Here is a 53,027-nt window from a genome sequence, read left to right as displayed (position 1 = left end):
AGTCTAACATGCTTCCTATGAAGAGGAATCTTGTACACAAATGAATTCATGAAGAACAAAGAGACAAGCATAAGAGGATAAAACACGAGTAACTTCAAGATTCTCAACATAAAGAGGGGAAACTTAATATTATTAAGATGCATACGACCATATTTCCCTCTCTCATAATAACTTTCAGTAGCATCATTGATGAAATCCACAATATACCTATGACTTAAAACATTCTTATCATGGTTCATATGCATAGAAGTATCATTAAATTTGGCATAAGAAGAGTTATTCTCATTGATAGTAATTGGAGCAAGATTATTATCAAGAATTTGAACATGGTAAACAAGTTGCATATTAAAAGAATTGTTTTTGGTAATCCAATCATGACTACGACAAGTTTCATAAGGATAATTATAACCTATATCATAGCATTCTTTATAATAATCATCAAAGATCGGAGGCACAGTGTCATCATAAGAAATAGAATAGTTATCTTTCACAGTCGGTTTATCTATGACCATACCATCATTGTTATTAAAAGGAGATGTATCAAGAACATAATGACCAGTAGCAAAAGGATTTTCAAACACCTCTTCCCCAAGCTTAGAGCTTTCTATATCATTATTTGAGGAAGCATGGATAGCACTGACACTATGGCAATTATTATCATCTTCAGAATTAGTTTCCCAGAGATTTGTAATATCAAAAGTAGTGTGCTCATTCAAATCATGATCGCTAATATATGTAAAGGGCATAGGAAGGTCATCATATTCAGATTCATTATCACAATAATCATTAGGAGCAACATACTTACGGTTACCTAGCGTTATCTCATTCACGCGGGGATACGCCGTTACCTCTTTCTTTTTCTTCTTCTTCTTCTTCTTTGTTCCCTTCTTCTTCTTCTCTTCCTTCTCCTCGTTCCCTTCTTTAGGAGGAAGAGGCTTGAAGGGTGGCTTGTCCGCATAACCTGATTTACTTTCAGAAACAATAGAAGAAACTTGGGAGGATCCCTCCTTTTCATTAATTAGTTGAAAACACACAGCGGTCCTATCATATTTTGGCAAGGTGTCATCTTCTAAAATATTTTGTATGTAAGTATTTGTATGGCTATTATCAATGCAATAAGAAAAACACCCATGCAGGACATCATCAATATCAAGATCATTAATATTTAATAAAGAAATTTTCCTTGATAACTCTTCACACCACACAAATAAAGTGAGTTCATCATGCTGATTAGGAGTAATTTCATCATCACAATACAAATTTGCAGCACTCATTGGGTTCAAATTATCATTGGAGGAGCATTGAAAATTAAAATGACCCACTTCATGGCAAACTTCACAAATAAAAGGATAGAGGGCACAAACTTTTTTACCAAGATCATCTAGAGCCCTAAGCCACTTCCTAGTTTTTTCATTAATATGATGGATGCAATATTCATCTTTGACTTGATTAATTCCACAAGGTCTATGTATTCCACAAAAATTAACATGCTTATAAGAAATAGCATTTTTAGGAGTTTGAGCATGCTTATTGCAATAATTAACAACAATTTCATTCTTCATGCAAGCCTCTTTAAAAGGTTCATGATACTTATCAAAATTATTTTTAGGCAATTCAAAATGAGAAGCAAAGGCTTTATAAAGATTTGCAGCAACTTGAGAGTCAAGACCATAAGTAGCACTCATATTTCGAAATTTATCGGTATCCATAAAAGCTTCAATGCATTCATAATCATAATTTATACCTGACTCTTTACCTTTGTCGTTCTCCCATCCTTCAGCGTTGTCCTCAATCCGATCAAGAAGGTCCCACCTAGCTTCAACCTCTTTGCTTGTGAAAGATCCTTCCGAACACGCGTCCAGATAGTCCTTGTGTTGTCCTGAAAGCCTCGCATAAAAATTATTAACAATAACATTACGGGGGAGCTCATGAATGGGACATTTGAGCATTAGAGATTTCAATCTCCCCCACGCTTGAGAAATACTCTCTCCATCACGAGGATAAAAGTTATAAATATAATTCCTATCAATATGGACTTCATGCGGAGGATAAAATTTAGAATAAAAGAGAGATGCAATTTCCTCCCAACCAAGAGAATGCCTATTCTCCAACAATTTATACCAATGCGCCGCTTTACCAGACAGCGAAACGGAGAATAGCTTCTTCTTCACTTCATCCATAGAGATACCTGCACACTTGAATAACCCGCATAATTCGTGCAAAAACAGTAAATGATCTCTAGGATGGACAGTTCCATCCCCTTTATAGTGATTGTCCATAACACGTTCAATAATTTTCATAGGTATTTTATACGGAATACTTTCAGCAGGTGGATTCAAAATATCAGAAGCATCATTAGAGTTATCGCATATGGGAGATAAAGCATTATCAGAACAAATTTTCTCCCCTAAAGATGGGAAGCTAAAAAGATCACAAAAACTAGCTTCCCCAAGCTTAGACTTCTTCATAGCATTAGCAGTAATTGCGTTCATACTAATAACATCGCTACTAGCATGCAAATAAGGTTCCATAGGTTTTTTAATTTTCGCATCAAACAATTCTAAATCAGGAAAAAGACTAAAAAGCTCACCAATTTTTTTGTTGTTTTCCATTATGCCTAACTAGTGTAAACAAGAAACAAAAAGTTGCAATTGCAGGATCTAAAGGAAATAGCTTCGAGTACTTACAATGGCAGAAAATAGCTTGGTAGCCGAGGTCCGGAGTGTGAGTACCTTTTACCTTTCCTCCCCGGCAACGGCGCCAGAAAAATAGCTTGATGTCTACGTTCCCCCTCCTTTCCTGTAGACAGTGTTGGGCCTCCAAGAGCAGAGGTTTGTAGAACAGCAGCAAGTTTTCCCTTAAGTGGATCACCCAAGGTTTATCGAACTCAGGGAGGAAGAGGTCAAAGATATCCCTCTCATGCAACCCTGTAACCACAAAGCAAGAAGTCTCTTGTGTCCCCAACACACCAAATAGGTGCACTAGTTCGGCGAAGAGATAGTGAAATACAGGTGGTATGAATATATATGAGCAGTAGCAACGTTGCCAGAAAATAGCTTGCTGGCGTGTAATTGATGGTGGTAGTATTGCAGCGGTAACGCAGTGATAAAAAGCAGTAAACAAGCAGCGATAGCGATATTTAGGAACAAGGCCTAGGGATTACACTTTCACTAGTGGACACTCTCAACATTGATCACATAACAGAATAGATAAATGCATACTCTACACTTTTGTTGGATGATGAACACATTGCGTAGGATTACACGAACCCTCAATGCCGGAGTTAACAAGCTCCACAATAATGCTCATATTTTAGTAACCTTTAGTGTAAGATAGATCAAAAGACTAAACCAAGTACTAGCATAGCATGCACACTGTCACCTTCATGCATATGTAGGAGGAATAGATCACATCAATATTATCATAGCAATAGTTAACTTCGCAATCTACAAGAGATCATGATCATAGCATAAACCAAGTACTAACACGGTGCACACACTGTCACCTTTACACACGTGCAGGAGGAATAAAACTACTTTAATAACATTGCTAGAGTAGCACATAGATAAATTGTGATACAAACTCATATGAATCTCAATCATGTAAAGCAGCTCATGAGATTATTGTATTGAGGTACATGGGAGAGATGAACCACATAGCTACCGGTACAGCCCCGAGCCTCGATGGAGAACTACTCCCTCCTCATGGGAGCAGCAGCGGTGATGAAGATGGCGGTGGAGATGGCAGCGTTGTCGATGGAGAAGCCTTCCGGGGGCACTTCCCCGCTCCGGCAGCGTGCCGGAACAGAGACTCCTGTCCCCCAGATCTTGGCGTCGCGATGGCGGCGGCTCTGGAAGGTTTCTGTCGTTTTCGCTGAACGTTTCAGGGTTTTCGATCCAGGGGCTTTATATAGGTGAAGAGGCAGTGCAGGAGGGTCGAAGGGGCGACGACACCATAGGGCGGCGCGGCCAGGGCCTGGGCCGCGCCGGCCTATGGTCTGGGGGCCCAGTGCCCCCCCTCTGGTCCTTCTCGGGTGTTCTGGATGCTTCCGGTGAAAATAGGAACTTGGGCGTTGATTTCGTCCGATTCCGAGAATATTTCGTTACTAGGATTTCTGAAACCAAAAACAGCAGAAAACAGGAACTGGCACTTCGGCATCTTGTTAATAGGTTAGTTCCAGAAAATGCACGAATATGACATAAAGTGTGCATAAAATATGTAGATAACATCAATAATGTGGCATGGAACATAAGAAATTATCGATACGTCGGAGACGTATCAGCCGCCTATATTATAGGCGACATTGGGCGAGCCATTACGGCGGCAGAAGAAAATGCGTTTCCAAAGCGCCCAGTTAGGCTGGACGCCAAGGAAGGCCTCGCACAGAGTGATGAAAATGGAAATATGAAGGATTGAATTTGGCGTAAGGTGGTGGAGTTGCAAACCATAGACAAAAAGAAGTCCACGGAGAAAAGGATGAATGGGGGCGGAAAGACCGCGGATGAGGTGGTCGACAAAACTTACACGGTACCCCATTGGAGGGGTTGGGTAGCTTTCCTCACTGGGGAAGCGCAATGCCTGGGGTTTCTTGCTGATCCCCAGCTTCCTCAGCATGTTGATGTCCTGAGCGGAAATCTTGGATCTTTCCCACTCCGCCGCTCCGAGATCCACGGCGGCCATGGAGGATTCCGGCGTGCTGTGCCTTGTCAAGCGACGAGGTGGCATCAACAATGGCGCAGGATTCGCAGTTTGGAGGTGAGGAGCTCAGGAGGTTGTGGATTGCAAGGAGAAATTTGCATATGAGAGAAGGAAGACAGCACGGGCGGAAGTGTCCAAGGAGGAAGAAGATGAATTTATATAGGGGTGCGGTGAAACGACGAACCATTGGATAAGGAAAATGTGTGACAGATGATAGCCACGTGGCATCAAGGGTAAATAAGTATTTCAACGTCGCGGAAGTTACGGTGTGCGTGCCAGAAAAGCGGAGGACGTGTGTCCCCCACTTGCACGACGTGTCAAGATAGTGGATTAATTGGGCCCGCATGGCGGCGAGAAAAGGCTTGTCGCAAATTTTTGACAGGCAATCGTGGCTATCGTCAGCAACAACGTCATCTTGACAGAAGAAAAAATTCGACTCAACAGCTTCATAAAAGGCGACACGGAAAAATAATGATTGAGCTTTTGATCAAATACAAGTTTCCGATCAAATGCTCGGGGGCTACTTTGGAAAAAAGAAAAAGATCTGGAAAGACAAATAAAAGTGGCATGAGCCTATGATCAAATACAAATATTTGTTCATAGCCTCGGGGGCTACTCCCATCGGGAGCGCTGTTCGCGCACCCGAGGAATTATAAAATTTCGGGAGATAAAAAAGAATATAGCGGCATGAGGCGTGGAGCCTACAACCAAGAACAAATCCTTGGCTGTAGCCTCGGGGGCTACTCCCATCGGGAACGCTGTTCGCGTGCCCGATGAAATTATAAACGAAAGAAAGAAAGATAAAAAAGAAAGATAGAAGAGTAAAAGAGTATATTTCGAGTTATAACTAACTCTACATATACTCCCATCGGGAGAGCAATATAAGTCATCTTTGACTCGATAAAATGTGCCATTCCAACAGCCGGAAAAGCACTCGACAATATATTCTCAGAACGCCAAAGTTGCGATCAATTTCTGAATGCCGCAAATTTGCGAAGGTAAGACCCCAGATCCGTTCTGCTGGGCGTGGCATCGCCGAAGACTGCGCTCTGCTACTTTTATCCGTATCAACAGATACGAAGAAAAATCCTAACGGACGCGTTAGGTACCCGATAAATTTGACTGGGACTCGACAGAATGGTAAGACCTTAAGTGGCACCTGTCGAAGTTTACACCAGTATCCCGAGATCATGTCCAGGGACGTGATCTTGAAGTAGGTTTTTGCGGATTGCCACTAGAGCAGTTAACTAGTACCTGATCCGTCAGATGAACTAGCCCCAACTACCATTATCCCTGTACAATATAGAAATTTATGTGAAGAAATATAGAAAAGTTAAAGTTGTCGAATAAAAATAAATAGTGGAGATTTTTCCTGACTCTACGATTCAAGCAAAATCTCGGGGGCTACTGACATAGGCATCCCAAATGGGCCTGCCGAAGATAGTACCCGGGGTTTACTGAAGGCCCACTACTCGAAGAATAAGAAGATTCGGAAGCCCAAGATGTATTTAAGGAAAGATAGAGTTGTAATAGGAAGTGTTATTTGTAATCTTGCGGGATGAGTTAGAAACCTTCCCAGACTATGTAACTTGTACTACACGAATCCTTCGGCTCCGCTTCCTATATAAGGGGGAGTCGAGGGACACAGAGATCATCGAATCATTGTTTACAAACCCTAGTTTTCATAATCGTCGAGTACTTTTCGGCTGAAACCTTCGAGATCTACTTGCCCTCTACTTCCAACTAAACCCTAGCCTACAATCCATAGGCATTGACAAGTTGATACCTTGTCAGCAGGAGCCTTATGGTTGTCTTTAAATTTCATGTTGAGTAGTATTTCAAAGTAGTTGTAATAGTTGCTACATGGAGGACAATCATGAAGACGGCGCCATTGACCTTGATGCTACGCCGACGATGATGGAGATCATGCCCGAAGATGATGGAGATCATGTCCGTGCTTTGGAGATGAAGATCAAAGGCGCAAAGACAAAAGGGCCATATCATATCACATATGAACTGCATGTGATGTTAATCCTTTTATGCATCTTATTTTGCTTAGATCGCGACGGTAGCATTATAAGATGATCCCTCACTAAAATCTCAAGATAATAAAGTGTTCATCCTTAGTAGCACCGTTGCCAAGACTTGTCGTTTCGAAGCATCTCGTGATGATCGGGTGTGATAGAATCAACAAGTGCATACAACGGGTGCAAGACAGTTTTGCACATGCGGATACTAAGGTGGCCTTGACGAGCCTAGCATGTACAGACATGGTCTCGGAACACGTGATACCGAAAGGTAGAGCATGAATCATATAGTTGATATGATGAACACTTTGAGTGTTCGCCATTGAAATCACACCTTGTCTCGTGATGATCGGACTTAGGTGCGGTGGATTTGGTTCGTGTGATCACTAAGACAATGCGAGGGATATTGTTTTGAGTGGGAGTTCACCTTGATTTTTAATTATGTTGAATTAAAATTTGAAATCAATTTGTCATAAACTTAGTCTAAACTTTTGCAAATATATGTTGTAGAGATGGCGTCCCCAATCAATTTTAACCAGTTCCTAGAGAAAGAAAAACTTAAGAGCAACGGTAGCAACTTCACCGACTAGTTCCGTCATGTGAGGATCTTCCTCTCTGGCGGAAATCTGCAATATGTGCTTGATGCACCGCTAGGTGACCCTCCTGCAGAAACTGAAACCGATGAAGTAAAAGTTGTTTACGAGACTCGGAAAATTCAGTACTCTCAAGTTCAGTGTGCCATCCTGTGCAGTCTGGAATCCGATCTTCAAAAACGTTTTGAGCACCACGATCCTCATGAGTTGATGAAAGAGCTGAAAGCAAATTTTTGAGACTCATGCGGCCGTGGAATGCTATGAAGCATCGAAACAATTCTTCAGCTTCATGGTGGAAGAAGGCAGCTCCGTTAGTGAGCACATGCTCGCCATGACCGGGCATGCGAAGAAACTCAGTGACTTGGGAATAGTGATTCCTAACAGACTGGGGATTAATCGTGTCCTTCAATCACTGCCACCAAGTTACAAGAACTTTGTGATGAACTACAATATGCAGAACATGAACAAGGAGTTACCTGAACTCTTTGGCATGCTAAAAGCTGCTGAGATTGAGATCAAGAAAGAGCACCAAGTGTTGATGGTCAACAAGACCACCAGTTTCAAGAAACAGGGCAAGTCTAAGGGAAAATTCAAGAAGGGTGGCAAGAAAGCTGCCACGCCTCCTATGAAACCTAAGAACGGCCTAAGCCACGATCTTGAGTGCTATTACTGCAAGGAGAAGGGACACTGGAAGCGTAAGTGCTCCAAGTATCTGGCTGATCTGAAGAGCGGCCTTGTCAAGAAGAAGAAAGAAGGTATATCTGATATACATGTTATAGATATTTATCTCACTGGTTCTCGTTCTAGTACCTGGGTATTTGATACTGGTTCGGTTGCTCATATTTGTAACTCGAAACAGGAACTAAAGAATAAACGAAGACTACTGAAAGATGAAGTGACGATGCGCGTTGGAAACGGATCCAAAGTCGATGTGATCGCTGTCGGCACACTTCCTCTACATCTACCTTCGGGATTAGTTTTAAGCCTAAATAATTGTTATTTTGTACCCGCGTTGAGCATGAACATTATATCTGGATCTTGTTTAATGCAAGACGGTTATTCATTCAAGTCTGGGAATAATGGTTGTTCTATTTTTATGAATAATATCTTTTATGGTCGAGCACCAGAAAAGAATGGCTTATTTCTATTAGATCTCGATAGTAGTGATACACATATACATAACATTGATGCTAAGCGAATTAAATTGAATGATAATTCTACTTATATGTGGCACTGTCGTCTTGGTCATATTGGAGTGAAACGCATGAAGAAACTCCATACAGATGGATTACTTGAATCACTTGACTTTGAGTCACTTGATAGATGCGAAGCATGTCTAATGGGAAAAATGACTAAGACTCCATTTTCTGGTATGATGGAGTGATGTCTACGTTCCCCCTCCTTTCCTGTAGACAGTGTTGGGCCTCCAAGAGCAGAGGTTTGTAGAACAGCAGCAAGTTTTCCCTTAAGTGGATCACCCAAGGTTTATCGAACTCAGGGAGGAAGAGGTCAAAGATATCCCTCTCATGCAACCCTGCAACCACAAAGCAAGAAGTCTCTTGTGTCCCCAACACACCTAATAGGTGCACTAGTTCGGCGAAGAGATAGTGAAATACAGGTGGTATGAATATATATGAGCAGTAGCAACGGTGCCAGAAAATAGCTTGCTGGCGTGTAGTTGATGGTGGTAGTATTGCAGCAGTAGTAACGCAGTGAAACAGTAAACAAGCAGCGATAGCAGTATTTAGGAACAAGGCGTAGGGATTACACTTTCACTAGTGGACACTCTCAACATTGATCACATAACAGAATAGATAAATGCATACTCTACACTCTTGTTGGATGATGAACACATTGCGTAGGATTACACGAACCCTCAATGCCGGAGTTAACAAGCTCCACAATTACTGTTCATATTTTAGTAACCTTGTAGTCTAAGATAGATCAACAGACTAAACCAAGTACTAACATAGCATGCACACTGTCACCTTCATGCATATGTAGGAGGAATAGATCACATCAATATTATCATAGCAATAGTTAACTTCGCAATCTACAAGAGATCATGATCATAGCATAAACCAAGTACTAACACGGTGCACACACTGTCACCTTTACACACGTGCAGGAGGAATAAAACTACTTTAATAACATTGCTAGAGTAGCACATAGATAAATTGTGATACAAACTCATATGAATCTCAATCATGTAAAGCAGCTCATGAGATTATTGTATTGAGGTACATGGGAGAGATGAACCACATAGCTACCGGTACAGCCCCGAGCCTCGATGGAGAACTACTCCCTCCTCATGGGAGCAGCAGCGGTGATGAAGATGGCGGTGGAGATGGCAGCGGTGTCGATGGAGAAGCCTTCCGGGCACTTCCCCGCTCCGGCGGCGTGCCGGAACGTAGACTCCTGTCCCCCGAGTTCTTGGCCTCGCGATGGCGGCGGCTCTGGAAGGTTTCGTGGTTTTCGTCGAACGTATCAGGGTTTTCGATCCAGGGGCATTATATAGGCGAAGAGGCGGCGCGGGAGGGTCGGAAGGGCGATGACACCATAGGGCGCGGCGCGGCCGGGGGCACAGGCCACGCCGGCCTATGGTGCAGGGCCCAGTGCCCCCCCTCTGGTGCTCCCGGGTGTTCTGGATGCTTCCGGTGAAAATAGGAACTTGGGCGTTGATTTCGTCCGATTCCGAGAATATTTCGTTACTAGGATTTCTGAAACCAAAAACAGCAGAAAACAGGAACTGGCACTTCGGCATCTTGTTAATAGGTTAGTTCCAGAAAATGCACGAATATGACATAAAGTGTGCATAAAACATGTAGATAACATCAATAATGTGGCATGGAACATAAGAAATTATCGATACGTCGGAGACGTATCAGCATCCCCAAGCTTAGTTCTGCTCGTCCCGAGCAGGTAAAACGATAACACGGATAATTTCTGGAGTGACATGCCATCATAACCTTGATCATACTATTTGTAAAGCATATGTAGTGAATGCAGCGATCAAAACAATGTATATGACACGAGTAAACAAGTGAATCATAAAGCAAAGACTTTTCATGAATAGCACTTCAAGACAAGCATCAATTAAATCTTGCATAAGAGTTAACTCATAAAGCAATAATTCAAAGTAAAGGTATTGAAGCAACACAAAGGAAGATTAAGTTTCAGCGGTTGCTTTCAACTTGTAACATGTATATCTCATGGATGTTGTCAACATAGAGTAATATAATAAGTGCAATAAGCAAATATGTAGGAATCAATGCACAGTTCACACAAGTGTTTGCTTCTTGAGGTGGAGAGAAATAGGTGAACTGACTCAACAATGAAAGTAAAAGAATGGTCCTCCATAGAGGAAAAACATCGATTGCTATATTTGTGCTAGAGCTTTTATTTTGAAAACATAAAGAGAGCATAAAAATAAAGTTTTGAGAGGTGTATGTTGTTGTCAACGAATGGTAGCGGGTACTCTAACCCCCTTGCCAGACAAACCTTCAAAGAGCGGCTCCCATTTTATTTTATTTTGGGTGGCACTCCTTCCAACCTTTCTTTCACAAACCATGGCTAACCGAATCCTCGGGTGCCTGCCAACAATCTCATACCATGAAGGAGTGCCTTTTTATTTTAGTTTTATTATGATGATGACACTCCTCCCAACCTTTGCTTACACAAGCCATGGCTAACCGAATCCTTCGGGTGCCGTCCAACAATCACATACCATGGAGGAGTGTCTATTTTTGTTAATAAATTTGGGACTGGGAATCCCATTGCCAGCTCTTTTTGCAAAATTATTGGATAAGCGGATGAAGCCACTAGTCCATTGGTGAAAGTTGCCCAACAAGATTGAAAGATAAACACCACATACTTCCTCATGAGCTATAAAACATTGACACAAATCAGAGGTGATAAATTTTGAATTGTTTAAAGGTAGCACTCAAGCAATTTACTTTGGAATGGCAGGAAATACCATGTAGTAGGTAGGTATGATGGACACAAATGGCATAGTGGTTGGCTCAAGTATTTGGATGCATGAGAAGTATTCCCTCTCGATACAAGTTTTAGGCTAGCAAGGTTATTTGAAACAAACACAAGGATGAACCGGTGCAGCAAAACTCACATAAAAGACATATTGAAAACATTATAAGACTCTACACCGTCTTCCTCGTTGTTCAAACTCAATACTAGAAATTATCTAGACCTTAGAGGAACCAAATATGCAAACCAAATTTTAGCATGCTCTATGTATTTCTTCATTAATGGGTGCAAAGTATATGATGCAAGAGCTTAAACATGAGCACAATAATTTCCAAGTATCACATTACCCAAGACATTAATAGCAATTACTACATGTATCATTTTCCAATTCCAACCATATAACAATTTAACGAAGAGGAACTTCGCCATGAATATTATGAGCTAAGAACACATGTGTTCATACGAACCAGCGGAGCGTGTCTCTATCCAACACAAGCATGATGTAATCCAATTTATTCAAACACAAACAAAAACAAACCGACGCTCCAAGCAAAGCACATAAGATGTGACCGAATAAAAATATAGTTTCAAGAGAAGGAACCTGATAATTTGTCGATGAAGAAGGGGATGCCTTGGGCATCCCCAAGCTTAGATGCTTGAGTCTTCTTGAAATATGCAGGGATGAACCACCGGGGCATCCCCAAGCTTATAGCTTTCACTCTTCTTGATCATAGTATATCATCCTCCTCTCTTGACCCTTGAAAACTTCCTTCACACCAAACTTCTCATAAACTTCATTAGAGGGGTTAGTACATAATCAAAAACTCACATATTCAGAGGTGACACAATCATTTTTAACACTTCTGGACATTGCTCAAAGCTACTGGAAGGTAATGGAACAAAGAAATCCACCCAACACAGCGAAAGAAGCAATGCGAAATAAAAGGCAGAATCTGTCAAAACAGAACAGTCTGTAAAGACGAATTTCTAATAAATATTTCCGTTGCTCAGATCAGAAAACTCAAAACTAATGAAAGTTGCGTACATATCTGAGGAACACGCACGTAAATTGGCATATTTTTCTGATTTTTCTACAGAGAGAAAATCCCAGATTCGTGACAGATAGAAATCTGTTTCTGCGCAGAAATCCAAATCTAGTATCAACCTTCGATTAGAGGCTTCACTTGGCACAACAAAACACAAAACTAAGATAAGGAGAGGTTGCTACACTAGTAAACAACTTCCAAGACACAAATATAAAACAAAGTACTGTAGCAAAATAACACATGGGTTATCTCCCAAGAAGTTCTTTCTTTATAGCCATTAAGATGGGCTCAGCAGTTTTAATGATGCTCGCACAAGAAATAAGAGTTGAAGCAAAAGAGAGCATCAAAAAGCAAATTCAAAACAAATTTAAGTCTAACATGCTTCCTATGCATAGGAATCTTTTAAATAAACAAGTTCATGAAGAGCAAAGTAACAAGCATAGGAAGATAGAACAAGTGTAGCTTCAAAAATTTCAGCACATAGAGAGGTGTTTTAGTAACATGAAAATTCCTACAACCATATTTTCCTCTCTCATAATAACTTTCAGTAGTATCATGAGCAAACTCAACAATATAAGTATCACATAAAGCATTCTTATCATGAGTCTCATGCATAAAATTATTACTCTCCACATAAGCATAATCAATTTTATTAGTTGTAGTGGGTGCAAATTCAACAAAGTAGCTATCATTATTATTCTCATCATCAAATATAGGAGGCATATTGTATTCATAATCAAATTCATCCTCCATAACAGGTGGTAACAAAAGACTACTATCATTATAATCATCATAAATAGGAGGTAAAGAATCATCAAAGTAAATTTCCTCCTCAATTCTCGGGGGACTAAAAATATCATACTCATCAAAGCCAGGTTCCCCAAGCTTAGAATTTTCCATAGCATTAGCAACAATAGTGTTCAAAGCATTCATATTAATAACATTCCCATTAGCATGCATATAAAGTTCCATGGGTTTTTTAATTCTCTCTTCAAACACATCATGTCCTAATTCAAGATAAAGTTCATAAAGATCTCTCATATTTTTGTTGTTTTCCATTATGCCTAACTAGTGTAAACAAGAAACAAAAAGTTGCAATTGCAGGATCTAAAGGAAATAGCTTCGAGTACTTACGGCGCCGGAAAATAGCTTAGTAGCCGAGATCCGGAGTGTGAGTACCTTTTACCTTTCCTCCCCGGCAATGGCGCCAGAAAATAGCTTGATGTCTACGTTCACCCTCCTTTCCTGTAGACAGTGTTGGGCCTCCAAGAGCAGAGGTTTGTAGAACAGCAGCAAGTTTTCCCTTAAGTGGATCACCCAAGGTTTATCGAACTCAGGGAGGAAGAGGTCAAAGATATCCCTCTCATGCAACCCTGCAACCACAAAGCAAGAATTCTCTTGTGTCCCCAACACACCTAATAGGTGCACTAGTTCGGCGAAGAGATAGTGAAATACAGGTGGTATGAATATATATGAGCAGTAGCAACGGTGCCAGAAAATAGCTTGCTGGCGTGTAGTTGATGGTGGTAGTATTGCAGCAGTAGTAACGCAGTGAAACAGTAAACAAGCAGCGATAGCAGTATTTAGGAACAAGGCCTAGGGATTACACTTTCACTAGTGGACACTCTCAACATTGATCACATAACAGAATAGATAAATGCATACTCTACACTCTTGTTGGATGATGAACACATTGCGTAGGATTACACGAACCCTCAATGCCGGAGTTAACAAGCTCCACAATTACTGTTCATATTTTAGTAACCTTGTAGTGTAAGATAGATCAACAGACTAAACCAAGTACTAACATAGCATGCACACTGTCACCTTCATGCATATGTAGGAGGAATAGATCACATCAATATTATCATAGCAATAGTTAACTTCGCAATCTACAAGAGATCATGATCATAGCATAAACCAAGTACTAACACGGTGCACACACTATCACCTTTACACACGTGCAGGAGGAATAAAACTACTTTAATAACATTGCTAGAGTAGCACATAGATAAATTGTGATACAAACTCATATGAATCTCAATCATGTAAAGCAGCTCATGAGATTATTGTATTGAGGTACATGGGAGAGATGAACCACATAGCTACCGGTACAGCCCCGAGCCTCGATGGAGTACTACTCCCTCCTCATGGGAGCAGCAGCGGTGATGAAGATGGCGGTGGAGATGGCAGCCGTGTCGATGGAGAAGCCTTCCGGGGGCACTTCCCCGCTCCGGCAGCGTGCCGGAACAGAGACTCCTGTCCCCCAGATCTTGGCCTCGCGATGGCGGCGGCTCTGGAAGGTTTCTGTGGTTTTCATCGAACGTATCAGGGTTTTCGATCCAGGGGCATTATATAGGCGAAGAGGCGGCGCAGGAGGGTCGAAGGGGCGACGACACCATAGGGCGGCGCGGCCAGGGCCTGGGCCGCGCCGGCCTATGGTCTGGGGGCCCAGTGCCCCCCCTCTGGTCCTTCCCGGGTGTTCTGGATGCTTCCGGTGAAAATAGGAACTTGGGCGTTGATTTCGTCCGATTCCGAGAATATTTCGTTACTAGGATTTCTGAAACCAAAAACAGCAAAAAACAGGAACTGGCACTTCGGCATCTTGTTAATAGGTTAGTTCCAGAAAATGCACGAATATGACATAAAGTGTGCAAAAAACATGTAGATAACATCAATAATGTGGCATGGAACATAAGAAATTATCGATACGTCGGAGACGTATCATGGAGCGAGCTACTGACTTATTGGAAATCATACATACCGATGTGTGCGGACCAATGAGCGTAGCATCGCGCGGTGGTTATCGTTATGTTCTAACCTTCACAGATGATCTGAGTAGATATGGGTATATCTATTTCATGAAACATAAATCCGAAACTTTCGAGAAGTTTAAGGAATTCCAAAGTGAAGTAGAAAATCAACGTAACGAGAAGATTAAATTTCTACGATCTGATCGTGGAGGTGAATATCTGAGTTATGAGTTTGGCATGCATTTAAAGAAATGCGGAATACTTTCACAATTGACACCGCCGGGAACACCTCAACGAAACGGTGTGTCCGAACGTCGTAATCGAACTCTCTTAGATATGGTTCGTTCTATGATGTCTCTTACTGATTTTCCGTTATCATTTTGGAGTTATGCATTAGAGACATCCGCATTCACTTTAAATAGAGCACCATCAAAATCCGTAGAAACGACACCGTATGAATTATGGTTTAATAAGAAACCTAAGCTGTCGTTCCTGAAAGTTTGGGGTTGCGAAGCCTATGTAAAGAAGTTACAACCGGACAAGCTAGAACCCAAAGCGGAGAAATGCGTCTTCATAGGATACCCTAAGGAAACTATTGGGTACACTTTCTATCACAGATCCGAAGGCAAAATCTTTGTTGCTAAGAACGGAACCTTTCTTGAGAAAGAATTTCTCACTAAAGAAGTGACTGGAAGAAAAGTAGAACTCGATGAGATTGATGAATCTATACTCGTTGATCAGAGTAGCGCAGTACCGGAAGTTGTACCTGTACCGCCTACACCGGCAACAGAGGAAGCTAATGATAATGATCATGAAACTTCGAACGAGGAAACTACTGAACCTCGCATATCGACAAGGGAGCGTGCCACTCCTGATTGGTATGATCCTTGTCTAAATGTCATGACTGTGGATAACAATGATGAGGACCCTGCGACGTATGAAGAAGCGATGATGAGCCCAGATTCCAACAAATGGCAAGAAGCCATGAAATCCGAAATGGGATCCATGTATGATAACAAAGTATGGACTTTGGTAGACTTACCTGATAGCCGAAAGACTGTCGAGAATAAATGGATCTTCAAGAGAAAAACAGATGCTGATGGTAATATTACTGTCTATAAAGCTCGACTTGTCGCAAAGGGTTTCCGACAAATTCAAGGAGTTGACTACGATGAGACTTTCTCACCTGTAGCGAAGCTAAAATCTGTAAGGATTTTGTTAGCAATAGCTGCATTTTTCGATTATGAGATTTGGCAGATGGATGTCAAAACAGCGTTCCTTAATGGAGACATTGAGGAAGAGTTGTATATGGTACAACCCAAAGGTTTTGTCGATCCTAAAAATGCTGACAAAGTATGCAAACTTCAGCGTTCAATCTATGAACTGAAGCAAGCATCAAGAAGTTGGAACCGACGCTTTGATAAGGTGATCAAAGACTTCGGGTTTATACAGTGTCATGGTGAGGCCTGTATTTACAAGAAAGTGAGTGGGAGCTCTGTAGCATTCCTGATATTATATGTAGATGACATATTATTGATCGGGAATGATATAGAACTATTAAGCAGTGTTAAAGGTTATTTGAATAATAGTTTTTCAATGAAAGACCTTGGTGAAGCATCGTATATATTAGGCATCAAGATTTATAGAGATAGATCAAGATGCCTAATAGGGCTATCACAGAGTACATATCTGGACAAGATTCTAAAGAAGTTTAGAATGGACGAAAGTAAGAAAGGGTTCTTACCTATGTTACTAGGCAAGGTCTTGAGTAAGACTCAAGGACCGGCTACGGCAGAAGAAAGAGAAAGGATGAGTAATATCCCCTATGCCTCGGCAGTAGGATCTATCATGTATGCCATGCTATGTACTAGACCGGATATAGCACATGCTGTTAGTTTGACTAGCAGATATCAAAGTGATCCAGAATGGAACAACTGGACAGCGATCAAGAATATCCTGAAGTACTTGAAAAGAACTAAGGATATGTTTCTTTGTTATGGAGGTGACCAAGAGCTCGTTGTAAATGGTTACACCGATGCAAGTTGGAACACCGATCCCGATGACTCTAAGTCACAATGCAGGTACGTGTTTATATTGAATGGTGCTGCAGTAAGCTGGGCAAGCTCGAAGCAGTGCACGGTGGCGAAGTCTTCAACAGAATCAGAGTACATAGCGGCTTCAGAGGCTTCATCAGAAGCGGTATGGATGAAGATGTTCATTGTAGAGCTCGGTGTGGTTCCTAGTGCATTGGACCCATGAATCATTTACTGTGATAACATGGGTGCCATCGCCAATGCACAAGAGCCAAGGTCACACAAGAGGCTGAAGCATATCAAGCTACGTTACCACTCGATTCGCGAGTACATCAAAGATGGAGAAGTAAAGATTTGCAAAGTACACACTGATCTGAATGTAGCAGATCCGTTGACTAAAGCTCTCCCTAGGGCAAAGCATGACCAACACCAGAATGCCATGGGTGTTAGATATATTACAATATAATCTAGATTATTGACTCTAGTGCAAGTGGGAGACTGAAGGAGATATGCCCTAGAGGCAATAATAAAGTGGTTATTATTTATATCTCTATGTTTATGATAAATGTTTATATGTCATGCTATAATTGTATTAACCGAAACATTAGTACATGTGTGATATGTAGACAAACAAAGAGTCCCTAGTATGCCTCTAAACTAGCTTGTTGATTAATGGATGATTAGTTTCATAATCATGAACATTGGATGTTATTAATAACAAGGTTATATCATTATATGAATGATGTAATGGACACACCCAATTAAGCGTAGCATAAGATCTCGTCATTAAGTTATTTGCTATAAGCTTTCGATACATAGTTACCTAGTCCTTATGACCATGAGATCATGTAAATCACTTATACCGGAAAGGTACTTTGATTACACCAAACGCCACTGCGTAAATGGGTGGTTATAAAGGTGGGATTAAGTATCCGGAAAGTATGAGTTGAGGCATATGGATCAACAGTGGGATTTGTCCATCCCGATGATGGATAGATATACTCTGGGCCCTCTCGGTGGAATGTCGTCTAATGTCTTGCAAGCATATGAATAAGTTCATAAGAGACCACATACCACGGTACGAGTAAAGAGTACTTGTTAGGAGACGAGGTTGAACAAGGTATAGAGTGATACCGAAGATCAAACCTCGGACAAGTAAAATATCGTGTGACAAAGGGAATTGGTATCGTATGTGAATGGTTCATTCGATCACTAAAGTCATCGTTGAATATGTGGGAGCCATTATGGATCTCCAGATCCCGCTATTGGTTATTGGTCGGAGTGAGTACTCAACCATGTCCGCATAGTTCGCGAACCGTAGGGTGACACACTTAAGGTTGGATGTTGATATGGTAGTACTTGAAATATGGAATGGAGTTCGAATATTTGTTCGGAGTCCCGGATGAGATCCCGGACATCACGAGGAGTTCCGGAATGGTCCGGAGAATAAGATTCATATATAGGATGTCATTTTATGTGAATTAAAATGATGCGGAAGGTTCTATGGAAGGTTTTCTAGAAGGTTCTAGAAAAGTCCGGACGAAACCACCAAGGAAGGTGGAGTCCCGGAGGGACTCCACCTCCATGGTCGGCCAACCCTAGAGGGGGAGGAGTCCCAAGTGGACTCCCCCAAGGGGGGCCGGCCACCCCCTCCATGGAAGGTGGAACTCCCACCTCTAGTGGGAGTCCTAGCTTGGGTAGGTTTCCCTATCATATGGAAGGTTTTGGGTTCGGGTCTTATTCAGAGACTTGTAGTCCAACCCTTGGGGCTTCCACCTATATAATGAGGGACAAGGGGAGGGGGCCGGCCACCTTAAGACCACCACCTGGCCGCACCCCCCAAGTGGCCGGCCACCCCCTCCCAAACCCTAGCCGCCCCCCTCTCCTCCATAGCTCCCGCGTGCTTTAGCGAAGCTCCGCCGGAGTTCTCCACCGCCACCGACACCACGCCGTCGTGCTGTCAGATTCAAGAGGAGCTACTACTTCCGCTGCCCGCTGGAACGGGAGGTGGACATCGTCTTCATCAACAACCGAACGTGTGACCGAGTACGGAGGTGCTGCCCGTTCGTGGCACCGGAGGGATCGTGATCAAGATCTTCTACGCGCTTTTGCAAGCGGCAAGTGAACGTCTACCGCAGCAACAAGAGCCTCCTCTTGTAGGCTTTGGAATCTCTTCAAGGGTGAGACTCGATAAACCCCTCGTTGCTACCGTCTTCTAGATTGCATCTTGGCTTGGATTGCGTGTTCGCGGTAGAATTTTTTTTGTTTTCTATGCAACGTTATCCTACAATTAATGAGTCTCTCTTTATAATCAATGATATAAGTATTATCACTGTAACTTTCTATGCAAAAATTAAGGATAGAAGAGACATAATCTTTAAGGTCCTTACAAACAACACAAGTTTCATAATTTTTAGACATGAAGAATTCTATCTCAGAGGCTCCCATAAACAAAACAAATTGTTCTACTTCTTCGAACCCAAAATGAATATAGCTATTCCAATTATAGTTCTTAATTAAAACTTCCTCACTAAAGCCATATTGAAATTTAAGATGTTTAGTATCCTGTTTAGAGCAACAGTTTATATCATAGCGTTTAAGCAAGATTTTAGCAATTGTATTCAATTTTTCTATCACAACACTCATGACTTTACCCGTTCTTGATTCTCTATAATTATTATATAATTCTATAAGCTCCAAATAGGTTGTGGGTTCTCCCATAACAACAGTTTTTAATTTTTTGGTTTTTCAAATTTTTATGGATTTTCGGGTATATAGGGAAAATAAAACAAGACAAAAACAAACTAGACAAAAGTAAACTAAGTAAAATAATACTAGACAGAAATAAACTAAGCACAAACAAACTAGACAAAAGTAAACTAAGAAAAACAAAATAAAATAAAACAAGAACAGAGAGAGGTAGAGTGTACTCCCCAGGCGAACTTATGAGTAGAGCTATGCCTCCCCGGCAACGGCGCCAGAAAATAGTCTTGATAACCCACAAGTATAGGGGATCGCAACAGTCTTCGAGAGAAGTAAAACCCAAATTTATTGATTCGACACAAGGGGAGGTAAAGAATACTTATAAGCCTTAACAACTGAGTTGTCAATTCAGCTGCACCTGGAAAAGCACTAGTAGCAGAGGTGATGTGAAAGCAGCAGTAATATGAGAGCAATAGTAACAGTAACACAACAGCAGTATCAATAACACAGAGGCAATGGCACCAGAAAATAGTTGATACTACTTCCAATGACATATAGAAACGAGTATATGATGATGAGAGATGGACCGGGGTTCCCAGCTATCTACACTAGTGGTAACTCTCCAATAACAACTGACAAGTGTTGGGTGAACAAATTACAGTTGGGCAATTGATAGGATTGAAATAGCATTAAGACAGAACATCAAGATTATTAATCATGTAGGCATGTTTTCCATATATAGTCATATGTGCTCGCAATGAGAAACTTGCATAACATCTTTTGTCCTACCAGCCGGTGGCAGCCGGGCCTCAAGGGAATCTACTGGCTATCAAGGTACTCCTTTTAATAGAGCACCGGAGCAAAGCATTAACACTTGGTGAAAACATGTGATCCTCATATCTAAGCCTTCCCCTCCAGTTATCCCAGTTGTTGTTACTATGGGGCCTCGGGTTCCGGACATAGACATGTGCAAACAATTTGTAGATACAATCTAAGCAATAAGTATAGAGCTTAAATCTAAGATCATGCCACTCGTGCACTAGTGACAAGCATTAAACACAACAAGATTGCAGCAACAATAACTTCACAAACTTTATAGATAGACTAATCATAATGTAACAATCCATCGGATCCCAACAAACACAACACCGATTACATCAGATGAATCTCAATCATGTAAGGCAGCTCATGAGATCATTGTATTGAAGTACATGGGAGAGAGAGTACCAACTAGCTACAGCTAGAACCCGTAGTCCATGGGGGAAGTACTCATGGAGCATGATGGAGGCGGTGGCGTCGATGGAGATGGCTTCCGAGGGCACTTCCCCGTCCCGGCGGCGTGCCGGAATAGAGACTTCTGTCCCCCGAAACGGAGTTTCGCGATGGCGGCGGCGCCCCCGGAGTCTTTCTGGAGTTTCGTCAATTGGCATCGAGGTTTTAGGTCGCGAGGGACTTTATAGGTGAAGAGGCGGAGTCGGAGGGGCCACGGGGCCCCCTCCCCATGGGCTGGCGCGGCTAGGGGGCCACCCGCGCCGCCATATGGTGTGGGCCCCCTGCTGCCCGCCTCCGACTCTCCTTCGGTGTTCTGGAACTTTCCGGGGAAAATAAGATATTTGGTCTTTGTTTCGTCGAATTCCGAGAATATTTCCCGAACAGCCTTTCTGGAACCAAAAACAACAGAAAACAGGAACTGGCACTGTGGCATCTTGTTAATAGGTTAGTTCCGGAAAATGCATGAAATCATTATAAAGTGTGAGCAAAACATGTAGGTATTGTCATAAAACTAGCATGGAACATCAGAAATTATAGATACGTTGGAGACGTATCACAGGTTCACGCAAATATTTTTCGTCACGTGCATCACGTGATTGAAGAGCGAATCTCTAGGTCTTTCCAATAGGGTAACACCCAAAATATAGATTTATTCTTCCACACGGGCGCGTGTCTAGTAGTGACGTCATTCAGAACAGATTGACCGCCATGACCCTTTCCAAAGATTACTTGTATGTCCTTGACCATATCAAGTAAAGCATCACCAGTACGGAGGTCGGCCTTCTTCCGGTGATCTTCCTCACCTCTGAAATGCTTTCCTTTCTTTCTCACGGCGTGCCTGGTCAGAAGAAATCGACGATGCCCCAGGTACACAACCTTCTTACATTTGTCCAAATATATACCTTCCGTCTCATCTAAATAGAGTGTGCATGCATTGTATCCCTTGTTTGTCTATCCTGAAAGGTTACTAAGAGCAGACCAATCATTGATGGTCACGAAAAGCAGCGCCCGTAGGTCAAATAGATCATGTTGTGCTCATCCCACGCACATACACCTGGTTTGGCCCACAACTGAAAGAGTTTTACAAATAATGGCATTATGTACACATCAATGTCGTTGTCGGGTTTCTCCGGGCCTTGGATGATCACTGACATCATAATGAATTTCCGCTTCATGCACAACCAAGAAGGAAGATTATAGATACATAGAGTTGCAGACCAGGTGCTATGACTATAGCTCTGCTCCCCAAAAGGATTTATGCCATCTGTACTTAGACCAAACTTTAAGTTCCTCGTGTCACCTGCAAAGTCCGGGAACTCTTTATTGATTTTTCTCCACTGCAACCCAACATCGGGGTGTCTCAATATCGCATATTTCTTACAGTCTTCTTTGTGCCATCGCAACAACCTGGCATGCTCTTTGTTTCTGAACAGACGTTTCAACCGTGTTATTATAGGAGCATACCACATAACCTTGGAAGGAACCCACTTCCTGGGGGGGGGGGGGGGGGGCTCGCCCTTAACATCATCAGGGTCATCTCGTCTGATCTTATAGCACAGTGCAGTGCATTACGGGCATGCTTCCAGATTTTTGTACTCCTCACCATGGTATAGGATGCAGTCATTAATGCATGCTTGTATCTTCTGCACCTCTAATCCTAGAGCGCACATAACCTTCTTTGATTCGTACGTACTATCAGACAATTCGCTATCCTTTGGAAGCTTCTTCTTCATTATTTTCAGTAACTTCTCAAATGCATTGTCACATATACCAGTATATGCCTTCAATTGTAGCAACTCCAGTGTGGTACCGAGCTTTGTGTTGTCGTCTTCGCAATTTGGGTACAACTTTTTTTATCCTCTAACATGCCCTTTATCTTCCACTTCTTGTTTCCACTTTCTGCTTCTCTGTGTGTATTAGCGATGGCCCGACGAAGATCATCAGTGGGCTCATTTGATGCCTCTTCATCTTCAGCTTCCCCTGCCTCTTCATCTTCAACCTGCCCCATTGCAGTATCGTCGTATTTAGGGTATATATCATAATCATCTTCTTCTTAATTGTCTTCTATCATAACCCCTCATTCTCCATGGTTGGTCCAACAATTATAGCTGGGCAAGAAACCTTTCCGAAGTAGGTGGGAGTGAACAACTTGCCATGAAGATTATTGCTTTAAGTTCCGATAATCAGCACGGAGAAAAAATCTTTCAGGCCCACAGTGAACTCGATAAGGCGTCGGTCAACATACATGCATTGCCATCGATCATCTGCATCATATAATTAAGTTTATCAAAAAAAACATTACAAAACATCATAAATAGTGAAATGACCACTATTCAAATGAAAGGGTAAAGTTGCTAATCTCGATCGAGGAGGAAAGAAAGAGGAGAAATCTTAAGAGGAGAAACTAGCACACGACCCTCACACCTTTCCACCAAGAAAAAACATAGAAGAGGGTTGGCTGGGGCAAGCTGAATTTATAGGAAAAGAGAGGATTTAGCACCGGTTCGTGCCACGAACCAGTTCTCAATGTTTTACGCCTACCACGCGGCTGACATCAACCCTTTAGCACCGGTCCGAGCCACGAACCGGGCTAAAGGTCCCGCACCAGTGCTAAAGCACGGCAGGTCCCCTGCGACATCCTGGCCGCACGAACCGGTGCTAATGCACCATATTACTAAAGCAATTAAGCCTGTTGAATACCCAGCTTGGCCTGGCTCTCCGCTCAGCGCTGCCGCGCTCTTCGCCGCCTTGGCCGTGGGCTGCCGTCTGGTACTCCCTGGTCGCCGCCGTGCAGTTAGAGGTTCTGCTATGCGACTGTAGGAATACCGACGGCGCGTGACCAGGTGATGGTCGTGCAACGGGCGCTGGCTAGGCTGCCGTCTTCTTCCTGTTTTTTCTACAGAACTCGCCTGATTCAGATGTAAGGAGTAGTAAAAACTGATATCGCATATTGTTAGAGAACATGGCAGCCTAGCGGACTAGCAATTTGCAGATGTACGCTGCGGAACATTACGGACCATCGAAGGACATAGTGAACATGGTGCCGACGTCAATGGACCATCAGATACTTCGCTGGAAATGGTCAGTAGCAGCGCTAAATGTCACTCAAATATAATGGTAGCTAGCTGCAATCAGAGCCCCCTCGACCAAGTCTGCCAAGTGTACGGCCTGGAGCTGGTGATGGGCATGGCTCTGCCTCTTCTCCACCATAGTGTCCACACTCCACACTGCTATTTTTATCAATCATGTTCATGATTCATTTTATATGTATACGGACTTTATCATGTTGTTGATTTTTATTGCAGAACCAGAAAGATCTTTGCACGTCGGCACCAACTGTATAGAACGGTGGTGTGCGCGACAATTGGTTAACTGATGGTTCCTAATTGTTACATAGATACCTACAGCCTTATACACCGATGGCTTATTATTGATTTTTAATTGTTTACACATATTGATTGATTTGGAAAGCAAGTGACTTTGAATCATTGCAGGTAAAACTGTGTACAAGTACAACCAATTATAGTACCCGGCGTGCATGTAAATTATTATGGATAATAATTCTGTTAAAATCTCACTATAATCGTTGGGTATGATGGTATGCAAATAAGAATTGTTTCAACATACTCTTCATGCTTTTGCGTCTATGAAAATCTTCTCTAATGCCCGCTGCAACGCGCGGGAAATCCACTAGTTACTAAAGCAATTAAGCCTGTTGAATACCCAGCTTTGTGAGGGCACCTCCCGCGTGCACGATATGTACCGTTCGATTTTCGTTTTGAGCGATCTGAGCCCTTCTTTTCGACTGGCTGGTAAAAGATTTAGTTACCGTAGCCTAAGTTTCCTACCTCACTGACATTGAGACCCATGAGACCGCTGGAACTGCACCCCAAACCAAAACCCAGGCCCGGACCCATCCCTCTCAATCACTCTCCTCTCTCCCGAGTCTTTTCTCCTCTTCCCCGAGCAGATCCAACCCGCTAGGTTTTTGGCCGCCGCCCCACGCAACTTTGGCCGCAGCCATCTGCCTCGCATCTTTTCTCACCACATCACCTCTTTTCCCCTCCGCACCATGTCCAAGATGCAGCGGCTCGGTTGGGTGGCAGCGGCGACGCTCGCCGACGCGCGTGCTCGGCGACCACTCGGGCTCGCGCGAGCAGCAAGCTGCGTGTGCGTGCGCCGTGCGCGCATGACAAGCCAAGCAGCAGCGCCTGCGGCAGGGCAGCATCGCGTGCAAGCGGGAGCAGCGGCAAGTAGGAGCACTAGCGCGCCCAAGCAGCGCCCAAGCGGCCTAGCAGTGTGCGCGTAAGCAGCAAATCAGCAGCAGCAGCAGCAGCAGGCAGCGCGCATGAGCAGCGGCAAGCGCGTGTACGCGCGTGCGAGCAGGCAGCGCACGAGCAGAGGCTGCGGCCCGTCGTGGTCCGGCTGCGCTCCCGCGTCCCCCTCCGGCTGCTCCACCGACACCCTCCTCCGGCTGCGTCCCGGCTCCGCCCTCGAGCTCGCCGTCCGGCCGGCCACCCTCCGGCTCCTTTTCCGCGCCTGCGCCTAGCAGAGCCTCGCCTCGCCACGCCCCTGCCGGCAGATCGTCCCCACGTCCGTATCTCCGGCTTCGCCACGTCACCGGCCGCCCTGCCTCCGGCCGACTCCGGCGCCCCGCGCGCCCGCAGGCCGCCCCGCGTCTTGGCCGTCCCGGCCGTCCGGCCGCCCGCACCACGCAGCTCCGGCTGCTACCAATTTGGATTGCAAGAACGATGTTCACTCATGCGGCCGCCAGATACTATGTCGGATTTCGCAAGGGCCAAACAAGATCTGGTGCCGTGAGCAGGGTTGCTCGCGCGGAGGCACCTTTTCCTGGCTGCCCTGCCGCTGGAGGTGATGCGGCAGAGCGCAGGTAGTTGTTATTTTTCGCTGCTATAGAATAGTGCCAAGATTAATAGTCGTTGGTTGGCGGCATATTTTGGCCAGTTCTGAAGAGATTGGCCAAGTTTCATAGGAGCTCGCATAGATCAGCTCATGATGATAGTCTACATGTAAGTGTTAAATAAGCTTCATGTTTCTATAGGGACCTCTGTATTTTTTTTATAAAGTCTAGCTGCAGATGGATAAGCGGAGAATGTCGCAGATGAATGATCTTTAGATTGTAGTTTCAGAGATATTTAGGTAGCGTCAACACCACTGTGACAAATAAGCTGTAGCAGTTTCATTTTATATTTTGGTCAGACGATTAGAATGCATTTATGTATTAGAAATTGTTAAATACATGCTACAGTATGCTTAGTTCACGTATGATGCTAGAATTTGAGGAGTAAATTTTGCCAGCAGGCCACCAAGTTAGTGCTTACTAACAAAATAGGAATTACTTGGATACTTACTACCAACCAATGGGAAACGTTTACGTACACTCGGGTTACAAGGGTTCAGTGAGTTTGTATGAAGACATTCTTTCAGGGTGTTTTTACAGCATGTCCGCACTGTCTACTAGGAAACTACTAAAGATGCTATTTACAACCGTGGTATGCCTCTTTTGCTCTAAGCTAGGTGGCTGGATTATCTCACTGCATGCAAGAGCGTCTATTTCTGTTGGATCCGTGCTCACAGTTTTCCTTAGCACATTTTGCATGTGAATTGTGAACATGTGCCTATAGCCTGTCTGCATGGTCATGTATGGTCAGTGCTCCTAATCATCCGTTATTTCCATTTTCTCTTCATTTCCAGTCTACACTACATAAAAAGGCCTGCCGATCTTGCTGTCTGCGTAACATTTGTAATATACATTATACTTTCTAGGCTGATATATTGGTGATAATGAAATATACTCAGGAGCATAGTGATGACGTAACTGAAGCTGTGAATGCATACTTCAATGAGGGAGACAGGTTGGTGAGTGTTTTTCTCACACAATTGTTTTCTTTCTGATACGGTGTTCCCTCAACAAAATATAACTGACATGTAATTTTCAGCAGCAGAATCAATCAGAACCCTATGCCTGTCATGGTGATATGATGGATCTGGACAAACTATTTGATCCTTCATTTAGCAGGCCTATGGGCAGCCCTGTTGATATTCTGGACGCGAGTTTTGTTGAGAGAGCTGCTGCTGGTTTCTTTGTTAGGGTAGGGGGACCTAAGGTTACAGATCCCAGGGAGGTGCGGCAGATTCCTATCGAAGCTAAAGAGAGTAATTCTAAAAATAAAAAAAAATGCGACTTGGGGGGTAAGAAGCCCTCCAAGCAATTCAATAGATGATAATTTGGTGTGTACAATGAGAGAGCGGGCGCTAGCACTCGAACTCGAGATCTCACGGGTAGCACAGGTATCAGCACCCGGCAACCATCCGGGCTATGCCTCGGTTCACTAAAGAGAGTAATTCTCAAACAATTAGTTCTGGTAAGGGTCCTGTTATTGAAAATGTTACTCAACGTGAGTCTTCGTATGGTCCAGAGGTTCATGGGGCTGTAGTAATTGATGAAGGTGATGATAACTGGTCGTCTCCCATGCTCCTAATATCCAAAGAAATACTTCAGGCAACATACTCCGCACCAACTGTTCCTCCATTGGTTGACGTTAATGACTATAAAAATGACACAGAAGCGGAGATGCTCCATGCGAAACATCAAAAAAGGATGCGGAAAGATTGATAATTGTAAGCTTCTACTTATTGGTCCTGATTTGCATGGACAGCTTCCTTCAGTTTTTGCTGGATTTACCATTATTATGACATAAGTATCTTCTCAAATATAGTTCATTCATAGGCTATGTGTTTTGAATTTTCTTTCTCTCCAAGTGTTTCAACTTTCAAGGTAAGCCATGTCATTTTACCTCATACTCAACTCTAATTCTGGAATTGTTGTCTGCTAATTACAGTACAATTGTCACCATCGCGGCCTCGTGGGCTTGTGGAATTCCGTAACATTTTTGTGTTGTGTTAATTCTTATGACTATCTGATTATAGCTATTATCTCTTTATTGTTAACAGCTGCGCAAACTGCAACAATTTATTTTCATTAACCTATTCGCCTATTTATTAGTAATCAAATGAGGATGCATATCACCATCTGAATTGCCTTATGATAAATAATAAATAGTCAGTTATGAGAGTATGGCTCTACATTGTACGTACGTACTGTTCGTAGTTTCACAATTGATTCTGAACGGAATGTATTTCGTCTTTGCATTGTTGCATTGTGATTGTTAGGAAGTTAGCTATTGGTCGAAAGAGCTCATAACTAGATTACTCACTATATATCAACTTAGGTGGGCCATGTATTAGGCTGGTGCCAACGCGGGAGAGAGGCGGGGCGATAGCGCCCGGCGCGGGGCGGGAGGCGGGCGGGACGAGAGGGAGGGGCGACGGCGGGGGCGCCGGGCGGTATCGCCCGCTCCCGCCCGGCTACCGCCCGTGTTGGGGGCGAGAGCGAGGCGGGAGGCGGGCGGCAGCGATGGCGGGGGGGCAAGAGGCGGGGCGAGAGGGAAGGGCTGAGGTGGCGCGTTGTGATTGGTTGTTGGGGTAGCCGTTGGGGTAGGCGTTGCTGGTTCAAAAAAATCCGAAAAAAACCCCAAAAATTCATCCCAACCCCCTATAAATACCCCATATGTTTTCAGTCATTCCACACCTCCACTCTCCATTTCCACTCCACTCAACGCCATGTCTTCGTCCAGCTGCAGTTCTGCACAACATGATCATCGACGATGAGCGTGGACAAAATTTGGACAACATCTATGAGACAGTTGCTTCAAATGTCGGCCCTGCAATACACCACCATGCACCACCAAGCCTAGCAGCCAGGATTCAGATGGACACCGAAATGAGGGAGTCACCGATGTATACACAGCTCCAGCATGATTTGATGGAGCATGTGTGGGCTAATTCCTAGATTATGTAATTTTTCAGATTTTTATGTAATCTTTTCAGATTTTTATGTAATTTTTTTTATGATGTAATCGGTAACAATTTTAGTTCAATAAAATAATTTCCTTGCATTATTTATATTGTTGTAATCTGAAAATGAAATGCTGATGTCGAGGAGATAGAAAGCTGACGTGGAGGAAAGAGAAGTAAAGCTGGCACTATAGCCTGTGCATTGACACCGTGGGGTGAGAGTGGGGTGAGAGTGGGGTGAGAGTGAGGAAAAAAGCTGACGTGGCGGGTGAGAGTGAGGCTATGCATTGGCACCAGCCTTAGGGCATCTCCAACCGCGCGACCCAAACCGCGCCCGCGCGTCCGTTTGGGTCGAGCCGGACAAAAACGCGGCCCAACGCGCGGACCTATCCCTAAAACGGATGGCCGCGGCGTCCGGGACGACCCAAACCCGGCCCAAATCTGGGACGAGTTTGCGTGGCCGCGGACGCCGGATGCTGGTCGCTCGCGTCCTCCCCTTGTCCGCCCCTGGCCCGCCTGTCTGTCTCCCAAAACACACCCAGTCCACTCCACTCCCAAAACCTAGAGATGGCCGACGAAGCGACTGCCGCCGCCACCGCCACCATCGGAGAGCTCGCGGCCGTTCCCGCTCCTCCCTTGGCGGAGGCTCCTCAACTGGACGCTCCGGTGGTCGTGGAGCCCGGGCCGGCGACCAAGAAGGCGAAGCCCGACCTCACCGCGGAGCAGAGGAAGATCGAGAGCAAGAAGAGGGCCGACCGCCGCAGGGCGCTCGACCAAAGGAAGAGGGATATCGCTGCCGCGGAGGAGCGGCAGCGGGCGGCGGAGCAGCTTCTCCAACTCAAGACGGAGGCCAAGGCGGACGTCTTGCAAGAGCATGCCATGCTCTTTTATGGCCACCAAGCGCTCGCTCAGCACTTGATCCTCCCTGCCGCCGGCACGGCCTTGGGGGGGAGCTCGTCCTCGTCCGTGACCCGGCCCCTTCCTCTAAGGTCAACATCCCTGCCGGTAGCCCCGTTTGGGTACACGCCCGGCGCGCACGAATTGGGGTCGCAGTCGGCGCGGTACGCGTACCCGTCACGGGATGGGTCGCCGGAGGTGGGCGAGTCGTTCACGGGGCCGTCTCCTTCGTCCATTGACCTGAACCGTGCGCCGGCGAACTCCAAAGGCCCCAAGAACATGGGAGCAGCAACGATGGCCGGCGCACGGAACCTGCTCGACGATTTGTCCACCGTGCAGGCCCCTCCGGTGTACACGCAGCCAATGCCGACCACCATGCCCTCTGCTTCGACCGAGCAGGCTCCCCAGCCGCCTGCCGTTGACACACATCAGGAGAGCACTGCCTGTCCCGGCAGCATTAACATCGAGGAGGAGCCGTTGTTCGCTCAGGAGTTGACGCAAGCCGCAGCTGCACAAGCTCGAGCTCGCCGCGTAAGCAAACGAACCAACAACTACACGGAGAAGGAGGACAAGGTGCTGGTCGAAGGATGGCTGATCATCGGGCAAGATGCATTGACGGGTGCCGAGCAGAAGGGGACCGCATTCTGGCGCCGGATCTATGAATACTTTCATAAGCATCGTAAATACGGACAGGATCCATTTGAGAGCGACCGCAGCGAAATATCGCTCCAAAAGAGGTGGGGAACAATTCAAACGGAATGCAACAAATTCCAGGCGGCGTATGATCACGCGAAGCGGCTCCCCGTTAGCGGCATGGGCATGAAGGACTTGGTATGATTCTTAACCTCAACTCGTTCATTCGGTGTTTGCACATATGTTTATCGTTCTTGTCTCGCTTTGCTCTAGGCGTGGCAAGCTTTGGATTGGTACAAATCGGTCAATGGAGAAAAGACCTTTGCCTTCCCTCATTGTTGGAAGATACTCCATGGTACCCCCAAGTTCCAGGAGGGGTACGAGGGGTACATGGCGACCTTGACTGGCAACAAGACCGCCAAAGATCCGACGGTCATTGACCTTGATGGTGGCCAGCCTTGCGGTAGCTCCGCTTCTCGTGCAAGTCGTCCTCGCGGCCACAAGGCAACCAAAGCCGACTTGAAGCGTGATGCCTCGTCCATGTTATTGTTTGGCACTTTGAAGGAGTTGCATGCCGATAGAGAGGTGTCCACGGACAAAAGGGATGAGAGAAGGCGCCGGGAGAAAGAGGAGGACAGGAAGAACTACTTCGATGTCCAAAAGAAGAAGCTTGAGATAGAAGAGGTCAAGGCCAAGACCAAAGCTAGAGAAATTGAGCTCAAAGAGAGAGAAATTGAGCTCACAGCACTGGCAAGGGCCCAAGAGGTGGAGTTGAAGGCGAAGGAAGTTGAGCTCAAACGCCAAGCCGAGGACAACCTGATCATGAACGCCGACTTGACCAACATGAGCGAGGCGAAGAGAGCTTGGTTCGAGAAGAGGCAGAAGGAGATCCTAGAGCGTCCAAATTGAGTTGACAATCTCAATTTGTAATTTTTATATTTGTTCGAACTATGGCACATTTTATTTCTTCATCATGCAACATTTTATTTGATATTGTTTTATGCTATTTGATATTATTCTATAATTGTTAGATATTATTTCTATATTTGTTACATACTATTTATAACTATGTGTGGCCAGATGGCCTATTTTCAAAAGAAATAGGCCAAATGGCCAAATGGGTGGCCGCTGCCTTGGGCGCAGCGTGCGACCCAAATGGACACGCGGACGCGGAGCGCTGTCCGCGTGTCCGGCCGGCCACGCAAACGGCCCAAAACGGACGGCCCAGCGCGTCCGTTTGGGTCAGCCCGTTGGAGATGCCCTTAGTATTCAAAATGAGGCTTCGTATACCTACAAACTGTAAGCCCAGTTGCCTACTTGATTGGTCAGGGTATCTTGGCGAGGTGCATTTTTAACTGCTGGATCGTCGCTAGGAGCGACAACGGCCGTCTGATCTAGCTTTGCCCAATTTACTTGACCTAGCAAATTTATTTCTCCCCACAAGGCATATTTTTGTATCCAGGCTAAGGCAAATTGATTTACTTGACCTGCTCTGAAAATTTTTTATTTGTGATCTTAAATGGTTACATAACATGTTCGTGCTTCCCTTGGTTACCTGATAGCTAGAGACTTCAAAGTATTTTCTTTAAATAGATCTTATGAACTCGATATTCAGCTTTCTTCCTTTAGTATCCGTTTATGTTCAGTTCATCGAGTTTAGATGATTCAGAAATCCATGTTTTTGTTCCTTTGAATTTGGCACAGTGAATGTTTTCTTTAACCCCTTATTATCACAACTAGCAACAATCAGCGCGGCGGCACGCCGCGCCATATGATGGCTGATTATGGTATTTTTGCAGTGGTAAAATTTTGTAGGTTCCCGCTCTGATTGAATAAACCCAAAATAATAATAGGTTTTAGTAATATCACAAGTCATTATCTGTAACAGAAAATAGTAATTTAAGAATCAGATACATAAACTCGAGCCAAAAGGAATGAGCTCGTTGTGGCTCAATGTCATTGACCACAACAACTCCCACTGTCGCAACACCAATGCTTATGTCATCGCTCCCTCATGTGCCTTCTACAATCAACAACTCCTATCCTCAGCTTGGTGTCCTCATCAGTCTCCTTAACAAATATGTGCACAACAACACTTCAAACCTTACAAATGATTTTCAGAAGGAAGAAAAATGTTCGAGCATTTAGTTGATTTCAGAAGCAATATTGGACAAAAGACTGTATCTGGATAAAAATCACAGCAACAAATTTCACTGAGCAACATTATCTGATGCATGTCTTAAACCACCCAACACAGAAATATTTCCCCAATAATCGCTCATATTGCAGAGGCTGAAACTTCCCCCGTAACTGACCGAGTTCTAATAGCTATTGACTAATCTTCATCAACAAAAGCAACACCTCCTACGTATCTTTTCAGTATAACAATGTAAATCTTGATGTGGTAACACCCTTGCTAGCATCTACAACTAAGACTAAGCTGTTTAATTTAGATTTAGCAGCCAAAGGAGTTTATGCACCAACGATTGGTGATGGCATCTTCCCTGGCAAGAAGATCTAGATAGAAATGTTGTCTCACCTTGCTTTCCGTAGTGCAGAGTAATTGCAAAGCACGGTAGCCGACTAAAGACCAAGTGATCTTACCAATGCTGGCCCATGGCACACACGTGTGAATGGTCTGTGACAATGGCAATGACAAGGCCGACCGACAGTATATCCCAATCACCTTTTCTTAGTCTGTTTAGCTTGCCAGATAGCTTCTTCCAAGAAGATAGAACTGCACTAAACGGGGAGTGTTGTTGCCTGATTGTCAGTCTTGGCATCCATCAGTCTTGATGGCCCATTGCGACCTCCTACAGAAAAGACACAATAGTTCAGATTAAAATGTTCTTGAGCACTGTTAGAAGAAAAAACATGCTAGGTATTAAGACATGGCTTAATAGCCGGGAGAAGGAAGCAAAGAAACATGCAGATCAGGCTATTTGTTGCAATATATAGTACCCTACTGCAAACTGAGTTCAGTGGTAATATGCACCTGAATTTAAATAACTTATCATCATAAGTGAACATGAGAGGACGCTAAGCTTCTGCCGCAGCGTGCCGCCCTCGCCCAGTTTCTCATCTCCAATATTTATTTTATTATATGGACTAAGAGCATGAGCCACAATAAAAAAAGTTTAAGCAGAACAATTATGTGGCATGGTTCAGATCAAAGAGGCCCTATCCTTGCACAGAATAACAGACCTGCACATAATGCGGGAACTTTTACTCACAAAAACATTGCAAATCAAAGTATTTGTGACACTCCTTGCCCAATATTTGATTGGACTCAAGATTTAATTGACAAAGGAAAATATCATGGCGTGAGCCAATATACAGTCTCAGCATGTTTCATAATATCTTGGAGCATTAGTAAATAGAAGAATATATATAGCCACACTTTTCAGACCGTGACATGCAAAAACTGCATGTACCCAAAATGGCTAACAGAACCAGACGTAGTATCATGGATGCTTTCATATCATCACATATCGAATTTTTGACAAAAGAGACCACCTGGTCGAGTGAATTGTCAAAAAGGATCACCTCCGAAAATTATTGTCAAAAAGGACCACCTACGTCGTGGCGGCACGTGTGGCAGGCGACACGTGTCGCCTGGCCCGTGGCGGCATGTCCACCCTGATCAATGAATAGTGTAGTGATCGATGAACAGTGTACATTAGCTACAAAATTTGTTGAATTTGTCTTTTTTGCTGAGCCCAAAATATAATGTATTTTACAGTGATTTTTTGCACGATTGTAGTGCATAGAGTTAGCTACATGTAGGTATTTTTTTAGAATTTTTTGAGATGTTAAAAAAAATTCAAAACATGCTACTGTTCATGGATCACGACACTGTAAACATGCCGCCGTTGGTTGTGGCAGCAGGCCCTGCCGCCTCCGGCTGCGGCGGCAGGCGACATGTGTCACCTGGCACGCGTGCCGCCACGATGCAGGTGGTCCTTTTTGACAATAATTTTTGAAGGTGGTCCTTTTTGACAATTCACTCGTCAGGTGGTCTCTTTTGTCAAAAAATCTCACATATCAGCTCACCAATATTGTTTTCTGCTGAAAGGGGAGAAATAATATATATCCAAATGGGTGCGCCGCCGCCCCATGCCCCCAATAATCCCTCTCTACATTGCTGTAAGCTTGTAGCTGGGTCAATGTGATCTGAAACATATGTCAGCTAGAAAATCACGCCATTGATCTTGTTAGACATGTATGTGCTAATCGCATATACAGGAGTTGTTTGTGTAAGAATCCCCAAATCAACATTGATAAACTGAAATAGAACCCCCAAATGAACTTTTTAGGCTTCATAGACATATGATCAAACAGTTTTGCCTGCACAAATTTCTCTACATCAGAGAGAGAGGAGAAACAACACCGGCCGTGTGTGAGAGAGAGGAACAAACATCAACGCATGTGCTGGAGGGAGAGAGAGCACAATCTGCTGTTATATGCTGCAGCCCGCACACAGAAGATAGAGCAGCTGCAACACAACACGCGCGAGAAAAAAACAGCAGCACTATGTAGGAGAGGACTGCAGTCTTCAGTTCATCACAAAATCGTGAGCGGTAGAAAACACACCATGAAAGAAGCACAATCGGCGGTGCTGCTTTGGTCTAACTCGGGCCGCTCGCATCCGCCCCGTGCGTGCTGCAAGGAGGAGGCAGAGACGGCAGTTGCCTCACGCTGCCGTCGTCCACATGCGGGGTCGACGGTGCGCCTGCAGGTGAGCGAGCGCCGGACACTTTGTGTCCCGCGGCCAGATCGAACCCAAACCCCTAGATCGACTTAGAGAAGGAAGCGACACCGACACGGCCTAGGGAGGTTGTACGGCGACGGGAAGGTACAGAGGGAACATATGAGGGTGGGTGCTCACCTCGCGGCGTAGACGTTGTCTTCTGCCGGCGTTCGGTGGTGGCCCGTGCTCCCCACGTTGAGCTCCAAGGAGGGGTCGTCTGCAGATGCCTGATCCCGATCGACGAAGCCGGAGCCGGGGATCTCCAGGCCAAGCCGCTACCCCTAAAAGGGGAAATAGGAGGTAGCCGCGTTAAAATTGGCTCCATAGACACCACATCGACCAGGGAGAGGAGCGGGCACCGGTCGGCCTACGGGGAGGGGATCTGGAGCAGCGCCGTATGCCCCAGGCGCATCTGATTAATGGGGCGGAGAGAGCCTGTTGGGCTAGCACGGTGTTTCGGCGCGGGGAACAAAGCGGAGGAAGAAGGCGCCGGCTAAAGGATCTGGGTGGCGGGCCGGTGACGATGAAAAGGAGGAGACCAGAGCGAAAGATGAGAGGTGGCGCAAAATAACCCCCAAATTGCTCGATGCTGGGATTTAGGCACCGCTTTGACCAGCCGCTTAGGCTAGAGGAAACGAAACCGCTACATCTACTCAGGCCACAACAAAGCGCACATTACAGAACACAAGGAAATGAGCAGAAAAAATTTAGTGGAGCACCGAAACTGTACACCAAAAAATGACTGCCGGGTTGAATCACAAATTGCTATACGTGTCAGCATGATATTAATTCAGAAAGAAGCTCAAAATCATGGGAAAAAAGATGTTGGTTGCCCTATAATATAGTAGTTATGTTTAGTCCTTTGCAATGCCATGCAGTGGCGTCCAATGTAGGTATTCTCAGGAATCTAAGAGCAGAGAATATTTTTTGGTAGCAAAGAACGCATCTTGCTTTGTGCCAAGGATTTTGCACTGCCAATGCTACGTGCGTTGGGAAACAGAACAAGTGCCCTTCCTCTTCTTGACTATAATCTGAAGCATTTCCGGTTGAGATGTTGATGTTTAATCTCAATCTATTTTTTGAACATGTGAAGCTTACACTCATCTCACTGCTTTGTTTTTATTTGTAAAGAAAAAATTGTATACTTGAGGAAAAAAAGGAAGATAGTCGTTTTGTGTAGGAACTTTTGTGTTGGTAATCTTGAGTAGAGATTGTTGGCTCCTAAACTCCGCTCCCTTTATTTTAAAATTTCTGAAAATCATTTTTATAAGTTTCAATAAAATCTGATTTTTTTTGGGTGTACTATGTATCCTACAAACCTGTACATCCTCATATTAAAATACTTTGTATTTTGAGCTACACGAAAATGTAAAAGTATGGATATGAGTATAGTTAACCGTGCATATTTTCAGGACTGCAAAAAATATCATTTTTGTGTAGCTCAGAATTCAAATAATTTAGTTTTGCGGTTTTCCATGCTTTTAGGATACATCATTAACAACATCCAGCTTTTGTTTCAGTTTTTTGAAACTTCTAAATATATCTTTTGAATTTTTAAATGACAGAAGCATGAGTTGTCTAATGAGATATAGGCGGCACGGCGAAGCGCGCATGTCCAGCTAGTTTAGTTTAAGTTCGTAGCACAACCGATGCTAATGCTATTTGGAGCTAAAAATATAAGCCATGTTTTCTACCAGTGTCTTGAGGGCTTCTGTTTTTTGTCATTGTTGGAGATATGCCCGAAAGGCAATAATAAAGTAGTTATTGTTATATCTTATTATTCATGATAAATGTTTACACCCCATGCTATAATTGTATTAACCGGAAAAATTAATACATGTGTGTTGTGTAAACAACCAGAGTTCCTAACCTCTCGTTTAACTAGCTTGTTTATTAATAGATGATCATGGTTTCCTGATCATGAACATTGGATGTTATTAATAACAAGATCATATCATTAGGTGAATGATATGGATACACACCCATAGTAAGCATAGCATAAGATCAAGTCATTAGGTTCAACTTGCTATAAGCTTTCGATACATAGTAACCTAGTCCTTCGACCATAAGATCATGTAAATCACTTACACCAGATAGGTACTTTGATTACATCAAACGCCACTGCGTAAATGGGAGGTTATAAACATGGGATTAAGTATTCGGAAAGTATTAGTTGAGACATATGGATCAAGAGTGGGATTTGTCCATCCTGATGACGGATAGATATGCTCTGGGCCCTCTCGGTGAAATGTCATCTAATTAGCTTGCAAGCAAGTGACAAATTCACAAGAGATGACATACCATGGTACGCGTAAAGAGTACTTGTCAGTAACGAGGTTAAACTAGGTATAGAGATACCGATGATCAAACCTCGGATAAGTAAAGTATCGCGTGACAAAGGGAATCGGTATCGTATGTTAATGGTTCAATCGATCATTGAGTTATCGCTGAATGTGTGGGAGCCATTATGGATCTCCAGGTCCCGCTATTGGTTATTGATCGGAGAGGAGTCTCGATCATGTCTGCATAGTTCACGAACCGTAGGGTGACGCACTTAAGGTTCGATGTTGCATAGTAGCTTCCGAATATGAGATGGAGACCGAATGTTGTTCGGAGTCTCGGATGGGATCCAGGACATCACGAGGAGGTCCGGAATAGTCCGGAGAATAAGATTCATATATGGGAAGTCATTTTCAGGGTTACCAGAAAAGTTTAGGATTTTTCGGTATTGTACCGGAGGTTCCAGAGGGTACCATAGTGGGGGCCCACCTATCCCAGACGACCAACATGGACCGGAGGGGGTCGAATAGGCCCACATGGGCCAGGCAAACCAGCCCCCCAAGGCCCATGTGGCTGGATCAAGTGGATAAGATGAAATCCCTTGAAAATAGGGACTTAACTTGGGGGAAAGTTGCCCCCCTTGTTTTGGCCAACCCTAGGGCTTGGAGGAGGGGCCAAGGCAGCCCCCCCACGCCTATATAATAGGGAGGGGAGGGCTGGGGCGCAGCACAACATCCCCCCAAACCCTAGCCGCCCCTCTCTCCCTCCTCCTTCGTCCTGCGCAGGCTTGGCGAAGCCCTCACTAGTAGGAAAAGCTTCATCAGTGGCGCACGAAAACATGGTTCTGTGGCGCACGGGCGGTGCGCCACAGAAACTTCGCCACAAAAATATGGTTTCTGTGGTGCACCGTACCATGCGCCACAGAATTAAGGTGTTCTGTGGCGCATACAATCCGGCTGCGCCACAGAAATAGGTGCCCCACTGAATTCTATTTTGGTGCGCCACTGAACAATGTACATGTATACTCGATTTTGTGCTCCCTGGTGTATTATACAGGTTTTATACAGGTTTTGTACATATTATACATGTATAATATAGACAGATAGACAGATATAATATGGACACATATAACATAGCAACATTATACATCATCATCACAATACTTACAGCCCGATCGAGATACATATATAGTGGAAAGTGTCAAATGTTTTGCATACAACTCTTAATTCATACAAAATTCACAATTTCGAGATACAAAGTAGTCTTTCCTCCTTTGCTCCCTCCTCTCTACCCACCAGGCTCGCTTGCATCGGGGTCTTCATCCGGTTCCTACTATGATTAAAATGGAAGAAAGTGAGACCAACAAGTCCGATGCACAAGAGAAATGGAATAAATGCCTCATACATTGTTGGTCAACACAAATATTAACATTCAGGGATGGCGTAAGTGAGACCAAGTCCGATGCACAAGAGATTGATATTTGTGCTATCTTACCAGGCTCACTTACGCCACCCCCGAGTGTACGAGTGACCAAACATTTTAATCATCGGCATTTTGAAAATACCAAAGAAAATGGAATGACAAAATGGAATAAGTGCCTCATACATTGTTGGTCAACACAAATACTATGGTCAGAAACCATAGTTGCAGTATACACCGCAGTATACTTTGCAGAAGAGCCACCTTTCCCCGGCCGCCATTCCGTGAACGGGTCCTTGACGAGACAACAACGCCGATCTGCCTCTCAGGCGCAGAACCACGGCAGTCCCAGCCGCCTCCCTTGTGGCCGCGTCTCTTGCGCTCTTCTCCATGGCCGGACCACGATTTGACTCACCGGGGGAATAATGATAATCGCCATCACCACTATCGCCAGACTCCACAGGTGCATAGCAGTTTGCAGCAGATGCCACTTTTCTTCCCTCGCCGTGCAGTGAACGAGTCCTTGATGCAAAGACCGTGCCGGCCTGCCCAACATTATGCCGGCCCGTGTTGCCGCGCTTCAGGCCGTGTGTCCCGTGCCCTGCACTGTTCGCCTTCTTGCCCAGTGAACCAATAGACTGATCGTTGGAATAAGGAAACCGATGACGGTCGGTCGCAAGATTAGATTGCGATCGGCCATCATCGGCTTCCTTATTCCAATGATCAGTCTATTGTTCACCGGGCAAGAAGACGAAGAGTGCAGGGCGCGGGAGGCACGGCCTGAATCGCGGCAACAGGGGTCGGCATGATGCTAGGGAGGCCGGCACCGTCTTTGCATCAAGGACTCGTTCACGTACTGGACGGCGAGAGAAGAAAAGTGGCATCTGCTGCAAAGTACTCTACACCTGGAGTCTGACGATAGTGGTGATGGATATTATCATTATTCCCTCGGTGTGTCCAATCGTAGTCCGGCCATGGAGAAAAAGCGCAGAGCGCAGGAGACGCGGCCACAAGGGAGGCGGCTAGGACTGGCATGGTTCTGCGCCGGAGAGGCAGGTCGGCGTTGTTGTCTCGTCAAGGACTCGTTCACGGAATGGCGGCCGGGGAAAGGGGGGCCCGTCTACAAAGTATATTGCGGCATATAGGTGACCAAACATTCTAATCATCGGCACTAAAATGGAAGAAAGAGCCAATTGGTATCTCAACTAGATATCATATGCCTCATACTTTGTTGGTCGAAAGAAATATTAACATTCAGGGATGGGGTCAGCGAGGCCAGGTAGGATGCACAAGATATTGATATTTGTGCCATCACACCAGGCTCACTGGCCCCACCCCAGAGTGTACAAGTGACCAAACATTCTAATCATCGGCCAATGCAATTAAGAAGTGCCAACTCAAATAATAGACAACTGAATAGTATGAACTAAATGGAATGCCTCATACTTTGTTGGTCGAAACAAATATTAACATCCAGGGATGGAGTAAGTGAGGCCAGGTAGGATGCACAAGATATTGATATTTGTGCCATCACACCAGGCTCACTTGCTCCACCCCCGAGTGTACGAGTGATCGACCAACCATCTAATCATCGACAAGTACAAAAACACCAACAAACCAGCAACCATGGTGACATAAGTCAAGATACTCAAACACACATAGCATGCATGGAGCAGATGCTCCAAAGGGATTATTCATCACTTGGTATATAGACCAAGTGATGCTGGCAAAAGAGAGGCCAATCAAGAACCAGTAAATCCAGTAAGTGATAGATATGCCTAAACAAGCAACAACACATAGCATATCCCAGCTAACCAGATGAGAAAAGTCTTGGTAGCCAACTTAATCACCTAGCACCACCTAGCCTTTTAAAACCATCAGAAACAGTCTATTTTCTTCAAAGGATACCACAGTGGCATTCATTTACATGATCCCCTACTGTGGATATCTCTATTTTCATCAAAGCCAACAAGAAATAGAAATTTATCATTACTCAGGTGAGTTCAAAACAAAGCTGGGGTACCATAAGGGATTATTCATCACTTGGTAGTAACCAAGTGATGCTGGCAAGAGAGAGGCCAATCCTGAGCTAGTCAATCCAGTAGAGATGGATATGCATAAGTAAGCAAGAACACATAGCCTATCTAACTTAACTAGATAAAACCAACCTTGACAGCCAACTTAATAACCTAGCATCACCTAGTCTTTTAAACCATCAGAAACATCCCATTTTCTTCAAAGGATACCACAGTGGCATTCATTTACATGATTCCCTAATGTGAATATCTCTATTTTAGTATACCATCATAAGAATTCCATTTAAATCACACATTTTAGTATCTGTTCTTATCCAAATTTTTGCCTCAGCCTTTGCATCATTGGCTGAGCTAAGACATCAAGCATCTGGCCAGGGAGCATTCTTTATTTTTAGGGAACTATATGAACTATATGCACATGATCCAGTAAGCATCCCCACTAATCAGAGCATTATAAGCATACCATAAGCTCACAAGAATCCATCAAGTAAATGATCAGGGGTCCAGAAAACTTGGGGTCCAGAAAACTAATGAGCCATCAAGATTAACAGTTAACCTCACTGAGCACAACAAATTCATCCAAGCCAACAAGAAATAGAAATTTATCATTACTCAGTTGAGTTCAAAACAAAGCTAGGGTACCCAACTCTAGTTGGCTTCCATCCAAGCTTCAATAACACATCAAAGGAATCATTACTCCATAATTAAGGAGTTCATCCAATACAAGGTGAGAAGCTACATAGACATAGCTTCGGACAACACAGCAACAACAGCATACATGGTGAGCAATAGCTTCGAACATTAAGTAAAAGGCAACAGCAATGAGCCAACAGCAGCAAGCACAGCACAGCAACAGCAGCAGCACAACAACAGCAACAGCACAACAACAACAACGTACAGCAGCACACCGACAGCAGCATTTCGTCGAGCACCTTGTGCGCGCGCGGGAGAGGAATTAAGAGGGAGGGGAGGGGAGGGTAGAGACATCACCGACGACAGGGGTGGAGGAGGAGGTTGAAGATGACGGCAGGGGTGGAGGAGGAGGAGGACGCGACGGCTCCTCCACCTTGACGCGACGGTGGCCACTCCTCGCGGCGGCCCCTCCTCGGCGTAGCGGCAGCTTGTGCTACAGGTGGCGGGGATGGGAGGAGCGTGGCGGCATGCGGCCTTCGCGGAGGAAGGCGGCGGCAACGGTGACGGCGACGACCATGGCGGCGCGCGGCGGTACGGATCGGAGGAGAGGGGAGAGGGGAGAGGCGGTACGGATCGGAGGAAAGGTGAACAGGCGTGGGCGGGGAAGGGCACGGGATGATATAAGTTCCCTCAGTTCTGTGGCGCACCAGAACAAGTGCGCCACAAAATCAACTACTTCTGTGGCGCACCGAAGCACGTGCGCCACAGAAACAGTTATTTCTGTGGCGCAGCACGCCATGTGCGCCACAGAAATACCTACACTAATAATTGGTGGTGACAGGGTGTGGGCCCCACTAAGTTTTTGTGGCGCACGGTTCCCTGGTGCGCCACAAAATTAAGCTATTTCTGTGGCGCAGATTGCCTGGTGCACCACAAAATAACTTTCCGTTGCGCATTTTTAATGGTGCGCCACAGAACTAAGCTCCACCAATAAGGGTTTTCCTACTAGTGCCTGCAAGAATTTCTCCTCCACCACCACCACCACGCCGTCGTGCTGCTGGGATTCCGAGGGGATCTACCACACCTCTGCTGCCCGCTGGAACGGGGAGAGGATGGACGTCATTGACACCGTACGTGCGACTGAGTACGGAAGTGCTGCCGGATTGCAGCACCGGAACGATCGTCTACATCAACCACGAGATCTGATCTCGTTAAGGCTTTGGATCTACAAGGGTTAGTTCTTATCTATCTCGTTGCTCCGATCTCATAGATTAGATCTTGACTTTTCCATAGATTGGATCTTGGATTTATTCGTCTTTGTGATAGAATTTTTTTGTTTTCCATGCATTGAACCCATCAGTGGTATCAGAGCCGTGTCTATGCATAGATCTGTTGCACGAGTAGAACACAATGAGTTTGTGGGCGTTGATATTTTTGTTGTCTTTAGTTATGTGTACTTTGATCTTGCGGGGTGGTGGGATGAAGCGGCCCGAGCTAACTTTACATGACCGCGTCTCATGAGACTTGCTCCACGCTTGACATGCAACTTGTATTGCTTAAGTGGCTTTGCGGGTGTCTGTCTCTCTCACCATATTTAAGATTCAATTTACTATTTCTATCAACAACACTAGTATCACTGTTGTGGTTCAAGTTCGTAGGTAGATTGGATCTTACCCGAAAACCCTAAACCACGTAAAATATGCAAATCAAATTAGAGGCGTCTAACTTGTTTTTGCAGGGTTTGGTACTTTGGTGATGTGATATGGCTTTGTGATGATGACTATATTTGATGTATGAGATGATCATTATTGTATTATGGCAACTGGCAGGAGCCTAATGGTTGTCTTTAAATTTGTTAAGACATGCGTGTCTATTCATCATGTAATAGCTTTATTTCAAGTAGTTGTTATAGTAGCTACAAGTGATGGACAACCATGAAGCGGCGCCATGGACCTTTGTGTAATGGTGGTGATGATGGAGATCATGCTCATGTGCTTTGAAGATGGAGATCAAAAGCATAAGAAGAAAGGCCATATCATATCACATATTTTGAATTGCATGTGATGTTAATCCTTTATGCATCTTATTTTTCTTAGATCGCGACGGTAGCATTATAAGATGATCCCGCACATTAATATCAAGATAATAAAGTGTTCTCCCCTCATATGCACCGTTACTAAAGTTTGTCATTTTGAAGCATCTCGTGATGATCGGATGTGATAGATTCTACGTTCACATACAACGGGTGTAAGCCATGTTGCACACGCGGAAATACTTGAGTTTGCTTGACGAGCCTAGCATGTACAAACATGGACTCGGAACACAGGAAACCGAAAGGTTGAACACGAGTCATATGGATGATATGATCAACATGTTGATGTTCACCATTGAAGCTACATCATCTCACGTGATGATCGGACTTGGTGTTGTGGATATGGATCGTGTGCCACTAAACAACTATGAGGGATGTTGTATTAAGTAGGAGTTCATTAGTAATTAGATTAAAACTTGAACTAATTATCATGAACTTAGTCTGAATAGTATTTTGAATTAAAGTTGTAGAATTGGCATTCATTATCTACCATGCGCTAGTCTTGTTATAGAGATAGAAACACTGTTAAATCTAACAAGTAACTTTACGGACTGGTACCGTATTGTTAAAGAATCAAGAAATGATTAAGTCCTATTGCAAACTTTTGGTAAACCTCACATTGCTGATTCAAAGAGCAATGGTTTCAATTAGTACCTAAAATCATCTTGTCTCCGTGAAACTTAAAGTTCAAATCCATTATAAAAGTAAGGAGCTGGAAGTTTTGTTTTCAGTAATAAGCGAGGTATGAGATATATGTGATATCTAAGACTTTATTGCAAGATGATAGAATATAATTTAGTGAGACTACATAAACTCATAATTTTTATGGGAATGTACGAAGGTTGAAGACGCTAGGCGTCCCGATCCTTCAACTAGTTGGGCACTAACGATATTCGCATATCCATGAAGTGGTCGTCCTTAGTATGCACCGTTGCTAAGACTCGTCGTTTCGAAGCATCACGTGATGATCAGGTGTTATAGATTCTACGTGTGCATACAATGGGTGCAAATCAGATTTGCACATGAGAATACTAAGGTTAAACTTTACGAGCCTAGCATGTACAGACATGGCTCAGAAAGTCGTCATGATTTGATGGATAAAAATTATGAGTGGAATTGTTCATCACATTAAAAAGTTGCTAATAGTGCAATCCGGAACACTTATCATGTGATGATCAACTTCAATGTATGAATCTCAAGGTTATTGGTATTTGACCAACAAACCTAGAAGTTATTGATGTTGAAGTGTTTTCTGAAAAAAAGAGGAAAGCCAAAAGAGAAACTACAAAAGTTTTTGGCAGAAAGAAAGAAAAGACTAGAAAGTCTATCTCAGGTGTATATAGATGATATACATGTTATGAATGTATTCTTTGTTTGGTCACATAATGAAATTCTTAGGTATTTGTACCATATTGGTTGGTATGAGATGTCATACAACACAATGCAATAAAAGAATATTATGGCCTAAGTGACTGACAAGGAATGTGGCGATAATGCACGTCTGGAGCAAATATAAAGAGTTATTATGTTCGTCGTTGGCATTTTACCTAGCCCTTCAGATTTATAATAAAGAACCTTATAATTGTTATTTTGTTCGGGTCAAATGAAAACAATGAGTTGTTCAAATTATGATAGTATTCCACGTATGATGGATAAGTTATTATAAATCTTTATGCTAAAACACACATGCATAACACTCACGCTAAAACGTCATAAGGCAAATGATGTGAATTCCACTTATTTGTGGAACCGCCATTCAGGTCATGTTAGAAAGGAACGTATGAAGGCACTCCATGCAAATGGATTTTTAGAGTCATTCGATTTTTGAATCGTTCGGCGCTTGCAAATCTCTTCTAAAGAGAATGACTGAAATACCATTCATAGGCAAGAGTTGAACGGTTAACTAGCTTAGTGGAAACATACATGATGATGTATATGGTTCTTAGGCATAGTTGTGTGCGGAAGATTCCTCTACTTCATGAAAACTTCCAACAATGAATTGAGTGTATATATATGGATATATTCAATAAGGAAGAAGTTTGAAACATTTGAATAGATTCAAATAAATTATAGCATGAACTGGAAATCATCGTAATAGAAAAGTCAAATATCTATGATTGGATCATGGTGGAAATATTTGAATTACGAGTTTTAGCGAACATCTAAGAGAGTTGTGAATTTGTTCTACAACTCACGTTTCTTGGAGTATCATAGTGATGATGGATCCGAGAGACGTATCAAAACTTTGTTGGGTTCAAGATGAGATAAAATAAAATGACGTCATTACATTTTTGTGGATTATGCTTTAGAGACTACCGTTTTTACACTAAATAGAGCATCACCATAATCCGTTGAAATGACACCATACGAGTTATTGCATGGGTACCCTAATAGTCCTTTCTTAAATTTTGGTATGCGTAGCATAAGTAAATGAGTTTGCAACCAAAATCGGATGAATATCTTTGTTGTTGTCCCAAAGAACAAATTGGGAATTCTTTCCACTATGAAGTCAAAGAAAAAATTGTTTGTTAATGTTACTTGCTTATTTCCAAGAAATTGTTTTCCTACGAAGTATTTGAGTGGGAGGAAAATGGAACTTGATCAGGTTTATGAACCAGAGCATGATGATCAGAGTAGCGCAACATCAGAAATGGTTACGAAAGCGGCCACGACGATCATGGCTCCCATGTCTACAAAGTGTTATAGTCATGGAGATCGAAGTACCTATTGAACCTTGTAGGTATGGTTTACTTTGTGATCAAATAAATGATTTGTGGACAAAAGATTGATTATGAACAATAATAAACCAACTACATACAAAGAAGCTATGATGGGCCCTGACTCCGTTAAAATGGCTAAGTGCCATGAAATCCAAGATAGGTGAATAATTTTTGAAAGTAAATGGATATATAAAATTGATGGACTTGGATGGAATATCCTTGAAGAAGCTTAACTTGTCGAAAAGTTGTTTATGACAAAGTTCAAAGAGTTTACTACGATAAGATTAGATCTTCCGCAGCGATGCTTATAATCTATGTGGATTATTCTAGTAATCGCTACATATTTCTTTTGTGAGATATGATAGTAGGATGGCAGAAATACATTCCTTACCACAAGTGTGTATAAAGGATGTATACTAGATATAAACCAAGAGTTTTGCTAGTCCGTGGAATACTAGATAGGTATACAAACTTCACTGGATGAAGTAAGTATCACGAAGTTGGAATCTTCATCGGATGAAATAATCCAAGAGTTTTGATTTCATCAGAAACGATGAAGATGCTTGCATTTGCAAGAAATTAAGTGAGAGCGTTGAGATATAGTTATAATATTATATGTGGATGACACATCATTGATTATAAATGATGTAATTATGTACTTGATGTGATTAAAAGGTTTCATTGTGAATTAAGTTCAATGAAATGATATTGACTAAAACATATTAAGCATCAAGATCTATGAAGATAGCATAGTAAGTTTAAGTCAAAATATATAGCATGAATATTGAAATAGTTCAATACGAAAACATTAAGAATGTGTTCTTTTCCATGTGAAGGTTTAACAAGACATGAATGTATTTGACATTCAATGAGTAAAAGCACATGAGTAATTTTAGATCACGGAAAATATGTACGCAAATTAGATGTCCTGTGCTCTAAAGAGTTAGGAGAAAATATCAGAATAATCTATGCGATGATCATTGGACAACAGTAAGAATATCCTTGAGTACTTTGGAAGAGCCAAGGATATATAGTTTTGTATGAGGTAATGACAAACAAATCGATGTAAGGCATTGCACCGATATTAGTTTGGTCACATATAAAAATAAATTTCAATCTCAATTAGGCTAAGTGTTCATTAAAAGGTAGCATTATGAGCTAGAAGAAGTCTATGCTAGATTTATATGAGTTCTAAATATTGTGACAGCTTCTACAAACGAAGGTAGAGTATGTCATTGTTTTGACAATGTCCGAGAGTGTTTGATTCGAGGAGTTCTTTGAGAACTTGGTGTAGTTCCAATAGTGCCAGAACTTTGAAGCTATATTATATGTGACAATATTAGTGACATATTTCAGACCGTGGAATTAAGGTTCCACCAGAAGACTAAACATATACGATTAATGCCGACTCATTTATGAGTGATGCGTGGAGACGCAAATGAATTGCAAAATACATACGTTTCTGAGCGTGTCAGATTCGTTGACTGAAACCTCTCCCGTGAGCAAAACATGATAAGCACCAGAAGGCCAAGGTGTTATATCTTTACAAATGTAAACTAGATTATTGAATCTAGTGCAAGTGGGAGACTGTTGGAGATATGCCCGAGAGGCAATAATAAAGTAGTTGTTGTTGTATCTTATTGTTCATGATAAATGTTTACACCCCATGCTATAATTGTATTAACCGGAAACATTAACACATATGTGTTGTGTAAACAATCAGAGTTCCTAGTAAGCCTCTCGTTTAACTAGCTTGTTGGTTAATAGATGATCATGGTTTCCTGATCATGAACATTGGATGTTATTAATAACAAGATCATATCATTAGGTGAATTATACGATGGACACACACCCATAGTAAGCATAGCATAAGATCAAGTCATTAGGTTCAACTTGCTATAAGCTTTCGATACATAGTAACCTAGTCCTTCGACCATGAGATTATGTAAATCACTTACACCGGATAGGTACTTTGATTACATCAAACGCCACTGCGTAAATGGGTGGTTATAAAGATGGGATTAAGTATTCGAAAAGTATGATTTGAGGCATATGGATCAAGAGTGGGATTTGTCCATCCTGATGACGGATAGATATTCTTTGGACCCTCTCGGTGGAATGTCATCTAATTAGATTGCAAGCATGTGACAAGTTCACAAGAGATGGCATTCCATGGTACGAGTAAAGAGTACTTGTCGGTAACGAAGGTTGAACTAGGTATAGAGTTACCGATGATCAAACCTCGGATAAGTAAAGTATCACGTGACAAAGAGAATCGGTATCGTATGTTAATGGTTCAATCGATCACTGAGTTATCACTGAATGTGTGTGAGCCATTATGGATCTCCAGGTCCCGCTATTGGTTATTGATCGGAGAGGAGTCTCAATCATGTCTGCATAGTTCACGAACCGTAGGGTGACGCACTTAAGGTTTGATGTTGTATAGTAGCTTCAGAATATGAGATGGAGACCGAATGTTGTTCGGAGTCTCGGATGGGATCCAGGACATCACGAGGAGGTCCGGAATAGTCCGGAAAATAAGATTCATATATGGGAAGTCATTTTCAGGGTTACCAAAAAAGTTTAGGATTTTTCGGTATTGTACCGGAGGTTCTAGAAGGTTCCCGAAGGTACCATAGTGGGGGCCCACCTATCCCGGACGACCAACATGGACCGGAGGGGGTCGCATAGGCCCACATGGGCCAGGCAAACCAGCCCCCCACTACTAGGAAAAGGCCTAGCCATAAGATTGACATCAGTGGCGCACCATGATGGTCGTGCGCCACTACTACCTAGCAGTGGCGCACCACAAAACAGTGGGCCACTATTACAAATGTAGTAGTGGCGCACCTTGTTTGTGGTGCGCCATTACTAAATCCTGGCAGGAGGCCAGCTCCTACCCCAACCTAATAAATGCGCACGTCGGCGAGGTGCGCCACTGCTACTTTTCTTACCTATGGCACACAACATAGTGGTGCGCCACTCCTAGGAGGTGGCCAGGGCCCCTTTAGAGATGAGAGCCTTCGCAATGGCACACTGTCGCGGTGCGCCGCTACTAGCTATGGCGCACCACCAACAAGGTGCGCCACTGCTAAGTTGGGCAGGGGCGTGGGGTGCAGGTACTAGGTGAGCAGTGGCGCACCACTAAGCAGTGCGCCATTGCTATATCACCCTAGCAGTGGCGCACGGCTAGGTGGTGCGCCACTGCTAACCTGGGACCATTTCCTGCTTTTCCCCCCTCCACCCATGTGCCACCCACTTTCCCCAAACACTCTTCCACCACCACCTCCCACCAAATCTGGATCTGGTCGTGTTGCCCCTCCTCCCCACCTCATTTTCACTTCTTCATTGTAATATCCCGGGTATTGGGGTTACAATAAAAGAGGAAACAAATGTGTGCATTGCATTCATGCATAGAAAATCTGGGAAATTTTCGCGCTTTAAAGTAAAACAGTCACAGTAACTGAAGTTTCACTTGACTTTGGTGGAATTGAAGTAGCTCATCAAGTCAAGCGTTGTAAACCTCAATGTGACTTTGCTAAAAACTTGTTTTGGGTAGAGATGATTTGATCTAAGGGGTTAGATCAAATGGATCTAATAATCAACACAACAACACTTCACTCAATGATCAAATGCTGGATCTTATAAAAGATTATAATATGGCAATCCTTGTCATAACATATGAACATCCATTAAATTGGAAATCAAGTAACAATAATTGGAGAAACTATTCTTCACTTATCTTTTCCATGTCTTAAACTAATCCTTGATCCTACCATGAACCTCATGGTATTCATTTTACTTCATTCTTGGAAACATGACAAGGAGATCAACTCTAGAAATATATATTCTTCTCTATTCCATGTTAATATACATCAAATCTAGAGAGGTGAGAGTTCTATTATAATTATTAGAGAAGCAATAACAAACCTTGAGCTAAACCTTGGATATACATCCAAGTATTCAAATCATCATCTTCAAGAGGAACCCTAGAGTATTTTTCAAGTCATTCCCAAAGAAGAGAGACCACTCATACTAATCCAAACTTTACCCATTCAAGAATAAAGGACAACCTTTGAACTAAAGTATTAGGTTGAAGACCACTTCCCTTGGAGTGGTGAGATAACCTAATATCACATGGAATAATATCATATCCATGAATTGATAAAGTAAGGAGGAGATTAATTCAACCAAGATAGTCAAGTGGAGTTTTAGACTTAATATCTATTGAGATATTGTGAATACACCATAAACCGTAGAATAAACTATTCCTATGAAAGAGAACTCAAGCTTTGGTGCTATACTCAAGTTAGTTGAGGCAACACTTGAATGTGAGGGAGAGAACTATCCATATACCTGATGATTATATATCATCATTGTTTAAATAGAACCCTAACAGAATATCTCAGGCATTCTCCTGGGATATAATCTATTGAGACAACCATAGCAATGTACACCCAAGAAACTATAAGAGAGGTATTATACCCTAGTTGATCAAGACAATACTTGATCTTAGAAGTGAGAACCCTAACTCAGGAGAGATATAACCTAGGAAGCCAAACCTTGATCATTATAAATTGAGTAATGATCATAAACCTTAGAATTTGAGGTAGAGGAAATTAAGAACAAGTTGATCATGCTTAAACCATGATCATGCTCCTGAGGTATGTGAGGATAAGTTGAATCCAAATAGGATTAGTAGATGTTATTCACCACATGAAATCATAGGGAGATAACTAGTTAGCAACCATAGTCTTATATCCTAACCTTAACTTGTAAATCAACTGGGATCATAAGTAGAATCCTACCATATTTACATTCCACCTATTCTTCACTTAAGAACCACAAGAAAATCTTTAGAGTCAAACTCTAAACTTAATATGGTGAGAAACCATACATCCATATGACCAAAGTTAACTATAAAAAGAACTATAACCACTGTAGTTACTTTAATGATTAATTGAGGATAATAATAGAAGTTAATTGGTAGAAGATAAAACTAATTCTCAAATCCTTAGTAATTAGAGAAGCACATAAGATATGAAGCAAGTAATCATATTACCATGGTTAGGGGAGATTAAACCCTAGCAAATGCAATATGATGTCATCTCAATTCTACAAACTAGAATTATGTCTTAACCCTAGTTTGGGTATCACTTGAGTAATCACAACTAAAACCTAAGCCATATTGGAGATTTAAACCATGTTCTATTAGGTGAATATCATTAGAACCCTAGAATTGCTCACCAACTAAATCTTAGGCTTCAATTATTGAACCTAAGATTAACCTAGTGCTAAATACTATAATTAAAACCTTATGTGTGATCAACCACTTAACCCCATAAACCCAAGCCCAAACCATGATGAGAGTAATATCTACTCTAGGTAATTCTAAGTGTTGTTAAAAATATGATACTTGTACTAAATCTAAAATAGGGTTATGATAACAATCCACATGACCTTAATAAATAAATGCTCACATGAAATCATATGTAAGTACGTAACCAACATCTCAAATAAGATGTCAAGTTCTAATAATAACTTCTAAAGTACTTGCAGTAGGAATTATCAACTCTAATAAGTAAAATGAGAGTTGCAATCCAAATAAAAAGAGAACTTAAAGAACACCTATAATCATGCTTAATTGATATTTTGAATAAGCCCACATGTATGAAATATAATTAAATATAAAATGCCTTCTTCCAATAAGAAAGTGGTGTAATAACCATTGCACTAATTCTTCATGGAATTAACCTCATTGAAATACCTGCAAAATAGAAAAGAATCTATTATATTATTAAAACAACAAACAACCAACGGTGCAGATTAGTTAAGCATAATCAAATAAATAACAGCCGCTGAGATTAACTTTGCCAACGTGGATTGTTAGATGCGTCTGTTTTTGCGGAGCTGGTAGCTAAATCCTTGCGTATCCGAACAGCCTGACAATATCCTTCTCCCCCACGTCTAATCTAAGCCGCGCCATAACACAAGCAGATGGAATCTTCATCGACGGGATGGATACTGCATAGAAGTACAACCTTGAGCCATGTATGACCACCGCGCCGCCGCCGGCCTCTCTCCGCGCCTCTGCCTCATCCGGAACCAGCCAGGTTTGCACGCTAATCCTAAATCAAGGACACGATCAGGATCTGCATGGCCGCAACCAAGCACATTGCATCTTAATCTTCAAGATGGATTGAACTACTATTTTGAGCCATATACGACCACGAGTTGGGGGCACCGTCAGCCTTGCACACTCAAACAGACGATGGAAGGCATCTTGACATTAACACAAACGTCAACAGATTGAAGGCTTTGGCCCCCGATGCCAAATCGAAGGTCACCAACAACTTTGGCTGGCATCGGTAAATCGATGGAAGCAGTGCAGCAGTACGCCAATAGATCATCAGGCCTGCAGATCATAGTCAAAAATTCATGCAAGTCGATTCCATCGGCAAATCGAAGCAACAGTAGACCACTCCATCAACTTCAGGCAACTTTCTTGCATCCGCAAATCGACGGAACAACAGACCAGCAGGACGCCACCAGATCAAAGGCACGCCATCAACTTCAGGTA

At 43.3% G+C, this 53,027-nt stretch overlaps 1 protein-coding gene across 27 annotated transcripts; it reads left to right on the top strand.

The window, feature by feature from the left end:
• Positions 1 to 25,000: 25,000 nt before the first annotated feature.
• Positions 25,001 to 36,487, top strand: LOC127294518 (plant UBX domain-containing protein 8). Of its 27 annotated transcripts, none has more exons than XM_071818957.1 (6): positions 25,009 to 26,000; positions 26,075 to 26,139; positions 26,930 to 26,989; positions 27,070 to 27,294; positions 27,480 to 27,751; positions 36,146 to 36,487. In XM_071818957.1, the coding sequence occupies exons 1-5, from the start codon at positions 25,985 to 25,987 to the stop codon at positions 27,744 to 27,746; spliced, it is 633 nt and encodes a 210-aa protein (XP_071675058.1). In that variant the 5' UTR covers positions 25,009 to 25,984; the 3' UTR covers positions 27,747 to 27,751; positions 36,146 to 36,487. The 27 variants fall into 27 exon arrangements, 7 of the variants coding, with proteins under 7 accessions (XP_071675062.1, XP_071675058.1, XP_071675057.1 ...); XM_071818956.1 differs by lacking the exon at positions 36,146 to 36,487 and adding an exon at positions 31,847 to 32,176; XM_071818961.1 differs by lacking the exon at positions 36,146 to 36,487 and having other exon boundaries at positions 25,001 to 26,000; positions 27,070 to 27,255; positions 27,550 to 27,864.
• Positions 36,488 to 53,027: the final 16,540 nt, after the last annotated feature.

The sequence above is a fragment of the Lolium perenne genome, chromosome 4 (genome assembly GCF_019359855.2).
Source record: "Lolium perenne isolate Kyuss_39 chromosome 4, Kyuss_2.0, whole genome shotgun sequence".
NCBI lineage: Eukaryota > Viridiplantae > Streptophyta > Magnoliopsida > Poales > Poaceae > Lolium > Lolium perenne.
Note: the sequence above shows the minus strand (reverse complement) of the source record. Positions and strands in the feature narration are given on the sequence as shown.

Coding starts and splice junctions, on each gene's coding strand:
- LOC127294518 (XM_071818957.1), top strand. Junction 26,140..26,929: donor CTCATGATGATAGTCTACAT/GTAAGTGTTAAA, acceptor AAATATACTCAG/GAGCATAGTGATGACGTAAC. Junction 27,295..27,479: donor AAGCTAAAGAGAGTAATTCT/AAAAATAAAAAA, acceptor GAGAGTAATTCT/CAAACAATTAGTTCTGGTAA.